This window comes from Heterodontus francisci, chromosome 22 (assembly GCF_036365525.1).
Source record: "Heterodontus francisci isolate sHetFra1 chromosome 22, sHetFra1.hap1, whole genome shotgun sequence".
Taxonomy (NCBI): Eukaryota; Metazoa; Chordata; class Chondrichthyes; order Heterodontiformes; family Heterodontidae; genus Heterodontus; species Heterodontus francisci.
Genome location: NC_090392.1, coordinates 65,916,606 through 65,988,694, shown reverse-complemented (window position 1 = coordinate 65,988,694; position 72,089 = coordinate 65,916,606). Strand labels below are relative to the sequence as shown.

The 72,089-nt window shown below is 41.0% G+C and overlaps 1 protein-coding gene across 3 annotated transcripts; it reads left to right on the top strand.

Annotated features, from left to right (window-relative positions):
- The first annotated feature begins 27,675 nt into the window (after positions 1-27,675).
- LOC137381398 (zinc finger and BTB domain-containing protein 44-like) lies at positions 27,676-63,964 on the top strand. 3 transcript variants are annotated; one of them, XR_010977169.1, is made up of 7 exons: positions 27,676-27,765; positions 29,843-30,899; positions 32,002-32,086; positions 33,596-33,759; positions 38,981-39,281; positions 52,817-52,939; positions 60,124-60,195. XR_010977169.1 is itself a non-coding variant. In XM_068053939.1 (6 exons), the coding sequence occupies exons 2-6, from the start codon at positions 29,888-29,890 to the stop codon at positions 60,428-60,430; spliced, it is 1,869 nt and encodes a 622-aa protein (XP_067910040.1). In that variant the 5' UTR covers positions 27,676-27,765; positions 29,843-29,887; the 3' UTR covers positions 60,431-63,964. The 3 variants fall into 3 exon arrangements, 2 of the variants coding, with proteins under 2 accessions (XP_067910040.1, XP_067910041.1); XM_068053939.1 differs by lacking the exon at positions 52,817-52,939 and having other exon boundaries at positions 60,124-63,964; XM_068053940.1 differs by lacking the exon at positions 52,817-52,939 and having other exon boundaries at positions 27,678-27,785; positions 60,124-63,964.
- Positions 63,965-72,089: the final 8,125 nt, after the last annotated feature.

The following is a 72,089-nucleotide window of genomic DNA, read 5'->3' as shown; positions in this document are numbered from 1 at the left end:
GCTACAGTGAAGGGTAAGTAACTGAAAGTACGCTTCAACATGAAAGTGCCCTCTTAGCAATATTTTTAAAAATTCAATTATAAAATAGAAAAAGCAGCCAAGCCATCACTGTGGGTTGGGGGAAGGGAAATCCCTCTACAGGGCAGCCTTTGGCTGCAACTGCACCCAGGCAGGCAGAGAGGGCCTGGAGGCCTGCCTGGAGCACTGCCCCCACCCCCCACATCTTGCAGCTGGGTGCACGCCTCCAGGAGTAAAACTACCCCCCATCACGTCGGGAAACTGCAGGCCAACTGGAAAATCCCAGTCAGCCTCCTTTTTCTGCCCTTGACCAGGCTATTAATGAGCCTAATGGGCTGTCACCTTATGGGGGCCAGCAGCCCTGCCAGGGCTTGAACCTGCCTTCCTTAAAATGGCCAGCACCGGGAACAGGATTGGGAAACTGGCATACCAGCTGCTATTGGTAATTTTGGGCCTTGTCTTCTTCCATTCTCGACCTCAACTAAACCCAAAAATTCTGTCCCTAGTGTCCACCCACTATGGATTCAAGCCGAGCAGTGTTCCAGAACAAAGTGCTGTTCTTGCAGAAACTGTACATTATAAATTGCCAGACTTCTTCTCCGGCATCCAGTACTGGATGAGCAGGAAATTTCCTCCATCTAAATATTGGGAAGACCAAAGCATTTGGCTTCATTTCCCGCCACAAACTCCATCCCTCTCCCTGGCAACTGTTCAATGCTGAACCATACTGTTCATAACCTTTGTCTGGTATTTGACACCGAGATAAGCTTCTGACCACATATCTATGCCATCACTAAGACTGCCTATTTTCACCTCCATAACATCGCCCGACTCTTCCCCTGCTTCAATTCATCAACTGGTGAAACCCTCATCCATGCCTTTGTTACCTCTGGACCTGACTATTTCAATGTACTTCTGTCCAGCATTTGATCTTCCACCCTCTTTAAACTTAAATTCATCCAAAACTCTGATGACAACATCCTAACTTGCACCAAATCCTTTTCACCCTTAACCTCTGTGCTCGTTGACCTCTATTGGGTCTCAGTCGAGCAATGCCTTGATTTTGAAATTTTCATCCTTGTTTTCAAAACTCTCCATGGTCTCCCCCCTCCCTATCTCTACAACCCCCTCAGGTCCTATAACCCTTCATGATATCTGCACTCCTCCAATTCTGGCTTCTTGCCCATTCCCAATTTTAATCACTTCACCAATGGCAGCCATGCCTTTAGTTGCTGAGGCTCTAAGCTCTGAAATTCCCTCCCCAAGCCTATCCACCGCTCTACCTTTCTTTGGTCTTTAAGTTGCTCCTGTAAACTTACTTCATTGACTAACGTTTGGTTGTCTGCCCTAATATTTCCTTATGTAGCTTGGTGTCAAACTTTGTTTGATAACACTCCTGTGAAGTGCCCTGGGACATTTTAATCCGTTAAAAGTGCTATAGAAATATAAGTTGTTGTTGTTGCTGCTGCTACTTCACCTAGTGCTTTATGCAAATGTAATACTAAACAGAACCATTTAGAAACTTTATTACAGACTGCCTTGATTTTTTTTTAAATGTATTGGGAACTCTGTTGTTTCCCTGATTGGGTACATGCGCTGACCATTGGCAGTCATACAGATTAGACAGATTCTACATTTGGTGCCCAGTCTGCGCTGAGTTATCTAATATTAGTAGGGGCATCAGGAAGGATGATACAACTGGTTAGAGCACACTGGTTTAGCAGGTTCCCACTCCTGATTTCTTTGCTGAAATATGGCCATGAATTGGATAAAAATAGGGTCAGGCTTGATGGAAATGAACCCGACGATAAATAGCCTACCCGATCCTTACTCTTGACATACATATTTAAATGATGCCCACTGGGTAAGATAACAGAGAGTGGCTGGCATGCTGGGAAGCAAACCTCAGAATGTGTGAGCTCCTTCAGGAGAAGAGGAGAAATTTAGGGGAAAAAAACACACCCAAATATATTGGGACAATGACAGCTCAAAAATCAAGGCTTTATTAAATGTATTGGAGTGGCATTAAATCACATCTAGGTCTGATGAGAGGTCACTGACCTGAAATGTTAACTCTGCTTCTCTCTCCACAGATGCTGTCAGTATTGCTGATACTGCTGAGTATTTCCAGCACTTTTTGTTTTTATTTCAGATTTCCAGCATCTGCAGTATTTTGCTTTTATTGATATTAAATCACATCTATGTAGCTACAGTGTAAGACAAATGTGCTCCTAACCACAGCTTATAATTCCAAAGTACCAAATGCTTCTCCTTAACTTACCTTCTATACTCTATGATTCTATGACCATTCCAAATCGAACGGTTGGTGCAAAATTCTGATTCATAAAAATAATTACCAGTTGGCTGAGCTTTTAACGATCAATACAAATAAACTTGGTCCATTGCCAATATCATGTTGAAGGACCAGTACATTTTTGACATCTATTCATTTTTGTGTGAAGTATCTGTTCTAAGTGTCTTTGGTTGGATACACTTGCTGCTTTAAGTTATTAAGGTGGATGCGGTATGAGGATTTGAACATTGTCTCTTTTGATCTGACAATACAAATTCTAATCATACCACAGTTCTGGTTCAAGCAGAACAATTGGTACCAAGGTATTATCTATCATTCTAGATTCATGACTACATTTGTTTGAATGGATTTGTGACCTGTGTTACTCTTTATGAGCACAAATTTCACTTTGATCATTTCTGAGTAAGTTTGTCTACTAAGATTCAATGTTATCTGTATTACTGCTGCTAATGATAGTTCATTCCTTTCCATTTGCCTAATGGACTAAATTGAAACTGCAGTAGAATAAAATCATATAACCTTCCCAGGGAACACACAAATTTATAAAATAACTCTCAAGCAGGAATCAATATTTTAAAACATATATAGAGTCAGAGAGTCTATGACACAGAAGGAAGCCATTCGGCCCATCGAGTCACCCCACTCGATCCCTGTAGCCCTGCCAGTCTATTTCCTCCAAGTGGCCATCCAATTTCCTTTTGAAGTCATTGATTGTCTCTGCTTCCACCACCCTTGTGGGCAACGAGTTCCAGGTCATTACCACCCACTGCATAAAAAAGTTCTTCCTCATATTCCCCCTGCATCTCTTGCCCAAAACCTTCAATCTGTGTCCCCTAGTCCTTGTACCATTAGTTATTGGGAACAGTTTTTCTTTGTCTAACTTATCTAAGCTTTTCATAATCTTGTACATTTCCTTTAAATCTCCCCTCAATCACCTTTGTTCTAACCCCAGTTTTTTCCAACCTAACCTTGCAACTAAAATCCCCCATGCCTGGAATCACTCTGGTAAGTCTCTTCTGCACCCTCTCACTATCGATAATATAGTTGGCAATTTTATCCTTGTAAAGAGTTGCTGTAACTTTCCATTATAAATTCCTATAATGGAATTGTTGTATAGAAATGTCCCACCATTACCATAATAATCAAACTATGTAGATGTTTTGCTGATATCCTGAAGTGAAATGGCACACATTACCAGAAAAGGTGGTTATTTATTCATGCATATTGCATATTTCTATAATTGTAATAGCTAATAAATTACATTCTAAATAGTAAAACTAGGTGGGGAGATTTTACAGAATGTAAAACCTGCTTGTTTCAATGGAGCTTTGATCATTTTGGCATTTCCCCCTCAATGAATAGAATTATACTCTCTTAATTAACAGTCAAACCATTTTATATTAAAAACGTACATCCTTGTCTCCTCCCTAGTGTTCAACAGCCTCATTTTAGAGGCCTTACTGCCATTAATTTAAATCAACATCAATCACCTGGATACTTGCTGCAGTGCAAACCTGCACTTAACCCTGTTCCCACTAACCATTGTACTGCATTGGTAGCAGCCTGTCAATTTTTATCTGTTTTCAGATACAATTCAGTATATGAAATCATTTAATAGTCCCAGTGAACTAAACTTTTAAAAACACCTTTGTCCTTTTAACTTCTTACCTTTTTTAAAAAGTTTAGTTCACTGGTCCTTTCTACCACCAATTTCTCTCCCTCACCTAGAGGTGCTGGTGCCTTATTGTGGTATGTTCCTATGTTGTTAATTGCCCTGTATTACCTGGACCAAGTAGACATTATGCATGTGTGGGCACAGACAACGAATGCCACCAGACTACTCAAGTATATGGCATCTCAGTTGACACGGATCTTGATCTTGCCGAACATGCACACATATGGACTGAATAGCATCCAGGGGCAGGAACCCTGGCCTGTTTTCCACAAAATAGGATCCTACCTGGTTGGTATGACTCAGCTACTCACTGTCTCAACCTGCTGAGCCATCAGGGAGTAGGCAAAGTTTCACATAATATATTACAGAGACCCATATTTGCATATCTTCTATCATGACAAATTCCATGTAAATAATCCTCTTCTACCACCACTGCACAATCAATAGACTTTGGTTAGCTTCGTACATTTCAAGCACAATGTTTGTAAAGAAAGAGCTTGCATTTATATTGTACTTTTCACAACCTCAGGAAGTCAGAAAGCACCTTACAACCAACAAAATACTTTTCAATAGTAGTCGCTATTGTAATGCAGGAAATGCAGCAGCCAATTTGCACATAGTGAGCTTCCACAAACAGCAATAAGATAACGACCAGATAATCTGTTTTTTAGTGATGTTGGTTTGAGGGATAAATATTGGCCAGGACACTGGGGAGGACTCCCTTGATCTTCTTTGAAATAGTGTTATTGGATCTTTTTGGCAAGATATAACTCACTCAAAACTTTCACAGAGTTAAAATCGGGCCCTTTATGTCCACCTGAGAGAGCAGACAGGGCCTTGGCTTAATGCTTCTTCGGAAAGACAGCACATCCAACAGTGCAGCATTCCCTCAATACTGCACTGAAATGTCAACCTAGATTATGCACTCAAGTCTCTGGAGTGGGTCCTGCACCCACAGCTATCTGACGATGTGAGAGCAGTAGCCATTGAGCCACGGCTAATGCGTAACATCATAGCCTCCTGTCAACTTAACTGCGTAAATCATAAGTAGAGAATGTGAGGGTGATTTTCAACTGCTCACCAGAAAAGAAGGCCCACCTTGACAGCCCCCTGGATATCCAAGGCCTACTTGTTGCAATTTTCAGGCAAACATGTAAGTGGGCATACAGCATTTATGTGCACACCTCTGCCGTTTGTACCAGGTAGTGAGCGGCCTAACCAGCGATCCCTAAAGGGACCATTGGCAGCCCTTCCAGAAAAGGCCCAACAATTTTTTTGGGAGGGGGAAGGGAAGCTGTAAGCAGCTCACAGACGACAGTCAAATAAGACTTGAATCCGAAAATGATTCAGGCTTCCCAATGCTGACTTTGGTCAGCTGGCATGGCATGCCCATCCTGGTCAGGAGTCAAATTCACCCCTCCAGCCACACTTTTCAAGCTCTAAGAGACTTTTCCTGAAGACTATAGCAACCCTAGACCTGTGGCATCTATATAGAGATTAAAAACCAGTTCAACCACTGCAGCATTCACGTACACCTCCTCGCTGTCAGACTTTGCCCGATAATTGGTGTGTAGTTAAACACAATGGTCCCAGAATAGAACAGACTAATCTGGTCTCAGTCTATCAATAACCATAACCTTGTACTTAATTTTAGATATTCTATAAGTGCATCTGATGCAATCCTTTCAGATGTAATTAATCCTTTGAAAGCTCCACAATACTCTGACCATGCTCAATGGAAGACATCTGTCATAGACAGTCAGAGACATTTGAGAGTGAGTCAACCCATGCTGCACTTTCGCAGCTCCCAACAGCTGGTTACAGAGCTCCGTTGGCACAACCTTTGAAACAGGATGCATACCAATCCTTTTCGTGAGGGAATTCTGCACTGTACTATGCAGTTAAGAGAACCAGAATGTGGAATGGGGATAATAATTATAAATCAGTGAAGGGAATAATTCCAAAGTTTGAAGAAGTTAAAAAAAAGTTACATGAGATATATTTCCAGACTATGTGAAGTTAGATGAATACTGTACAAAAGTAATCTTGTAGTGTAATTAAACAGGAAAAGCAGCAGAATTTTTTCTTTAAATTCATGAAAATGCATAATTGAATCCATTAATGTAAAAATTAGGTTATCAACAAAATGATTACCAAATAGGCTGCTATGTATGATACATTTCTTTAATTGATATCACATCTGTTTTTGTTCTAAATGTCATACTCATATTAAAAGGGAGGAAAGGTTCTAATCTGCAGACCTAATTATAGATATCACATCCAAAAGTGAAATGAAGAAAATAATGGCTTTAACTTTGGATTCCTGCTTTTCTGAAATATATACCTGCACCCAATACTGCCTATATTTATAATGGTTTGTTAACAATCCATATATAATTAGCAATATTTTTCAGCTGAAAGATGCCAAAAATGTCTATTGGACTTAGGAATCTGTCCAACCTGTCCACAAGCTGTGAAGCATGCTAATTAGATAAAATTTCACATTCACAAAAAATTAACAAATCATAAAACAATTAAAAGCTCATAACTCTATAATTTCTGAGCTGCTTCTTGTGATTCTACTGCACCCATTGCAATGATATCATCTACAAATTTGACAAACTAGTGTTGAGTTTATTGATCTCTCATTAATGTAAATTATGGTCCGAACATTGATCCCTGGGGAACTCCCCCACTTGCTACATAACTAACAAGTACCCAATTTCTTCTACCCTTCTGTCAATTGCTTATCCTTTCTCAAAACTTAAACTGAATTCCCACAACTTTGAGTTTAACTAACAGCCTTTCATGTGGTACTTTATAAAATACCTTTTGGAAGTTTGAGTATCTCCAAACTTTAGAATTTGCTGCTGTCTACTAGATTGTAGCTTACTCAAAGTAATCAAGAAGTTTGGTTATGAAGGATCTTCCTCTTCTAGCGCCACATTGATTGTTGCGTACTAGGTTATTGTTGTGCAGATAATGTTTACTCATAATAATCAATTTCATTATTTTCATTGTATTGAAGTAAGACTAATGGGTTTGTACTGGCCTAATTCTGTTTTGACACCCTTTGTGAATATGGGTACCACATCAACCTGCTTTCATTCTATTGGTATATCCCCATTGCCCAGTGATTTGTTCATAAAGATTGCAATGCTTCATAAATGTCCTCTAGCATCTTCCTCAACAATCTGGAACAAATAATGAATATTTCTGGGATTTATTTATTTTACGCCCTTTTTGTCTATATGGGACTTTTATCTCATTTATAATGAAGTGATTGTTTTTACTTAGGTTATTTTTGTTAGGGGAGGGCATATTGCTTATGTTTTCCCTACTTGAACAAAGTAAATATTGAGAATGTTTACTTTCTTGTACTCATCCTCCGTTTTGAACCACTTTGTATCTTTCATAGTTCTCTCTTATCTGATTGCCATTTTGCTTCTGCAGTACTGATAAAAGGTTTCTGGATGAATTTTAGAATGGGAATGGAATAAGGGGTTATAGGGTTAGGTACACTGGATGGTCAAATATTCCATGTGACACATTGATTCCTGGAGACAGGAAAGGAGATGTTGTCTGTGGAGGGCTGCAATCAAGGGTTGAATAGTGGGGATGAATGAATGTTCTGAAATCTTGCTTTCTGGAAAATTCATTTTTTGATTAGGTAGAGCCCATGATAGAGTCGATTGTACATTGGTGTCTGGAAGAAGCTGGACTAAAGGGTTGATGGACATTTTGTTCTTCACTTTTGTTTACATATAGCAGAGTGAATATGTACTATTGAATAAAGCAAAACTTGAATTTATATAATGTCTTTTATATCCTGAAGATGTCCCAAAGTGCTTCATAGCCAACAAAGTACTTCAGAAATGTAGACACTGTTGCCATGCAGAAAATTGTAATATAGGGAAAGGCTTCCTTGCAGGAGCATTCCTGCTCCTTCTGACCGACAAGGAGTGCTGAAGCAGCCATTTACATCGGGATGGCAGAAGCTCCTGTCTCCATTTCACTGCTGAGCTTCCTGACCCCAAGGAAATACGTGCATCCCCAGTTAACTTCAAATCAGGCTCCAAACTGCTCAGCAGGAGCCCGATTTTAAAATGTTAAAAAGCGTCCTGCCACTCGGGTGTCACTCGGACACCCCAATATCTGCTAACATAAAAGTGGCAGTGGGCATAGCGGGTTCAGGTCGTATTCTGCACATTTCACTTTTTAACTCCCCAACCTTTACCCACCCCTGCCCATTACGCAGGGGTTAATATCGAGGCCATGGAGTTTATAGTCCCTATCTCATTGGATTTAGAAGAAGTGCTGGATTGGGAGCTGTGCCCTGAAGTATATAAGAATACCCCAATGGGACCATTTCAGTTTCATCCTTGGGATGCTGCAGGAAGGAGACTGAATACAAACTTGAGGAGGAAATAGAACACCACCAACTTCAGGAGGCAGATGAAAAACAGTGTCAGCACAAGTTCAAGACAGAGAAAAGGAGAAGCAACATCAGCAATAAAATGGCTTTATCCAGGCACTAGAAGCTTTAAGGGGAAGGTTTAAGGCACAAGGTAGAAGAAAAGAAGAGGCATCAAAATTAGGAGGTAGCAATGACTCAACATTTTGCAAAAACCCAATCCAAGAGCGGGACAGCAGAGGCAATTGCATCCATGTTCTGATAAATGGTAGACTTAGTAAATCTAATCTGATACCAACACTTAATGATGGGATTAACATAGAAGAACTTTTACAGGCCTTTGAATTGTTAGCAGGACAGCACAAAAGTGACTGTGGTACATGGGTACACAGACTGGTGCCATCATTCAGTAGGGAAGATTTAACTGCATTTTCATGTGTAGAACCTGAATTCCATACAGAAATGGAAATCTGCAATTCTTAATTTTTACAATCTCCGAAGCTTTAGGGGGAAAGTTTAAGATGCTATGCAAAGAACCTAACTGTAGTACAAAAGATTGGCTCTTGAGGAAGTGACCCTAGAAATAGTGGATGCATTGGTGGTCATCTTCCAAGATTCTATAGACTCTGAAACAGTTCCTACAGATTGGAGGGTACCTAATGTAACCCCACTATTTAAAAATGGAGGTAGAGAGAAAACAGGGAATTATAGACTTGTCAGCCTGATGTCGGTAGTGGGGAAAATTCTAGAGTCCATTATCAAAGATTTTATAGCAGAGCACTTAGAGAACAGTGGTACAATCAGGCAGAGTCAGCATGGATTTACGAAAGGGACATCATGCTTGACAAATCTACTAGAATTCTTCGAGGATGTAACTAGTAGAGTTGATGAGGGAGGAGCCAGCGCATATAGTTTATTTGGACTTTCAGAAGGCTTTTGACAAAGTCCCACATAAGAGATTAGCATGTAAAATTAAAGCGCATGGGATTGGGGGTAGTGTATTGCGATGGATAGAAAATTGGTTGGTGGATAGGAAACAAAGAGTAGGGATAAATGGGTCTTTTTCTGAATGGCAGGCAGTGACTAGTGGGGTACAGCAGGGATCGGTGCTAGGATCCCAGCTATTCACAATATATATTAATGATTTAGATGAGGGAACTAAATGTAATGTCTCCAAATTTGCAGATGACACAAAACTGGGTGGGAGGGTGAGTTATGAGGAGGATGCAGAGAGGCTTCAGGGCGATTTGGACAAGTTGAATGAGTGGGCTAATGTATGGCAGATGCAGTATAATGTGGATAAATGTGAGGTTATCCACTTTGGTAGCAAAAACAGGAAGGCAGATTATTATCTGAGGGCTATAAACTGAGAGAGGGGAATATGCAGTGAGACCTGGGTGTTCTCATACACCAGTCACTGAAGGTAAGCATACAGGTGCAACAAGCGGTAAAAAAGGCAAATGGTATGTTTACATTCATAGTGAGAGGATTCGAGTACAGCAGCAGGGATGTCTTGCTGCAGTTATACAGGGCCTTGGTGAGGCCACACCTGGAATATTGTGTGCAGTTTTGGTCTCCTTATCTGATGAAGAATGTTCTTGCTATAGAGGGAGTGCAGCGAAGGTTTACCAGACTGATTCCTGGGATGGCGGGACTGACGTATGAGGAGAGATTGAGTCGGTTAGGATTATATTCGCTGGAGTTCAGAAGAGTGAAGGGGGATCTCATAGAAACCTATAAAATTCTAACAGGACTTGACAGGATAGATGCAGGAAGGATGTTCCCAATGGTGGGGGAGTCCAGAACCAGGGGTCATAGTCTAAGGATACTGGGTAAACCTTTCAGGACTGAGATAAGGAGAAATTTCTTCACCAGAGAGTGGTGAGCCTGTGGAATTCGCTACCATAGAAAGCAGTTGAAGCCAAAACATTGTATGTTTTCAAGAAGTAATTAGATATAGCTCTGGGGTTTAAAGGGATCAAAGGATATGGGGCGAAAGCGGGAACAGGCTACTGAGTTGGATGATCAGCCATGATCATAATGAATGGCGGAGCAGGCTTGAAAGGCTGAATGGCCTACTCCTGCTCCTATTTTCTATGAGATACACAATGCATAAAAAAAGATTAGAGGGGAAGAGTACAGTATCAGCAGAAGAGATAAATGACCTTATGCCAATTGACCAAATCCGAGAGTTGCTCCAGAGGGTTTATGTATGTGGTTGCTAGACAGAAAACATAAATCCTAAGTTACAGAGAATGCAAATAGTTTTTGTAGTCTTGCAAGCATTAGGAAACCGTTATGTGGATGGGAAGAGAGCTGTCCATTACCATTAAACAGGTAGCTGCACCTATGCATTGTGTGCCTGTATTGGTGCTGCCAAGTCAATTTCAGAATGGTGATGTTTGATTGATTAAGTCACCGAAATTCTTAGGGGTTCATGGGTGGCTTCCTGGCACTGATGGCAGTGGAGGGGACGGAGCAGAATTTGTAGTTTTCCTCGCCTTTTGTTTCTGTATAACTCAAAGGAATTGGGATTAGATATTTTGTGGGAAGATCTGAGCTTTAGATTTTATGGTGACCAGCAGAACAGTTTTGACGCTATAAATTTGACAGCACATGAAATTAGTTTATTTTTAGCGAAAGTGACATCTTGATTATTTTATTTATTGTGAGTAGGGATAGTTATGATTCGCTGGGACTGATTATTTTGCTATGCCATTACCCTATTTATGCTGGTAATAAGTGTGGTAGTGAGATAATATCGAGGAAAGAAAGTATCAATTTACTACTGGAAGTCCACTAGTTCTGATTTTTAGGTAACCAGCATTCCTATCGGAACAGGCGGAGACCTAATCAAAATAGTCAAACGGGCCAACTGATGTGAAAAGGCCTCCCAATATAATTTTCATGTCAATCAGTGCTGCTACTGCTACTTCCTCAATCCGCCCACAAACCATGAGCCGTACTGGTTGGAAATTGGCCATTGCAGCACTATTTAAGGGGATTTAGATGCAGGAAAGCTGGAAACAGGACTAGCATTCATTTTTTTCTTCAGTCTCTTGAGCATTTTAAGTCTTAAAGGCTTCCATACCTTCATCTTTATGCTGCAGTGTGTGCCAATAAAATTTCCCTGCTCCTGAAATCTACTGCTCCTTTTAACCCCAATGCTTCCAGCCCTCCTCTTTAAGATGCTGGTATATCTGACAGAGTTCCCTCCCTCCCCAAATGGCAAGGTGCCTATAAAATAGTAAAATTAGCACTGGCAGCTGGCCAGTTCTATTTAGATAAGGTGCAACCACCAATTTTGATCGGGTCTCCCTGTGACATCATTGGGTGGGTAGAGTGGACACACTACCCACTGTCTGATCTTCATTCCACAACAGAATCGATCCAAAGTTTTATACTGTTCATTCATCTCTCACTGTTCATTCATCTGTCTTATGTAAATAAAACTATTTGTTGTTTCCATGCCTGGCTGTGTTAGTCCGGTGAGTACTGACAAATATTTTAATATAGAAATAAGCCATTCTGTGCCCATGCTTTGTTAGAGGAATTCAAAACTGATCACACTGCCCTGCTCATTCCCCAATGAATGTGTGATTGGTCTGCCTTTCAGACAATCATGTCACATCATACGATGCATTCTAGTAGCCAGTGTACAGAATAAGGGTTCTCACAATCACTTACCTAGATATTGGGCAAGAAATGGTGCACTTCAGATCACAGGGGACAAGACCTCTGCTTATGGCAGTGTGTGGTGATGCTGAACCCTAGAAAATATCTACTGAATTAACCCAACAATATGATATTTTTGTCAACAAATGCTTATCTATGTATTTTTGTAGGCAGTTTACAGCCTACGTCATAATCTGTTACAGTGTTTATTTTACTGCTTTCTAAAGTCTCGGAGGTCATGCATTCGAACGTTGGGCTCACTACTATATCAGATTTTGAGTGTGTAATGCTAAACTTAAGTTTTTAGGGAGCAAGATTTCACCTATGGGATTGGTCCTTCAAGCTGAACACAAGAGAAATATCTGAATAAAATCCAAAAAAATGCTGCACCTCCATTAACACTCCTCTCTTTACAAGACATGTTTTCTCCCACTTCCACCTTATTTTCTTTTCTATGCCTGAAACATTCTATCTTGCTCTGTCTATCAGTTTGTAATTTCTCACTTTACCCTTGTTTGCTCCACTGTTTGCATATGTCCACGAATACTCTCTCCCCATTCTCTTTAACCATGAACTCAGCCTTGGATCAGTTGTAAATGTAGAGTCTATGACACGTGGTTCACAGTTCCCAACATTGCAACAGTGTTTGTATTTAGTGGGGCGCTGTTCTTTCTCAAGGGATCTTTGTGTGTGTATCCGGTTGGAGCTGGTTATGTATTTATGTTTATGGTTCTCACCGTAAACTGTCCTGGAAGCCACCTACAATTGGTGTCCTGTCATTCTTGATAAGATACGAACCCAACAGGCTCAATAGTAGCGCTCTTGCCTTGTAGTAAGAAGATCATGGGTTCAAGCCTCACACCTGATATTTGAGCAATTAATGATTAACTGTAGTATGGAATAGGATCTTAAACCGAGAGTCTGTCTTCTATCTCAGGTGGATATAACAGATCTTATGGCAGTTTTCAAAAAGGCATAAGGAATTCTTCCAGAGTCTGGGCCAACATTTAAACCTCAACCAAAACCACCATAAACAAATTATCTTGTCATTTATCTTATTGCTGTTTGTGGGACCTTGGTGTGCAGAAATTAGTTGCCTCATTTCATGACAATGACTGCACTTCAAATGTACTTAACTGGCTGTGAAGTGATTTGTGGAGTCCTAGGGTCATCAAAGGTGCTCTACAAATGCAAATTATTTCCCTTGCCTTTCGATATACAGTCCCCGCCACATATAGCAGGCACATTTGTGTGATTGCCAGTATAATGTGGTAGGGCTGTATAAGAGTGTTGTTGTTCATCAGCATCCACAGCTCCCTGAACAAACTTTCTTACTAACAGACCCTAGACCTAACCAAGAAGCCCCAGCCTTGCAGAGCCAATCTCACCAAGGTCAGGTCATCAGGAACCTGGTGGAGCAGCCAACAGGATTCATCATTCAGAAATAAGCCATCACCAATTTGAGCCTCACAGCAAGACACAGAGGGGGAAAACACATACAAATCTTAACATCTTCACCAAACAACCATTTAACCAATTCAAACACCTAATTAGGGCACTAAATGTTGGCTGCAGGGTTTATTGTGCATCAAGTGCTATTTTTACAAAATAAATGATAAAATATGCATCAGTCTTTCAGGTGCACTACACTCATAAAAACGGTGGGGATTGTACCACAGTTCTCTCCTCTTTCTTTGCCATTACTGTCATCTGTTTCCAATCCTGTCCTATTCTCTCCATTATGTAATCTTTCCTCTCTCACCCTTACTCTGTCACAGTCTTCAAGCCTCATCCTTACACATTCACATAGATTTACTCTTATTCAACAGCTTCAGTGCCATACAAATGAATTGCACCAGAATTTTAACATAGAAAAATGGATACTGGGAAATAAAGCACCTGTCTAACCTGATCCTAGTTCAATAATAGCCCTGAGCATGGGGAAAGACCCTACAACAAAATCGTCATATCATCAATGATGTTCGCATTCCATGAAGTCCCCCAGTGTAACTTTCAAATAAGATTGAAATTTTATTGCTTTTACTCCAAAATTTTGCCCTTCTTTGCTGAAATGACACATATAAAACAAAGGTAGGAATTTTAACATGCCAGGGTGGGCAGGTGTCAGTAGATGCAGTCAGTTAAAAGGGCAAAAAATGCCAGTGTGTTGGGAAGCCAGCAGGAACCCGTGACTTCTGTATTTAAATCAAGAACACTTGGTAGTGCATGGGAAACCCCTGTGAGACACGTGAGTCTGCTATTTACATATGGTAAAAGGCAATTGAGTGCATTTTTAACCCGGGATTCTATCCTTAACTGACAACGCATGGGTTTCCCAGGCTTACTGGAACTCACCAGCTTGGAGAAGGTGAAAGGACAGTCAGGATTGATGGAGCTGAGTAATTGATAGGCTGAAAAGACTTTAAATACTGAGATTTAGGACAGCTGCTTCTTCATCTAAGTGAAAGGCTTCTTCACACAGGACTTGTTCTCAGAGTGTGCTTCCACTGTTTTGAGGTGATTTCCAATACTTTGCAGTTAATTTCTGCTACCTTGGAATTTTTTTTACCTTTTGATCTGCATTTCCCAGCTTTCAGCTTGCTCAGCAGCATGGGAGTCACTTATGCAGCTCTATTTTGGACCTCAGATGAGGAACAAGAGGAGCAGCACCAGCAGCAGAAGGAGCAGCAGCAGCAGTCTTCTCAACCATCTGCCACTCCACAGGACAGAGGGGATAAAGCTCCAGCTTGCAGGAGGCAATATCCCAACACAGGGTATTCAGGCGGGGGATTAGCTTTCTGACGTGACTGAGCAGCAACGTGTCTTTATAATCATAAAAAGTTTACAATACAGAAAGAGGACACATGCCCATTGTGTCTGCGCGGGCCAAAACAAAAACAGTTACCCAGCCTAATCCCACTTGCCAGCATTTGGTCCGTAGCCCTGCAGGTTACAGCACTTCAGCTGCACATCACCCGGGCACCTTTTAAATGTGTTGAGATTTTTTGCCTCTACCACCATTTCTGGCAATGAGTTCTAGACCCACACCACCCTCTGGGTGAAAATATTTTCCTCATCTCCCCTTTAATCCTTCTGCCAATCACTTTAAATCTATGCCCCCTAGACACTGAACCCTCTGCTAAGGTAAATAGGCCCTTCCCATCCACTCTATCCAGGCCCCTCACAATTTGGTACATCTCAATCAAATTTCCCCTCAGCCTCCTCTGTTCCAAGCAGAACAACCCAGGCCTATTCAATCTTTCCTCATAGCTTCAATTTTCCAGTCCTGGCAACATCCTCATAAATCTCCTCTGTACCCTCTCTAGTGCAATTACATCCTTTCTGTAATGAGGTGATCAGAACTACACACAGTACTCAATTTGTAACCTAACTAATGTTTTATATAGTTCCAGCATAACCTCCCTACTCATATTCAATCTGTGCCAGGGTGTTAAATTTGAACAAAGGAAATTATGAAGGTATGAGGGGCAAATTGACTGAGGTGGATTAGGAAAATACATTAAAAGGTATGACAGTATATAGTTAATGGATAGTCTTTAAAGAAATACTACATAGTTTACAGCAACTACACATTCCTACAAGGCACAAAACCCCCAAAAGTAAAGGCAGTCAACTATCGGTAATAAAGGAAGTTAAGGATGGTATAAGATTAAAAGAAAAGCCCCATGAAGTTGCCAGAAATAGTAGTAAACCTGAGGATTGGGGTGATATTAGAATACAGCAAAGGAGGACCAAGAAACTGATGAAGAAAGAAAGGGATAATAGAATATGAATGTAAGTTAGCAAAAAATAGAAAAATGGACTGTAAAAGCTTCTATGGGTACATAAAAAGGAAATGTTTGGCTAAGACAAATGTGGGTCCCATTACAGGCAGAGTCAGGAGAATTTATAATGGGGAATAGAGAAATGGCAGAGAAGCTAAATGATTACTTTGTGTCTGTCTTCACTGAGGAAGATACAAGAAATCTCCCAGAATTAGAGATCCAAGGGATTAGGGGAATGAGGAATTGAAGGAAATTAGTATTAGTAAGAAGGTTGTATTGGAGGAATTAATGGGGCTGAAGGTTGATAAGTCCCCAGGACCTGATATTCTACATCCCAGAGTGTTGAAAGAGGTAGCTATGGAGATAGCGGATGCATTGGTGATCATCTTCCAAAATTCTATAGATCCTGGAGTGGTTCCTGCAGATTGGAAGGTCACAAATGTCACCCCACTATTTAAGAAGGGAGGGAGAGGGAAAACAGGGAATTTCAGACCTGTTAGCCTTACATCAGTCATTGGGAAAATGCTAGAATCTATTCTAAAGGATGTGATACATGGACACTTGGATAATCATGAGCTGATTGGGCATAGTCAACATGGATTTATGAATGGAAAATCATGTTTGAAGAACCTGTTGCAGTTTTTTGAGGATGTTACTAACAGAATTGATAAAGGGGAGTCGGTGGACGTGGTATACTTGGATTTTCAAAAGGCCTTTGAGAAAGTCCCCCACAGGAGGTTGGTTAGCAAAATTAAAGCACATGGGATAGGAGGTAATATGCTGGCAGAAAACAAAGAGTAGGAATAAACGGGTCATTCTCATATTGGCAGGCTGTGGCTAGTGGGGTACCGCAGGGATCAGTGCTTGGGCCCCAGCTGTTCACAATATATATCAATGGTTTGGATGTGGGGACCAATTGTAGCATTTCCAAGTTCGTGGATGACACAAAATTAGGTGGGAATGTGTGTTGTGAGGAAGATGCAAAGCGGCTTCAAGGGGATTTGGAAAGGCTTAGTGAGTGGGCAAGAATGTAGCAGATGTAATATAATGTGGAAAAATTTGAGGTTATCCACTTTGGTAGGAGGAATAGATGTGCAGAGTATTTTTTAAATGGTAAGAAATTAGAAAGTGTAGATGTACAAAGGGACCTGCGTGTCCTTGTAAATAAGTCACTGAAAGCTAACATGCAGTTGCAGCAAGCAACTAGGAAGGCTAATGGTATATTAGCCTTTATCGCGAGAGGACTTGAGTATAGGAGTAGTGAAGTCTTGCTTCAATTGTATAGAACCTTGGTTAGACTGCGCCTGGAGTACTGTGCAGTTTTGGTCCCCTTACCTTAGGAAGGATATTATTGCCATAAAGGAAGTGCAACGAAGGTTCACCAGACTTGTTCGTGGGATGGCAGGTCTGTCCTATGAAGAGAGATTGGGGAAACTGGGCCTGTATCCTTTAGAGTTTCGAAGAATGAGAGGTGCTCTCATTGAAACCTACAAAATACTTAAAGGGATAGACAGCGTAGATGCAGGTAAGATGTTTCCCCTGGTTGGGGAGTCTAGAACCAGGGGACACAATTTCAAAATAAGAGGGAAGCCATTTAGGAGATGAGGAGACATTTCTTTACTCACAGGGTTGTGAATCTTTGGAATTCTCTACCCCAGAGGGCTGTGGAAGCTCAGTTATTGAGTATGTTTAAAGCAGAGATTGACAGATTTCTAAATACAAATGACATAAGGGGATATGAGGATAGTGTGGGAAAAAGGCATTGAAGTGGATGATCAACCATGATCGTATTGAATGGCGGAGCAGGCTCGATGGGCCAAAATGCCTATTCCTGCTCCTATGTTCTTAAATTCTATGCCTCAGCTAATGAAGGAAAGGATTCCATATGCCTTCTTAACCACCTTATCGACCTGTCCTGTGACCTTCAGGGATCTGTGGACATACACTCCAAGATCCCTCACTTCCTCTACGCCTCTCAGTATCCTCCCAATTATTGTGTATTTCTTTGCCTTGTTTGATCTCCTAAATGCATCTCCTCACACTTCTCTGGGTTAAATTCCATTTGCCACTTTTCTGCCCACCTAACCAGTCCATTGATATCTTCCTGCAGTCTACAGCTATCCTCCTCACTATTTACCACATGCAAATTTCTTGATCATTCCCCCTACATTTACATCCATATTGTTAATATATACCACAAAAAGCAGGCGACATAGTACTGAGCTCTGTGGAACCCTATTGGAAACAGCCTTCCAGTCGCAAAAACATCCGTCGACAATTATCCTTTGTTTCCAGCCACTGAGTCAATTTTGTATCCAGCTTGCTACATTCCCCTGGATCCTATGGGATTTTTCTTTAACCAGTCTGCCATGTGGGACCTTGTCAAAAGCCTTGCTAAAATCCATGTAAACCACATCAGCTGCACTACCCTCATGAATCCTTCCTGTTACTTCCTCAAAAAATTCAATCAAATTAGTCAGAAACATAGAAACATAGAAAATAGGAGCAGGAGTCAGCCATTCGGCCCTTCGGGCCTGCTCCACCATTCAAAAACGATCATGGCTGATCGTCTAATTCAGTGCCCTGTTCCCGCTTTCTCCCCATATCCCTTGACCTCTTTGGCATTAAGAAATATATCTATCTTCTTCTTGAATATATTTAATGATTTGGCCTCCACTGCCTTCTGCAGTAGAGAATTCCACAGGTTCACCACCCTCTGAGTGAAGAAATTTCTCCTCATCTCGGTTCTAAATGGCATACCCCATATCCTGAAACTGTGACCCCTGGTTCTGGACTCCCCAGCCATCAGGAACATCCTCCCTGCATCTAGCCTATCTAGTCCTGTTAAAATTTTATAGGTTTTTATGAGCTCCCCTCTCATTGTTCTGAACTCTAGTGAATATAGGCCTAGTCGACCCAATCTCTCCTCACATGTCATCCTGCCATCCCGGGAATCAGCCCAGTAAATCTTCTTTGCACTCCTTCCATGGCAAGAACATCCTTCCTCAGATAAGGAGACCAAAACTGCACATAATACTCCAGATGTGGTCTCACCAAGGCCCTGTATAACTGTAGTAAGACATCCTTGCTCCTGTACTCAAATCCTCTTGCAATGAAGGCCAACATACCATTCGCCTTCCTAACTGCTTGCTGCACCTGAATGCTTGCTTTCAGCGACTGGTGTACAAGGACACCCAGGTCTCGTTGCACCTCTTTGCACCTCCCCCTTTCCCAATCTATCATGACTTTCCCTTAACAAATCCATGCTGACTATCCTTGATTAATCAGTGCCTTTCCAATAATTTTCCCACTACTGAGGTTAGACTAACTGGCCTGTAATTATGCGGTCTATCCCTTACTCCCTTTTTAAACAAATGTATAACATTAGCAGACCTCCAATCCTCAGGCACCACACATGTATCCAGTGAGGATTGGAAAATGATGGTCAGACCTTCCACTATTTCCTCCCTGGCTTCTTTGAACAGCCTGGGCTATATTTCATCTACTTTCAAGGATGCTAATCCCGTCAGTACTTCCTTTCTCCCTATGTTCATCACATCCAATACTTCACGCTCCTCCTCCCTAACTACAATGTTTGCATTGTCCACCTCTTTTGTGAAGACAGATGCAAAGTATTCATTAAGAACCATACCCACATCTTCTGCCTCCACACATAGTTTACCTTTTTGGTCTTTTATGAGCCCTACTCTTTCCTTAGTTATCCTCTTACTCTTATTGTATTGAGAAGACATCATTGGGTTCTCCTTGATTTTACTTGCCAATATTCTGAATGACACTATAGCACACACACATCCAAAAAGGATGAACATTTATGTATTTCAATGACATATGAGTCAGAGCATAAAAATATTTTAGTTATGTAATTAGTGTTTAGATATGTTTTATGATTCATACAATAAGTGTTTTACTATCTTTATCTCTGTCAGTTTGATAATACATGGAGTTTATGGCTATTTTTATCCCAACAGCAATGCAACCAGGAAATTAACCATAAAATCATACATGCAAAGGTCTAAATAATATACAATTAGAAGATAAAATGAAGGCTACTCCAAATAAAAGAAAATATTGTAAAACATAGATACAACCCCAGGAACTGCTGCATAAACTTGACTATTAAGAAAGTAAAGTCCAAGGATTGGTCTGTAGTGAATAAAGAAGTCAAGTGGTCTTTTTGCTTAAAATAACTCAAGTATTTTTTGTGCATGTTGCTCATTGTACTATCATCTTCAACCATATACTCCTAGCTTATAATTTCTTTAAATATTTCCTCTGTTTTTACTGAGTTAACAGCATCTGTCACTAAATATTAATTAAATACACTGAAGTTAATGATATAAATGTATCTAACATAACATGTGGAATAGAAGACTTATAAATACACTACAGTACCTAACTGACAAAATGGAGAGAGGTTGATTTATTAGTATTACTGAAATTATTCTCCTGCATGGGTGCAACAGCAATGTACACTTCCTAAGATAGACTTGTTTCAACTTTTACAAATTTGGCATTACTAAATCAGCAGATATTGACTCGGTGATGCGCTCTCTGACTGAACGGAAGCAATATTTTGACACACTATACTAGAAGTTAATCTTGATTCTATTAGGTAATGAATGCTTAATTTGTTTGTATGAATTTTATTTGTCTGTTATTTTAATGCAGGTACTAACCTGTTTCCTTCAAATGGCTATTACCACCACTAAAATAGTGGGCAGAGTATGTTATATGAATGTGCCAAATCGTTAACTTTACTCACAGAGCAAGATACATTCATTAATCGGCTCAATTAATTTAAAGAGCTTTGTTTCTTAGTTCACTGATGTGCAACGCGGTCAATGCATTAAAAAGTGTATTTTGAAACTTTGCAATGACCATGTGGAATATTGATTAGGTTAAATCTGATAACCTCCAAGGGATACTTTATTGATGAAGGTCAAGATTGCAAGGCACTTAACTTCACCCTATGTAAAGCTGGTACAAGATTCATCCATTTTGAAATGAGGGATGAGGGATTCAAAACAGCCCTGCAGAGCGAGATCACTATTAACACAGTGCTGTGTTCAGGAGCTGTTATCAGAAGTGTTGTATTCCCTTTTGGCTTGAGATCTGAGCTACCACCTGTTTGCAGATGTGAAGTGATGATACATCATCACAAAATGAAATGTTTTGGCCAGCAACTTGTGTGATGCTTCTAGAAGATAAAGTTTCATTAAGTATAACTGATTTTTGACTCAAGTCCAGTATCAAGAATAGAAAAAAGGAAGAAAGTTTGGCCCATTTAATTAACTTGTTTCACCTGTGTTGTGTCATCACCAACTGTGCCATGATTTGTTCACTCTGTCCATGCAGGAGAGTAAGGGGAGCTTCATTTTACTCTGTCAAAGATTTCTTTAGGCTTTGTCCTGTAGGATTAAGTGCCCAGTTCTTTAATATAGCCATGAGTCATCTAGTTTGAAACATGCACAATTGATTCTTTCTCTGTAACATGTTACTGTGACAGTACTAGAGTAAGAACATGTATAGTGCAAATGATATTGCACAAAAGTGTAAGCTCCAATACATCTGTGAACTAGTTAAGTCCCAGCATAATACTGTATCTATTTTTTCTTAATTAAAAATATTAAATGTGAAGGAAATTTCCATTAAGGAAAGGAGGTAAAATGATTCATTTAATTATAATTATAAAATAACCTATTACATATTTTAATAAACATACAATGTCCAGTTATTCTGATGGATAAAATGTTCCTGCTCATAAGTGGAAAATAATTTTTCATAACAAAGACTCTTTATCATCTAAAGAACTTATTACCAATCCTGGAAAGAATTCCATGTACTTTATTCTGTTTAATATTCATGTCTCCATACTATACTGTAGAATCAGTTATCAATTAACAGATGGCCTTGCATAAATTACATTTAATTAAATTGAATTTGCTTAATGCTATCTATCGGCATTTACAAAATATATAAAATGATCATTTTTAAAGTTAAGTTTCTTACATTGTACTGGCCCATATGTTTGAGTTTTTTTTTACTAAGATTTAAATATGAAGGTGCCATGTAATGCACAACATTACAGGTTTGGTATATACAGGATCTGTAAGCATATTGCATTATGAAATAGGACCTACAATAATACCATCTTTATTTTTAATGAAGCATAGAAATTCACTTGATTGAATAACAGTGTGTAAGCTTATTCCTGTATTTTATCATTTTTGTTATGTATGTGCTGGATCATAAGTTCATAATCAAGATTTCCCACTGTATATATGCCAAATCTAAGGGCATTAAAGTTCCCATTTGGATTATACTATCTGATTGGCTGTCCTAATGTTATCACCTATCTATTATTACATATAATTGTGTATGGAATAGCATTTTATTTTCATAGAAATATAATAATGGTTTCTAAAGCAAAATTATCAGACATGCTTTATATTTTTGTTTGTTATTCCGTTCCTTTTCCCTGCTTTCTTCACACATACCAATCTTCAGACTGGAAAGCAGATGGATGGCCTGTTTGCAGAACTCCACCATTTCTTTCTTTAAAACCAATGCACAAGAGTAGCCTCAGGATGATTTTTTCCCCCTCTTTTATGTAGGACACACATCTGGCCTCTGTTTGCATTTTCGGACAATGGTGAGGAAGAATGTGCATGTCTTAAAAAACTGCAGTGTAACAATTATTTATTTTTTTTACATTTCCCTACACCAGAAATCTTCCACAGGTAATAGGAGAAATTGGAAAAGTGTTCTAGAGTTCGGCCAGTAGTACTCCACAGTTACTAGAAAGTCTCTCCTTAGTTTCCCCCATGGGGAAGGATCAAATCTCTGCTTGATGTCTTCCTATGATGCAGCAGCTTATTGCAAGAAGGACCACATGTTGACTGTGGTATCTTTCTTACCTGACAGAGCTTCAAGGTACAGCCCTCCAGGGAAATTCCTTTCTACTGGGCAGTGCCTGTATTTTAATACCTAGGCCAATTAAACTCAATGAAAGTAGACTATAAACCATATTTAAACTAACTTCCACGGTAGACTTAATTCCTACTAAACAGGAATCTGGGATGCCATCCAAGCCATTAATGTATGTTGTGAAAGTTTTGCAAGCCTGTTCACAATACCCTTTGACCATGACATTGTGCAAGGTTGAGTCAAGTTTCTCTATGCTTTCAGGCATGGAAAATCATAGATCTTCAATGCCTACGTTTGCAATTGTTGATGCAACAAAACTCTTTCTTATGGGGCAAGATGATAAGTTTACAATTCTTCCGCATCATGTGACTTGGGGGCTGGAAGACTGAGGCTTGAGGGAGGGGGCCCAAGGATGGGAAAGTTAACAATGTTAGGGGCAGGAGGTGAGAGAGTCAATCAGCAGGAGCAGGGGGAATGGGACAAGAAGATAATAAGAAAGCATGAAGAAACTGATGTGAGGAAATATCTAAACCAAAACGGAAAGTGCTGGAAATACGCAGCAGGTCAGGCAACATCTGTAGAGAGAGAAGCGGAGTTAATGTTTCAAGTCTGTGTCTCAGTCTGCTGAGTATTTCATGCACTTTATGTTTTTATTTTGCTTTTATAATATCTAAACCAAGTTGAGATCGAAGACAATTTGCATTTGAGTTGTTTTTCTTTTAAAAGTTAGAGAGGCTGGAGGAGTCTAAAAGATGGAATGACAAACAGTACATTTTTAGCTTTGGCTGATGGAGCCTCAATAGCAGGACAATGGAATTGGTGGCTTTACATTACCACCTATAGGTGGGAGGCTTGTTTTGTGGCAGGTAACCATTAAAAGCCAGTGTTACAAAGAAAAGAACTTGCATCTTACAACCCCATGACATCCCAGCCCACTTCACAACCAATAAACACTAGTCACTGTTTTTTTTTTCAAAATGTACTTTATTCGTAAAAAACTGTAAAAAATACATTACAAAACAGTTCAAAAACAGCACCAAGTCAAAAATACAAAGAGTGCAAAGGAGATCAGTTTCCTTCAATACAGGAGTGAGTTGCCTCACAACACTTCCATTTCATTTTACCTGCCATGTACTTTTTGCAGCAAACAGATATTTTCTGGATACAGCCCGAGGCGTTTTCCATGGATCCAGCCCCTCAGTTCACCTTGGTGGGGGTACCTTACACAGTGGTCTTTCCCCATTGAGCCTTTGCTGTGGCTGCCCCAAGCTTTAGTGCGTCCCTCAGCACGTAGTCCTGGACCTTGGAATGTGCCAGTCTGCAAATTTTGGTCATGGACAACTCTTTGCGCTGGAAGACCAGCAAGTTTCAGGCAGACCAAAGGGCATCTTTCACTGCATTGATAGTCCTCCAGCAGCAGTTGATGTTTATCTCGGTGTGCGTCCCTGGGAACAGCGCGTAGAGCACAGACTCCTGTGCTACAGAGCTGCTTGGGATGAACCTCGACAAAAACCACTGCATCTCTTTCCACACCTGCTTTGCAAAGACACATTCCAGAAAGAGGTGGGCAACCGTCTCTTCCCCACCACGGCCACCTCGAGGGCATTGTGCAGAGGGTGTGAGACTCCGGGTGTGCAGGAAGGATCTGATGGGGAGGGCTCATCTCACCACCAGCCAAGCTACATCTTGGTGCTTGTTTGAAAGTTCTGGTGATGAGGCATTCTGCCAAATGACTTTGGCGGTCTGCTCGGGGAACGATCCGACCGGATCCACCATCTCCTTTTCCCTTAGGCCTTGAGGACATTCCGTGCAGACCACTGCCTGATGGATTGGTGGTCAAAGGTGTTTTTCCGCAGAAACTTTTCCACGAATGATAGATGGTACGGCATGGTCCAACTGGATGGAGCGTTCCACGGCAATGTGACCAGGACCATCCTTTGAAACAGTGGGGACAGATAGAACCTCAGCACGTAGTGACACTTGGGGTTTGCGTACTGGGGATTTATGCACAGCTTGATGCAGCTGCACACGAAGGCGGTTATCAGGATGAGGGCGATGTTGGGTACATTTTTCCTGCCCTTATCAAGAGATTTGAACATCGTGTCCCTCCGGACCCAGTCCATTTTGGATCCCCAGATGAAGCGGAAAATGGCTCGGGTGACTGCCACAGTGCAGGACTGGGATATGGACCAGACCTGCGCCACATACAACAACAACGTGAGCGCCTTGCACCTGATGACCAGGTTCTTACCCACAATGGAGAGAGATCGCTGCCCCCACATGCTCAGCTTATGGTGTATCTTGGCTACCCACTCCTTCCAGGTTTTGGTGCATGACCCGGCCCTTCCGAACCATATTCCTAACACCTTCAGGTAGTCTTACCTGACGGTGAAGGGGACAAAGGATCGGTCAGCCCAGTTCCCAAAGAACATGGCCTCGCTCTTGCCATGGTTAACTTTGGCTCCCGAGGCCACTTCAAACTGGTCGCAGATGCTCATCAGTCTGTGAACGGACAGCAGATCCGAGCAGAAGATGGCAACGTCATCTATGTACAGGGAGGTATTAACCTGAGTGCCTCCACTGCCTGGGAGTGTCACCCCTCTTATGCTCACATCCTTCCTAATAGAGTCAGCAAAGTTCAATACAGCAAACAAACAAGACAGGGGAGAGAGGGCAGCCCTGTCTGACTCCAGATTGGATTGGGAAACTTTCTGATTCCCACCCATTGATTGAGACAGTGCTACTGATGTTTGTGTAGGTTTGATCCAATTGCAGATTCCCTCCCCAAACCCCATTTTGGAAAGCACGTCCATCATGTAGGTGTGCAATATCCTGTCAAAAGCCCTTTCCTGGTCTAGGCTGAGGAGGCAGGTGTCCACCCTCCTGTCCTGTACATAGGCAATCGTATCTCTGAGTAGCGCGAGACTATCAGAGATCTTCCTGCCGGGTACAGTGCGGGTCTGGTCAGGGTGAATCACCAACTCCAGAGCAGACTTGACTCAACTGGCTATGACTTTGGACAGAATCTTGTAGTCAACATTAAGCAGTGAGATGGGCCGCCAATTTCTGATTTCTGCCCTCTCCCCCTTCCGCTTGTAGATGAGGGTGAAGATGCCTTTCCTAGTCACTGTTGTAAAGTAGAGAAATAGGGCAGCCAATCTACACACAGCAAAGTCCTACAAACAGCAATGAGATTACTGACTGGATCATTTTTTTTTAGTGATATTGGCTGAATAATATTGGCCAGGACATAAGAAGAACTTTCCAGCTCTTCTTCAAATAGTATGATGGCATATTTTGTATCCATCTGAAGGAACATATGGAGCTGTGGTTTACGGTCTTATCTTGAAATTTTGAACATTGGAATTTTCATTATAAATGTTTACATAAACATTTACAATGCAAACTTGTTAACATAAAAACATTAATAGTAAAAAACACAACACACAAAGTAGGGGTAATTTGGACGACAAGTGTGTACTAAATGCAAGACTTTTAACAATATAGATATAACATCAAAACTACTTTAATTATTTAAAAACTTAATTTTCTTTAAAATCTTGTAACATGTCATGTACTGAGGAAAATTGGCCAGTTGGGTGGGAGGTGCTGGAGTCAATTGAAGTGTGAGACTGGATTTCAACTGAGAGAAGGGGGAGAAAATGGAATGAATAATACAGCATGGTGTGATGAAAACAAAAAATGCTGGAAATACTCAGCAGATCAGGCAGCATCTGTGGACAGAGAAACAGAGTTAATGCTTCAGGTTGGTGGCCTTGCATCAGTCAGCGATGTTATCAAACAAATTTACAAATTACTTTAAATAAGAACAGAAAATACACAGCAGGTTAGTCCCGAGTTAGAATGGTGACATTAACTCTTGTTTCTCTCTCCACATGAGAGGAGGAGGGCCCAGGGAATGGAAAGTTAAACAATGTTAGGGGGCAGAAGGACAACAGGACCAGGCGGAATGGGACAAGAGGAAAAGAAAGTGTGATGAATCTGAAGTGAGGACAGTTGGAGGTTGAACTTTTTCACTCGTAGAAGTTAGAGAGGCTGGAGGAGTCTGAAAGATAAAATGGCAAAACAATAGATTTTTAGCAATGGCTGGTAGAGTTGCCTGACCTGCTGAGTAGTTGCAGCATTTGCTGCTTTTATTGCAGAAGGGCAAGGGCAGCAAATGCATGGGAACATCACCACCTGCAAGTTCCCTCCAAGTCACACACCATCCCGACTTGGAACTATATCGCCGTTCCTTCACTGTTGCCGGGTCAAAATCCTGGAACTCCCTTCCTTAACAGCACTGTGGGTCTACCTACCTCAATGGACCGCAGGGGTTCAAGAAGGCAGCTCACCACCACCTTCTCAAGGGCAATTAGGGATGGGCAATAAATGCTGGTCTGGCCAGCGATGCCCACATCCCATGAATGAATAAAAAAAATTACAGCAGTTGCAGTGTTTTGCTTTTGTATTAGCATGGAGTAATGTATGGCATTAATTATTTTGTTTGGAGGTGAGGAAAGCACACATAAACAGACAATGCCAAAAGACTTGCAGGTTGATAGGTAAATTGGCCATTATAAATTGCCCCTAGTATAGGTAGGTGGTAGGGAAATATAGGGACAGGTGGGGATGTGGTAGGAATATGGGATTAGTATAAATGGGTGGTTGATGGTCGGCACAGACTCGGTGGGCCGAAGGGCCTGTTTCAGTGCTGTATCTCTAAAAAAAAACACACACACATATACTATGCCACGGCTAGCCCAGGTACTGGCCCCGCCCCCTGGCCCAGTTTGATTGACAGGTTGTGGTGGGGGCGACGCGGGGCAGGCTGGGAACAAAACAAACCCCCGGCTCGAGTGGGCGGGCGGACAGCGGCGTCTCAGGGAGGCCGGAGAGCGGCTCGGAGAGCGGTAGCGGTGCCACCGCCGACACGGTAAACAGCCGTCGGGCCCTGTAAGCTGTGGATAATATAGTGGGTGTGTGTAGGGAGAGAGTGTGGGGGAAGGGGACCTCCTCCAGGCCTCGGCTCACCATCTTAACCCGCTTCAGACTCCGAGGCTTCCCCCCACCACTCGTCGCCTGGGAGGTCGCCAGGCCTTCGGTCAGGCGTCTTGTTCGCTCTCCCTCTCCCGCCTGAGGTTATTCGCCCCCCTCGGTGTGAGGCGGTGCTGAGGCTTCCGAGGGCCGGACTGGGCCGGGGACCCGCACCAACAGGTGATGTTCCTCCGGCCAGCTCACACCAAGATTCCGCGTAAACAATGGCCCCATTGGGCTGACACATCGCCGTGGCTGCAAGCCGATCATACCAGCGCAGCGCGGCTTCGCCGAGCAAGGGCGGGATTCAGCCTCTGCTGAATGTCTGCCTCCTGAAACACTGGAGGTACACACGCGAACCTGTGTCTGAAATCATGATTCATACACTTCTGGTGCATGGAAATGTGTTTTTTAAATGGGGTAATTCCTAACGTGTGTTTCACTTTCCTCTGCAATTCAGCACTGTTGATAGTTACAAGCAAATTGTGGCATTTTCAGAAACCTACGCCATATATTTCTACAAATTGAACTAATGTGTCTCTAAATATAAAAAAAGTATTGTGCAAATTTCCAGCAATCTACTCTATTAAAACTCCATCAACTAGTATAAACTATAGCACCCCAAATGCCTGAAATACTTTTTAAAAAGTGAAATGGGTGTTTGAGGTGTTCACTGAAGACTCAAGTTGTCGACTTTGTCCCTAAGTTTAAAACTGCATATGCTTTAAATTATTCCACTCTTGTCCTGCTTCTACCTCCTCAGATTTAGTTATTTACCACCACCTAACTGTGAAGCTTTGGTTCTGGCCAAGTAAAATTGCTCAAATTTTAGTGATAAATTATAACAACTATGTTTCATAGTACAATGTATATTGTGACCATCATGATGGACACTGAGGAACTGCATTATTGTGTATAGTTCTATCATTTTAAAAAGTAAAATTAGTCTGTCACAGTCATTCAGCCTCTGACCATAGATTCTGAAAGCAATGTTAAGAAGGAATTACTGTGGAATTACATATTTAACAGAGAATGAAAGTTGCAGATTTTTGTTGGAAAACATTTATCAGAATATTTTTGTATCTCAATGCAACCATCCTATCAATCTGAGCTTTTGTTGCTGTATCTATCAAAAGAATCATAAGCCAGCATGATTGAACAAAAAATCCACGTGTGTAATTGTATTTTAAAGGCTTTGATCAGTACAGCTGACTATATTTGAAATTTGACACATGTATAGTTAACTAAAATTCAACTAGGCCAGTCAGTAGCTGTCTGACTTATATCAGGGCTCTTGTACTTTCCTAAACTCAAAGTATATGTTCCCCAAATGTGTATAAATCAAAGAAGTCATGATGTGTTCGTTCAGCAAATGTTTCTAAAGTGTTTTTTTCTAGTATTTCCAATATTTATTGACAATATGCAATTGCTTATCAGTTTCTCTGTGAAGTCTCTGCCACATCACTCAAGTATTCAGGAATTAATCAGGTATCTGTAGGACTGTGATTACTGAAGGGCACATGCTACAGCAACTGGTGCTGAATTTGAAGGTTTTTTTTTCAAATAGTGAGTTTAAGAAAGTATATAGCAGATGGTGCAAACTGTCAAGGTTTAAGGAGCATAAACAGTTCACCATCCTGAAACACTCAATTGTGTGCTGTTGGCTTTCTGTGTAGACTAAGCCTTTATATCCAGGTTTAACTAGATTAGAATGTAATAATGGGGATAACTGTGCTGAATTAGGTGTTTTAAAAATGAATATATGATACAATAATGAAGGTATTGGTTGGTAGAAGTGCAAAATTAACTAGTTTGGCCAGCATTAACTTATTTAAAGTAAGGTTTGAATTGATAGCCAGCCAATAGGAGTTACTCTACTCTAAGGTAGTAAAATGACATTTCTAATTATAAGGCAGGAAATTAATACTTTATTGAACTTGCAAGCTCAAAATAAAATGTAACTGTCTTTCCTTCAGGTACTTGGGATACTAGGGTATTGAACACAGCAAGAAGGAAAAATAATGGGTCTAAAAACATTTACACACAATTCTCCAGTTCATGGTCAAGAACTTCTGGGAAAGTTAAACAAACTCCGTAATGAAGGACATTTTTGCGATGTGACAATTCGGGTCCAGGACAAGGTATTCAGAGCCCACAAGGTGGTCCTTGCTGCTTGTAGTGAATTCTTCAGGGCAAAACTTGTAAGTCAATCAGATGCAGATGAGTGCATTTTGGATTTGAATCATGTTACTGTTAGTGGGTTTTCACCATTGTTAGAGTATGCATATACTGCTACGCTTGCAATTAATACTGAGAATATTATTGATGTTTTGGCTGCTGCAAGCTATATGCAGATGTTCCATGTAGCAAACACCTGTTCAGAGTTCATGAAATCAAGTATCCTGTGGAATACAAGCAGTAATCCGCCAGGTCCAGTTCCTCCACTCCCTCAGGAGAATAATGGCGCTTGCATCATTCAGTCCCATGATGACAGCCTATCGCCTGTATCATCAGAATGTAGTTCTGTTGAAAAAAGTAAGCCCAGGGAGTCTCGCAGAAAACGAAAAAACTTCATAATGATATCCCCGGAGAGTCCCACTGAATCTGCTGCTCAGCCCAACTGCTCACAAGTTGTGAACCCCTCGGTGACTTTTTCAGACAACAGCAGGACCCAGCAGTGTGTGGACTCGTCTGTATCATTTCAGTGGACATACCCATTGGGTGCTGATCGTCGGACCCAAACTGAAAAAACTAAACAAACGGAAAGCACTAGGACCTTGGAACAGACCATAAACGCAGAGGTAACAGGAAGACTACCTGAATTCACTGCTTGTGAGAGCACAAAGGCAACATCACCTCCAATAATAGAAGATGACGTACGGATCAAAGTTGAAAGGTTAAGTGATGATGAAGGTCATGAAGTATCACAACCTGTTAGTGCTTCTCAGAGTTCACTTAGTGACCATCAAACTGTACCAGGAAGTGAACAGGCTCAGGAGGATTTATTAATCAGTCCCCAGTCTTCCTCTATTGGTATGTATGATAAAACTTTTACTTTTTGATATATGTACTAAGACTAGGTTTAGCAAGTCACTATAAGGTAACACAAAATCTCCATGAAATAAAACTAATTAGAATATTGAATGCTATATATTTGCCATGGTTCATGTAACTGGAATGTTGTTTTGTGTTCCAGAAAGCAGTGCTGGTGTAATAGTCAATTAACGATACTTAGTTGCATTTGCTTAGTAAGGAACAAAAATATTTTATATGTTGAATGATATTCTTCAATTGTCAAGTATTAGAATTTTCTTTTCTGTAGTTTACTATATCTCCAACTTAGCTGGTCTAGTCTTCCTCCAAGTCAGCTAGAGTGACAAGTGAGCCCTTTGTTTTTGTCACAATGCTGGTAGCTGTCTGAGAAATTGGGTCATGCTGCAGGTGTTTATGGATCTACAGTTGCTGTTTGGTCATCCTGCCCACATTTTAAGCAATGACTGCTGGGGGAACAGGAGTGCTGCTCTCGTTGAAATTCTAAGTATTTTATGTAAAAATTGTTAATTATTTTACCATTTTAAAAAATCAAACGTAATTAAACAATACTCCTCTAAATTGTTTTTATAATTTACAACAAAGTAGTCCATAAAAGTGAGATAGCAATCACTTTTCCCTTGAATTGCATCTTTTCCTATCATCCCTTTATTTAGGAACATAGGAAATAGGAGCAGGAATCGGCCACTTGTATTAGATAGCTGTTAAATGCCAATGTTGTTTCAGTTTTTTCAGCTTGCTTTCCTTTTTCATCCTCTACTTATATCGTCGTCTTCCTCCTATAAGAAGGCAGATTGGAAAACAGAGATCCAGTATTAGTACTACTACTATTGCAGATCTCTAAACCTTGTACTCTTATTTTCCCTTTTTGCTTTTATTTTGATTAATTAAGCCTAAAATGTTTGGTTACCACAGATGTAAATTGCTATCTGGAGGTTATTAAACTGGCACAGTATGAATTTCCAATTACAAAGTACAGTGTGCTAAAAATGTTTATTTCATTGCAAAATGCATGTACAACAGTTGAATTGTAAGTTACTGTTTTGTTAAATGTTTAGTGTCATTTCACTTTCTCTTTGAACAGGTTCAGTAGATGAAGGAGTTACAGAAGGGCTACCAACACTCCAAAGCACTTCCAATGCCAACAATCACCCAGATGATGATGATAGGTAAGTAGCATCTGTATGCTTTAATATTTTTCAGTAAATGAATGTATTGTGACTACAGAGTAATATGGTGAGATGCAGTAGTAATTAGTGGTTTCTAAGTTGAAAAAAATTCAGTTGACAGTTGTGGAAAAGCTCTGTCCAAAAGCCAATTTTATGATGTGTGCAGCTTTCTGCAAATCCCTGGATTCAACCCTTTTAGAGAGACCAGATAATCAAGGTAGAATAAAATGGCACTCTTTCCTTTTTTTAAAGAAAGTACTGTTACAGGATTGAAGTGTGTGGCTTAAGACAAAATATCATCTCTCCATATAGTTGAGGGAGGGAATTTGAGAGTGTGGTGCCTATGGTGTTAGAGACACATTTGCTAATGGTGAGGTGAATGGGGATAAGGGATACACAAGTGACCAGAGTCAGAACAATGGGAATTTAGGGAGGTGAGGCTTAGAGATATGGGAGGTGCAAGTCATGTAGGTGTTTAAACACCAGACTGAGATTTTAAATTTGAGACATTGGCTCCCAATGTAGTAATGTAGATCAATGAGGACAGGGATAGTGGGCAAGTGGGGCTTGGCGTGGGATAGAATACGGGCAATTTTGGATGAGCTGAAGTAAATCGAGGATGCAAGGCCAGCCAGGAGACAATTCTAGTAATATTACATCTGGAAGTAACAAAGACTTGAATGGGTATTAGCCAGCAGATGGGGGGAGAGATAGGCAATTTGATAAAGTTATTAATTAATGCGCAAAGGGTCACTGACCTGAAACGCTAACTCTGCTTCTCTCTCCACAGGCTCTGCCAGACCTGCTGAGTATTTCCAGCATTTCTTGTTTTTATTTCAGATTTCCAGCTACCGCAGTATTTTGTTTTTATTAACTAATACGCATAATAGGCTAGTGCATATAACATGTTGAGCTTGCACTCACTGCCTTCAGGGTGTATCAAAATGATTATTGGTTGGGAAATGCTTTTATATGTTTGGAAGTTATCAATCTTAGTTAATTCTGTTAACGCATTGGGTTTGTTAGTAATTGTAGTACTTTACATAGAAAAAAGCACCCATTCAAAGATTATTGCTTCAGCACATCACAGATATGAAGTTGGACCAGATGCATAAATTAATTCAATAGCATTTCTGTTTGAGATTCAGATTAACCTTATCTAGTAGCTCTTTGACATTGTGCTGGAAATGTGTGGTGTTTTTGGGAAATTGGGATCGAACCTGCTACAATGTGATAATTATAAACAAAATATATTCTTAGTTCTGTAACCAATTAGTATGCTCAGTAACGCTTATTTCATATGTTGTAAAAGTTTTCACAAGACTCGGTAGCTGCCATATATTGTATAGACAGCACAGGTACATGGTCAAAGTGCTTGTTCTGCTGCACTGCAGGTACAGGGTGAGAACTCTAGATAGATGTTTAGTACTTCAGTAAGAAGATCAAAGGGGTTATTTAGCTTTCCTTTGGGTAGTTATACTTTTAAATTGAAATTCTGTTATTTTGTAGATTGGAGAGTGGACAGTACTCATATCAGCTATACATCAACCCTTCCACGAGTGGCACGGAGAGACCAAGTCCAAATGGCCCTGATAAACCTTTCCAGTGCCCTACGTGTGGTGCTAGGTTCACTCGCATCCAGAATCTCAAACAGCACATGCTTATTCACTCAGGTAAGCATTGATATATAAGTTTTCATGTTCATATTTACTTGCTGTGTCTGTGTATGAATGGCTGCAGGCATAAAATTTTCCATGGCTGTAATAATCTCCCAAGTTGTTCTTCTATTCATTTTAGATATACACTTGGTTTATTAACTCCCAAGTCTTCCTTACTTTGCTGTGTTTGTGAATTAACCAATAATACAAATTAATCTCTATAAACACTGCAATCTGATGTAAATACTACAAGTTAACACATGTATGAAGCTGTCTAATATAATTGGTGACTTGAGTTGGTTGCTTTTTGACTATACTGACTTGTCAAAATTAATCTGTGTGCAGATCCAAAATATCGGAAGCAATAAAATAGTTTTTTTTTCAAATCCTGAATGCACCTTATTCAAGAGCCATAATTTGAGCAATTGCTACATTAAATATACTTGAGTATTCATTTATTACAGCAGAATTTGACAGAATATCATAGATTATTACCAGAGAGTTAGAGGTCCAGTGCAACTCAAAGATTCTGGGAGGATTTAAGTTCGTTAGATTGTAGCCACAAAAGAATTTATAATTGGAATTGGTCAGTATATTGCGGGGAAAACTGCTTGACGTTGCAACAAGTGCTACATCATCCTGACTATCAAAAAGATTAGTTCTTCTTGGGGATATAGTGGAGCAGATGCAGAGAAGTTATTTTCTCTGGGCATCTATAACAAAAGAGCATAATCTTAAAGTTAGAGCTAGGCTATTGCAGAGTGGTGGGTATGATGAAATTCAGAAGCATTTTTTCCACATGAAGAGTAGTGGAAATCTGGAATACTCCATGTGAATGCTGGCTCAATTGAAATTTTCAAGACTGAAATTGATAGATTTTTGTTAGATAGTGGTATCAGTAGGGTTGTGTATTTTGAAGGAAGATTGCATACAATGGCACCGTCTTAGGCTGAAAGTTATATGGTGCTCAGGAATGCCAAGTGTTATATGTCATTTTGATGCTCTTGGTAGCCCATTCAGTTCTGAGCCAAGTAAATGGGTTTCACTGTAATTCCGCACTTGATTACAAAATGAAGACTGATGCTTCTGTTCAGTACTGATGACAATATCCTTACAGTTTTCCTTGGGTGAAATATTAAACCAAGGCCATAAGGGCCTTAAAGGTGCTATGGTACTTGTCCTGGCCAACACAGTCAACAATAGACTAATGGCCTCTCATCTCATTGAGTTGTGTGCTGCACACAATGGAGCTGTGCTGTTTGCCTACCTGACAACCATACCTGCCTTTCAAAGGAGTTTATTGCATGAGAAGTGTTTTAGGACATTTCTTGAGATATGATAAGGCACTGTATAAATGAAGTCCTTTTTCCTACTATCACATTAATGGAAGTCTTTTTAATGTATTTTATGTTAATTTTAGTCTGTAAATAGAAAATGGCATATGTCACTCATCATTCATTGTAATCTTTCTCAAGAAAATATCTAATACTGATGTCACAGAGATTAGATTAGATTAGATTAGAGATACAGCACTGAAACAGGCCCTTCGGCCCACCGAGTCTGTGCCGAACATCAACCACCCATTTATACTAATCCTACACTAATCCCATATTCCTACCAAACATCCCCACCTGTCCCTATATTTCCCTACCACCTACCTATACTAGTGACAATTTATAATGGCCAATTTACCTATCAACCTGCAAGTCTTTTGGCTTGTGGGAGGAAACCGGAGCACCCGGAGAAAACCCACGCAGACACAGGGAGAACTTACAAACTCCACACAGGCAGTACCCGGAATCGAACCCAGGTCCCTGGAGCTGTGAGGCTGCGGTGCTAACCACTGCGCCACTGTGCCGCCCACTAAAAAAAATACTGAAGCTACATTCATGAGTCTGCATTACTTTGGTATTTATCTGTTTATTTACAAAATGGATTTCAGGCTACTTCATGTCTGGTGCTAATTTTTGAGAATACTGAAATTGTACTGTTTATCAATAGTTAGAAGATAAATGAGTATTGAATGAGACTAATGGCTATTAATATCCTTTGTAACATTCATTGCATTTGCACATCTTATGTTGTAATTTAGAATTGAGAACAACACATGTTAATCTGTCTCAAGTAAATGGTTTCAAATATGAGAGTTCACAAAAATTTAATATTTAATTATGCCCTCTTTTACTATTCCTTCAGCATTGAGAGAGTTTTCCTTGAAGTATTGTTTGTGCTAAAAATATTGTGGTCCTGTCACCTATATAATTTTATCTGCAGTTTAATTGGTAGAATTTTCTATTTTTGAGCAATTATGATTGAGCACAAGAGCTTGCAAAAGAATTAAGGACTGAAGGCAGGTGGAAGAGAAAACTTTTTAAGGTAGGGAGACAGGTAGCAAAGAATGATGGGATTTCACAGAGTTCCAGAATATAAGGTCGCAGGTTCTGTTACTGAGGGTGGAGCATAAAGGGTGCGATGCAAAAGCAGCTAGAGTTTGAGAATAGAAGGTCTGTTCTGGCACAGGCCAGGATGAAACAAGATGGTCAGAACAGCATGTGGTGTTCCTCATTTGTGAAACACAACTGGCAGTTTTTTTTATCTTCTTGACTGATGCAGTTAGTTACCTTTTGATACTTTCCAACACAAAGTACTTGCACTTTTAAGAAACTGTCTATCTGATTTCCTTACGATAGGGTGAAGGTGGTGGGGAGAATTTATTAGTTTGAGATTCCCCAATTTTAATGACCAAATAGCTCACTCTGGAAATCTTTATTTAACCTGTTAATAAAGATGTATAATTAACTTGGAACATGTGATATAGTTGTAAAATGTAAAATACAAAGGGGTATGATTTGAGAGTTTATTAAATGGAGTACTATGCCACATTGGTTTGTGGGTGACTACCTTTCAATATTTTATGTTTAATATTTCTTACCAAGTGGCAACAAGTTATCTTTACGATCAGCAGGCAGAGCATTGTTTCACAGAGTACATCTTACTCCAGTATTCCTGGTATTTGAATTTCACTGCACCAGTTTGCAAAGCCCAGAGAATTAGATAATTAAACCATGTTGTTTCAGAACATGATGGGCATTGACAAATGCTACCCTGAGCTCTCAGTGGCCAAATCAATAATGCCAAGGACTGGCAGCAGGTTACTGGCCTGCTGTCATGTGATTTAGAATGTGGGACAGGGCGCTAATTGATGCTTAGTAACTGAACTGTTTAAGGCTAACACAGTCAAACTGACACTTGTAAAACCAGGGGGTTAAAATCCAACATTTTTCACCCTGGGTTAACATATTAAAATCATCATAGAAGTTCTAAGCCACTTGATAAAAATAGCTTCCTAATCATTCAAAAACATTTTGTATTAGTCATTGTGACAAAATTTGAATCATTTAGGTTGTGTCCATTTACTGTAGAATGTAACCCTCCTCATGCCTTTTCCATTTATTTCTACGTCTTGCTTTTTTTCCTAATGTGGTTCCCAGGTATGTTATGTCATCTCTCCATTTTCTTCGCCGCCTCTTCCTTTTTCCTGTTCTTGGCTGCCACTCCATTAGCCTTTTTGTCCATCTGTTATGTCTTTTAGCAACATGTCCAGCCCATTTCCATTTGGCCCCTTTTATCTTCTGAACCTTAACTCCAGTTTTCTGGCATGTTTCATTAGTGTCAGCTGTGGCTCAGTTGGTAGCACATTCATCTGAGTCAGCTTGTGGGTGCAAGTCCCACTGCAGGGACTTGAGCACACAAATCTTGACTGACACCCCCCAGTACAGGGTGGGAAGGAAAGGGGGGAGGGGTCCTGTCTTTCAGATGAGGTGTTAAAATTTGAAGAAGCCATGTAATCTTGACACCAAAAGATGCTCAACTGTGTAACACTTTTATGACCATGACAGTTGTACTACATTGATCTCTGACTTGCTAAATGTAGAGACAATGTCCAAAATTTGACTTGTAAAAATTTGAGTTTCCTGTTAGATTTATTAAATTTTTTTAATTGTGCAACTTTTTGAAGCAAATTAAAGTCTCGATTCTAACTGCCTTTTTTAACACTTTATTTTAATAGGGCTTAGAAGATATTGTACTGTATGGTTTAAGAATAAGATGAGGCAGTGTGCACTCTTTGCCACTTCCAGCATGCACTCATGGAGTCATTTCATGGCATTGTTCACTTAACTCAGGTGAAATGGCAAAATTGTTTTCCCTTTGGCTTAGATTCTTCCATCTTTGCAGAATGATGGAGCACAAGTTCTGTAGCTGAGTGTAATGGTATATTTATTGTATGTTGTACAATGATTTTCTACTGAATTAAACCTTTGATCTCTACTACTAATTTAAAGTAACCTCGGCAAAAAAATGTGTCCCAATTGGTTTATTCTGGTTGGAAATATTACTGGTTCTAACCCTCTGCTTAATAACATTGACAGTTAGTAAATGTGTTACATAATGGAATATGTTTCTAAATGTTATAAGTCAGTGGTGAAATATTCATTGCGATCTTATCCCTTTCTCTAGAACTGTACATTGGGTTAGAGAAAATTAAATGAAGCATACTTAATCTATATGAGGAATTTTGCATGAAAATGACCCTGGTGCACATTTACTTATTTAGTTGCGACAAAGCCATGTACCGTGTGCTTTCTTGCCATTATAAAATAATTCCATATTTTCTTTAGCACATATAGGTAAATTTTGTTATGAAACACTACTGCTGGGCTGTTTGTTTTTTTTCCTCCCAGTTTATTGCTAGGAATTTGATTAATGTTTGTAGTGAGGGAGTTGGCAGCACTAAAAGGTATACAAATGAAGTTTTGCTAAAAGCCTGTTTAGATTACTAAAATAATTTCTCTTTCTAATATATGTAGCTTGCATGCAGGGAGTATAGTTGTCTGGTTTCAGGAGCATTGAATGTTTGTTGTAAGCAAGCATATATAAGTAATTCCTGATCACACTAAATATGATGTTACCCTTCTGATTGAGTAAAATTTTACTGCATATTGGTGGCAGCATAATTTTTTTTGATGTTTGACACTGCAATCTGTAGAAATTCTGCTATTTACCAGTCATGGACATTAATCAGTAGTAATAGGTTTTTTTCTGATCTTAGAGTAGGTTGAGCAGTTTGTGAAGTTTATTGACAGCACATTACTTTAGGAAATGAGAATGAAATGTAGCTTTCTTCTAAAATTATTAAGTTGGATATTAGTGATTGAAAACATTACTTTTTTTTTAGGCATAAAACCCTTTCAGTGTGACAGATGTGGAAAAAAGTTCACAAGAGCATACTCCTTAAAAATGCATCGTCTCAAGCATGAAGGCAAACGATGTTTCCGATGCCAGATATGCAGTGCAACTTTTACTTCATTTGGGGAATATAAGCACCATATGCGTGTATCGAGGCACATTATTCGAAAGCCAAGGATCTATGAGTGCAAAACATGTGGCGCCATGTTTACTAATTCTGGAAACTTAATTGTACACTTGAGGAGCCTGAACCATGAAGCCTCTGAACTAGCATCCTACTTCCAGGGCAGGTAAGGTGTAACACAGTTGAATACTTGTGCTTAGAAAGGAACGATTTGGCTGTTCATGCAAAAATGATCTGCAGTTAGGACAACTCGCAAGAATACTAATGTAAGGGAAGCAACTAATTTATACTGTATGAGAAGAGAGTGTTGATTGGTTGGTAAGTGGACTCTGGTAGAGGCTTTGCCATAGAGAATGCACCAGATTATGGTGACTAACAGTTAACTGCCAAGCTTTGTTTGAAATTTAAACCAGGCAGCTTGACTCTGGTCAAGGCATTGCCCTGAGGAATGAACCAGCGAATGGCTGTCACTTATTTTGTTTAGCTGAAACAGGCGCAATGTGTGTGCATGTTCTTTCTGTCTGTAAAGAACAGGTTCCTGTATATTAATATATGTAGCTTCCAGTACGCGCAAATGCACCACACTGTGAGCCCTACTGACAATCTTTAATTCGTTGTCAGAGTAATTCTTGGCGCACTGAGGATTATTTAGCAAATGTTGTCTAATCGCGGAATCACACCTAATGTTGGACACTGTTTTGAGTTTTGCAAGCACTGGCTGGTTGGGTACGGTCTGTACCTTGCCCGTTGCGAGTTGTGGAAGGGACATGTTTTTGATATGATCCACCAGTCTTTGGGACGTACAGCCTATATACCTAGCATCACACTAGCATTGAAATTCATATATCACTACTCATTTGTGTGATAGGCAGAACGCTTTGATGGCAGCATCCTGTTAGCAGTGAGCACCACACGTGTTGCTACTGCACAGTAACAGTGTGAAACAGCTAGTTTCACCGACTCAAATTGCTGCGTATGTTACTGATTTTATTTTTTCCTTCCGATGCAAGTACTTCACATTTGGACAACATCAAATTTGATCTGCCAAGAAATTCCTGAGCTCATTCTAGTTTGGTATCATCGGCAAATTTGCCTAATTTGCATTGAGTTCTGAATCCAAGTGATTGATTTACATTAGTGGTAGTCCCAACACTTGTCCCTGCAATACGCCACTCTGTACTGCTCCCACACACGTTGCCTTTCCCCCTCCTCTAACATAACAATGCGCAGGAATTTGCATTTTGGGTTGGACAAATGCAGGCCCTGACCCCACACTGTCAGGAGCAGCAACTCAACATTGATTTTGCCTTGATTGGCTGATTAGAGGTCATGCAGGGAGCTGCAGCCTGCTGTGTAGGTAATGGAGAGGGATGACACCTCCATCTTGAGATGCCTTCTCAGTACTTATTAAAAGATTTGAAATTTAATAAAAAAAGGACACAGCTCTTGGACCACCATTGTGGAGGGAGAGCCCGTCCATAGGGCGGCCTGTGGCAGCAGTTGTGGCCAGGTAGGCGGCAGGGGACCCAAAGGCATCCCGGAGCACTGCTCCCTGGTCTGCTGCTGGGAGACTGCCTTCAGGCAGCTGCTGCGCTGTCGAGGTCACAGAGGGCCCGCAGGCCAACTGGAAAATTCCAGTCAGCCTCTGATCAATAGCCTTCATTGGCCTTTTAATAACCTTAGTTGGCTACCTACTGCTTGTAGGACGGGCTGCCATTAAGCTCCGATACAGCTTTCCCAAAGATGTCTCGGCAGGATGGTGCCAGTAAACCAGCACGTTGGCTGGCAGCGCGAAATTCCACCCGCCTCCATTCCCGTCCCCCTATTGGGGCAAGTTTCCTGCCCTATTTGTGCCATTCAACCAAATTTTTATCCATTCGCAAGATTTACTTCAATCCCCACTGCTTTGAGGCTAACTAATAGCCTTTTGTGTGGAACTTTGTCAAAAGCTTTTGGAGGTCTAGGTCTATCATATCGTAGAGCTTTCCATAGTTTTCTTGGCTACGAATACGAAGAGGGCTATTGGTGACGATCTGGAAGTAGATTCCAGAGATGTAATAAAATGATTAATTTGAACAAAACACACTTTTTAGTTACGTTGAAGCCAGGTTTCTGTGGCTATTTTTGTATCTTTTAAATTGCTGAAGATTACAAAAAACTGGTTTAATTAAGATTTATGATAACATTTAATTCAGTATTGAAAAGAAAGCCATCCCTACCCACTCCACCTTAATTCAGATATCAAAATGCTAGTAAACTATTCAAAGTTAACAGCACAGCTTATTTTGAGTTTAAAAAATACTTTATTCCTTCCATTAGAGTGTCAAAATTTAATTGAAAAAGAAATGTAATTAATGTCCACAAAGTTTGCAAAATTCTTTAAGAATGGGATTTTTAATTTTAAAATTAGCTAGCTATATAAATGCATTTCAGTTATCTATTATGTGAAATTCATTCTTTCTACTTGATGGCTTCAATACTTGTAACCTGTACTTAAAACTTCCTCTTTTCCACTCACTTTCACCTCTTTCTTTGTTCTGTCCCCAAACAAAAGCTTCAGAAGAGCATCTTCTATTACACTATAAATTTAATACTTCCCATGATGAACAACTCTGAATCAGACTCTTATATTAGTGCAAAATGGAGCAGTTTTGTAGTGTGAACCTGCACCCATTAGGAATGGGTGCTGAATTTAATTGCAGTTCTCAAAGATATCCACATTTTGTATTGAGCAGTAGGATGTTTTTTCCAGTAATTCTGCTAACATAACCCATCACAGTATCTATTCAGGCTTCTGTTATTGCACTTTTTAGAAACCATTAAGGCAGAAAGTTACAGTAGTTAGTTGTGTCCTTGTTGCATTGAGTGAAATACACAGGAAAATGTAGCTAAAGATTGAATTGCATTAAGAAGCATCTGTGTAGTAGTCTAAACAGGCACACTCTTCCCCACCCCCATCACAAAAGCCAAACTAGGCTTCCTATCAAAAATGTCAAAATTTGTTGTCAGAATTAAAGCTTAATGGATTAAAGGGACGCTAGCAGATTGAATCTGAAATTGGTGAAGGGTCAGAAAGCACAGAGTAGTGGTGAACAGACTGGAGGGAATTTACAGTGGTATTCCCTAGGAATTTGTATTGAGTCCAGTGGTCCTCTTGAGATATATAATGACCTGGACTTGGGTACAAGGCATAATTTCAAAGCATGCAGATGACACGAAACTCAGAAATATAGTAAACAATATGAGGATAGTATCAAATTTCAGGAGGAAATAGACTGGCACAGTGGTCAGACACATGGCAGATGCAGTTTAATATAGAAAAGTATGAAGTGATTCATTTTGGTAGGAAGAACAAGGAGAGGCAATATGAACTAAATGGTATAATTTTAAAGGGGACAGGAGTATAGGGAACTGAAGGTGTAACTACACAAATCTTTGAAGGTGACAGGACAAGTTGAGAAGGCTGTTTAAAAACGATTATGACATCCTTGGCTTTATAAATAGAGGCATAGAGTATAAAAGCAGGGAAGCTATTCTAAACCTTTTATAAAATACTGCTTTCGCCCCAACTGGAGTATTGTGGCCAATTTTGGGCACCCCACTTTAGGAAGGATGACAAGGCTTTAGAGAGGGTGCCAAAGAGATTGAAATACTACTAGGGTTGAAGGACTTCAGTTCTGTGGAGAGACTGGAAGAGCTGGGGTTGTTCTTAGAGCAGTGAAGGTTAAGAGGAGATTGGATAGAGGTGTTCAAAATCATCAATAGTTTTGATAGAGTAAATAAACTGTTTCTAGTGGAATAAGGGTAGGTAACCAGAGAGACAAATTTAAGGTGATTGGCAACAGAACTAAAGGCACCATGCAGAAACATTTTTTACACAGTTGTGATCTGGAATCCACTGCCTGAAAGAGTGGTGGAAATAAATTCAGTGGTAACTTTCAAAAGGGAATTAGATAAATACTTGAAGGGGAAAAAAAATCAGGGCTACAGGGAAAGAGCAGGGGTGTGGGGCTAATTGGATAGCTCTATGAAAGAGTATGATGGGAGAAATGGCCTGTCCTATGCTGTATTCTGCTCACTTAAATGAATCAATCGCAGTAGGATATATAGTTTATAAGTATGTAAGTTTATATGGACCCCTTAAAACTTGACAAATTAAGTAATGCTACCTCCACCAAATTCAGATCCATTTAAAAATTACAGTACCTTCCTGATTTGAACTTATTCCATTTTCCTGCACTATTCACACTTCATCTCTGTGCTCACATTGGGAGATTAGAAGCAACATCCATTTTGTTTGGAGAATTTTAGTTACAGTATTCATTTTGGATTTCTGCAGTGATCTCTGTGGGTGGCACGACATAACTAGAGTTTGGGGAGAGGAATAAGTGAAGTTAGACAAACTGCATTTTAAAAATTGAGTGCATTTTTGGAATGCTGTAAGTGTAGATTAGGTTAATTTTTAAATTTTGGTTTTCATCAACAAAAAACATAATTATGGGGTAATGCAGCTTTGCAGTAATACTGAAGATGAGGATCTTAAAATCTTTTATTTATATCCATAGGCCAAAATCTTTAATAAAAATGGCTGAGGGGAACTGCAACATTGTTAAATCAATGTAAACACCAGTGTTTTTTGTTTTAGCAACTATAGATGTGAAGGCCAAGTGGAAATTGATCCTCCAAACTGAGGTGCCCAAACTATGGGCTAAATTTTATTCTGCCACCACCAGAGATGGTAGTGGGTGAATAAATGGCAGCCTGTGTGCTGCAGTGTGGCCGCAAACTCCTCACCCCCACCCTGCCAATCATGTGGTGGGAGTGGGATCCGTGACAGTGCCAGCTGCCTCTGCCTCAACGCAGGCACTGGTGCCATTTTTAAAGCGCTGCCAGACCTGCGCAGTTGAAAACGTACCGACGGCGCCCCCCCCCCCCCCCCCCCCCCTCCCAAAAGCACCGTAAATTGATTTCCGGCCCGTATCTCTCTCCCCCCACCCTCCCCCAATACAAAGAAAATAAATGGATGCCCAATTCTCTTTCTCCCCCCCCTTCCCCCGCAAAAACACTTACATTTAATATCTGACCTTCCCCTCACTCCCACCCCCACCCAACTGCACAAAATGCAGAGGTCACCCTCCACACTCGACCCACCACACGAGAAATGCAAAGTTGACCCTGTCTCCTCTTCCCCATTGCCGCGCCCCCGGCCACCTGGACACCCAACTTCACTTAAAAAAAAAAATCCTAAGTTCTCCCTCACCTCGGTGACACCAGCTTTCCTTGAATGGGAAAGTGAAGGCACATGAGCGCCAGCCGTCGCACAGAAGATCGCAGACAGCTGGCAAGATCGCTGTGGAAGGTATATAAATGTATGTCTATCCTTATTTAAATACTTAAAGTTGGGTCCCACCGCCAAACGGTGAGGGGGCTGCCACAGAGCCTCACCGCTGCCAGGTAGATCGGGCCCAGCAATCCTGGCGTCAGGCTCCATGGTGGGCTGGTGCGATCTTTAAACCCCCCACCCCGCCCCATCTCACCAGCTTGGAGCCTGACATTGGGAGCTCAACAAAATCCAGCCCATGTCTGAGCATAGATTTTATAATGCAGCCTACTATTTTAGTTGGGTGATTTAACTCTTTAAATATATTTGAAAACTCCTGAATAATTCAGTCACACAGGCAATGAGCATCATATGAATCTAGCAGAAGCATAAATATATATGCCATTCCATACAAGGTGGTGCTCTTTTTTTTTGTAGAATGTATCATTTTATCTATTGACCAACTGGGGCATGAGAGCAAGAAAAATCCATGTCTGCAGATGCAAGGTAGCACTGGTTAGTGGGAAAATCACTGCTGACACTTCATTAATGCTTCCTCTCTGTCCACTTTTCAAAAAAAAATCATAAGGCTATCTGAAATGTTATTCAACTTGCTATAGTGTGAAAACTCTCCAGAGACTATTTGCTATGTCATATGTCCCATTTCACTTTAGGAAGTATATAACAGATACATTTTCAGCCATATTTTAACGTTTGACCGGAGATTGGTATAATTTTCCATCATGATTATTTGTTTATTTCTGTTCAATGTGGAGAGATGGCTTTGGTTGGTGCATCCACATTATTCATACAGTGGCCATTTATAAAAAGTTGAAACTTGGATTGGAGACTTAAATAAAAAAGAATTTTATAGTAATTTACAGTAAGATTAGAATTCTTCTGAAATTTAGGTAAATGGCATCACACCTTTGATCTCTGAACAAATGCTCCACCCTGCATAGCTACAAAGTGTTCTTGCATATATTTTCAAGTGTCAACCTTCGTGATAGATTTCTTGTCCCTGAATCAGAAGGTAATGGGTTCAAGCCCCCACTCCAGATAGTATATAATCTAAGTTGGCACTTTTGTGCAGTACTGAGCAAAAATTACACTGAGGTGCTATCTTTCAGATGAGATATTAAACTAAGATCATCTATCCTATGAGATGAAGGTAAAGGATCTTCTGGTACTCTTCAAAGACTACCGGGGCATTCTCCTGGTATCCTGGCCAACATTTGTCCCTCCAACCCATATTCTAAAACAGATGCAGTCATTTATATTGCTGTTTGTGGGTCTTTGTTACGTGCAAATTGACTGCCATATTTCCCTTCAACAGTGACTACACTACAAAATGTCGTGCTTTGGGACATCTTGAAGTAGCACTATATAAATGCAAGTTCTTCCTTTTATTAAATTGTAGCTAGTTCATGGAATTTTTAAATTCAAGCCATAGCTGCTTTTCTGATTATCCTTATAGAATTCTGTCTAGAGCCACTGTGTTAAATTGGAAGAGAAATTCTCCAGCATGTAAAATTTCTCCAACATGTAGCTTTTGAACAATTGCTTACCAAATTATGAATCTTTTGAAGGGCAACAGTGATTGTGTTGCCAGTTGTGTTCCATGTTAAAAATGTGGCATGCAGCCATTGTCATTACCTCTCAGGGCTGAGGATGAAGTTAAAACTTTGTTTTGCAGAAGCTGTTCAGGCACACATTATATCAGATGTAGTATTTCTTGGGTAATGTAGATGTTGGCTGGCAGCAGTAATTAACAAGGAATGCTAGCAACATCTATTGTTGTGTCTTTGATAGTTCTGTATTCAAGGGACCCTCAAGCTAGGATAAATAGAGCAGGGTTTTAGCCATATTTTTAGTTTGCTCGTTTCATCTGTTAGCTCCATGTTGCAGTAGTGAGACAGACACCCTTGTTTTAATCTGTCATATCTAAACTAAAGAAACGTGAAGAGTTTTGAAATAATTCTACTGTTTCAGAAGGTTTAAAGTGAAAGTGAAATGTAATTGCCGTACTGCTTTTTGCTAGTTTCATTTTCCTTTCTGTGTAAGTTTATACATTACAATAAAAAAAATTGTAGTTTAGCCTGAAATAGTATACCTGTCAATGTTTTCAATCTGTTGACTATCATGAGCATCCCATACAAATCTCCATTGTGTAACTGAAAAAAAAGATGAATTCTGCGGTATACTATCTATTCCTGCTGCCAGGAGATGTATTACATTTCAGTTCACAGCAGACGCAGGCACACCGATGGTTCCTGCTTCGTTGCTATGTAAAATGAAGGAATATTGGGGGAAACTGAACGGTAACAATTTATTTTCAGTCAGATAAGCTGTATGCATGTAGTTTGTCAGCTACAGTACAGTGCAAAGTTCCTCGCTGCAGTTAATGTTTTCAAGATGTCAAAAGATCATTCCTCCGGAAGATTTAGACTGGCATGGTGCGTAGAGCACTTTCATAGAGCTTTGGGTTCATATCATCTGACATCAAAAAAATTACTCCATCACTGTCTTTTTTTTCAAACTTTTTAAGAAGAAATAATTTTTCCTCTAAGCTAATAATTCTTATCAGTGAAATGTAGACAAATCTTAAAATCATGTAATTGTGTCCTCTTATTTAAATTCTGTGTGTTTTACTCTAATGCTATTAGAATGGCTCTTGCTGTTTTTAAAAAAACAGCCTGTTCATGATGCATGTCATAATTAATGTGCAAATCAACCAGCGCTTTGAGTTGTGAATCTCCAGAACTTGCTGGTCGACATATGCCTGCTTCGCACAAACAGCATATCACTCTTAGTTGTCTCATTATTGTAAGGAACTTGCTGTATTTGCAAATTAGTTGACCATAAAACTCGTCACAAAGTTAAGTCTAGTAATTAAGAGTGTAAGTACCTTTTTAATATTGTGATAATTGTTATGTAGTGCCAATCAACCCCTCTGGCCTAGAAAATGAACAGTTTAAACTATGGTGTCTCATTCCTTCATGTGGTAAATGTTTAGAATGTCAACTTCAATTTTTTCTTACTTTTCTGTCTCTTCTCACTTTTCATTGTCTTTCTTTCTCTCTCTATATATATTTCTCTTTCTGTACCTGATTTGACTGTAATTCATCCTCCGCAGTTGTTCCTCCGTAAGTATGTAAACAAGAGTAGACTATATAGTCCCTTGAGCCTGCTCTGTCATTCAATATGATCATGTCTGAACTTCTACGTCAATTCCACTTTCCTGCCCACACCCCATATCCCTTAATTCCCGGAGAGATTAAAAATCTATCTCAGCCTTGAATATATTGAACAATGGAGCATCAGCAACTCTCTGGGGTAGAGAATTCCAAAGCTTCACAACCCTCTGAGTGAAGAAATTTCTCCTCATCGTGGTCCTAAATGATCAACCCCTTATTCTGGGACTGTGCCCCGGGGTTCTAGATTTCCCAATTAGTGGGGAAAAACATCTGCCAAGCCTCCTCTTAATCTTGTATGTTTCATTGAGATCGCCTCTCATTCTTAATTCCAGAGAGTATAGGCCCAGTCTACTCAGCCTCTCATCGTAGGACAACCCTCTCATCCTAGGAACTAGTTTAGTGAAACTTCGTTGTACTGCCTCCAAGGCAAGTATATTTCTTCCTTAAACATGGAGACTAGAACTACGCTTAGTACTCCAGGGTGTGGTCTCAGCAAAGTCCTATACAATTATAGAAAGACTTCCTTGTTCTTGTACTCGAATACCCTTGAAATAAAGGCCAAAATGCCATTTGTCTTCCTAATTGCTTGCTGTACCTGCATGCGAACTTTGTGTTTCATTTACAAGTACATCCAAGTCTCTCAGGACATGAAGATTTAAAAGTTTGACACCTTTTAAGAAATATTCTATTTGTCTATGCTTACTACCAAAGTGAATAATCTCACTTCCCCAAATTATACTCCATCTGCCACCTTGTTGCTTACTCACTTAACCTGTCTATATCGCTTTGCAGACTCTGTGTCCTGCTCAAAGTTTACATTCCCACCTAACTTAATACCGATGGATATATTACAGTTGGTCTCTTCGTCTTAAGTCATTAATATAGATTGTAAATAGCTGATACCCCAGCACTGATCTTTGCGACACTTCACTAGGTAGCCTGCCACCTTTAAAATGCCCCATTTATTCCTATTCTCTAAAATGCCCCATTTATTCCTATTCTCTGCTTCCTGTCTGTTAACCAATCTTCCATCTTTGCTAATATATTACCCCCAACTCCATGAGCCCTTATTCTTGCACATTAACCTTTTGGGCTGGATTTTGTTGAGGTCCCGACATCTGGTTCCGTGGCGGATGTACCGGAAGATTGTACCGGCAGTGGCCCGCCACGGAGCACGATGCTGGGAGTGCCGGGCCTGATCTTCCCAGCGGCGGTGAGGCTTTGAATAGATAAATTAAGAAAATGAATACATTTAAAGAAAATTGTCATCGATCTTACCTGTTGCCTTGGTTAGTCATACAGTCGTACAGCATAGAAACAGGCCCTTCGGCCCACCAAGTCCATGCCGACCATAACGCCTATCTATACTAATCCCTCTATGCCTTTCTCATTCAAGTACCTGTCCAGATGCCTCTTAAATGTTCTTCTAAGTGGCGGCTGGTACTCTTACACCTTCACCACCCCCTCCTGGAAAGCTGGCACCACTGAGGAGGGACAGGTGGGTACTTAGCATTTTCAGTGTGGGGGTTTGGTTACAGGGTCAAATGTGCATTAATAGTTTAGGGGAGGGGGCAGAGGGTGACCTCTGCACTTTGAACAGGGTTGGGGGTAGGGTGTCTTGCATGTAAGTCTTTTGCGGGTGGGGGAGAGGGGAACTATTATCGGGGGGCAGGGGCGATTTTTTTGTTATTGCGGTGTACTGGGGAGGGCTAACGGTTTTAAATATTTAAAATTAGCGACAGGTCTGGCTGCCCTTTACAAATGGCACCACCGCCTGTGCACAGGCAGTTGATGCCATTGCCAGCGTCGCAGAGCCCGCCCCCACCACCTGATTGGGATGACGGCCCAACCAGCATATTATCTTGAGCTGCCATGTGTCCTGCACATGCAGGTCGCCATTTTTTTCACCCGCTGCCACTCCGAGCAGAGGGAGAATTAAATTCAGCCCTTTGTGTGATACTCTTATTAAATGTCTTTTGACAATCCGAGTATACTACATCTACTGGCTCCTCTTTATCTACCCTACTAGTTACATCCACAAAAAACACAAATAAATTGCTCAGAGACTATTTCCCTTTCGTAAAAGCATGTTAGCTGTGCCTGATCATACTCTAATTTTCTAAGTTGATTGTTAAGACTTCCTTAATAATAGATTTCAGCATTTTCCCAATGACTGATGTCTGGCTAACTGGCCTGTGGTTCCCTGTTTTCTCTGTCCCTCCTTTCTTGAATAGCAGTGTTACATTTGCTAACTTACAATTTGCTGGTATTATTCAAGAATCTAGTGAGTTTTCGAAAATCATAACCAGTCCATCCACTATCTCTGCAGCTAGCTCTGTTCGAACCGTAGAATTTTGGCCATCAAGTCCTGAGGATTTTTCAGCTTTTAATCCCTTAAATTTCTCTTTAGTACTTTCTCTCTGCTGATGTTAATTACTTTAAGTTCCTCACACTCATTATCTCTTTGGTTACCCTCGATTTCTGGCATGTAATTTGAGTCTTCTTCTATGAAGACAGACACAAAGTATTTGTTCAATGTCTCTGCCATTTCCTATTTTCCCATGATTTTTCCTGTCATGCCTTGAAAGGACCAATGTTTACTTTAGCTGTTCTTTTTATATACTTGTAAAAGCTCTTAGTCTTCCTGGCTACTTTGCTGTCATTCTATATTTAGCTTTGTAATCAACTTTTTGGCGGTCCTTTGCTGGTTTCTAAAATTCTCCCAATCCTCAGGCTTCCTACTATTCATCACAACATTATAAGCCTCCTCTTCTAATCTAAAATTGTCCTTAACTTCCCTAGTAAGCCACAGATGGATCTTTCTCGTTGAGTTTTTGTTTTTTAATGGGATGTATTTTTGTTAAATTTGAGTCATTTCTTTAAATGTTTCACATTGTTTGTTTACTGCCATACCTTTTAGTATATTTACCAAATCAACTGTAGCCAGCTTTCCCGTCATACCTATGTAATTGACATTGTTTAAGATTCTTGTTTTGGACTTGAGTATGTCGCTCCAAACTTAATATGGAATTCGGTTGTATTATCACTTTTTCCAGAGGATATTTTACTGTGAGATTACTAATTAGCCCTGCCTCATTGCACAGTACTAGATCTAAAATAGTTTTATACCTAGTTGGTTCCACAGTGTATTGTTTTAGGCAATTGTCGTGAAAGCATTTTACAAACTCATTTTCCAGACTACCTTTGCCAATTTATTTGTCGAATCTATATGAAGATTAAAGTCCTCCCGATTATTACATTGCCTTTGTTACAAGTTGCAATTATTTCTTGCTTCATGCTGTCTCTATCCAGCAGTATAACTACTGTTAGGGAGCCGATAAACAACTCCCCCCAGCATTTTATGACCCTTGTTATTCCTAATCACCCATATTGATTCTACTTCCTGATCTTCTGAGCCAAGATCCTTTCTTACTACTGTCTGCCATCCTTTACTATCAGGTCTGCTACTCCTTTTCCATTCTGCCTATATTTTTGAAATGTGTATTTCCCAATTTTGGTCACCTTATAACCATGTCTTTGTACTAGCAATTAGATCTAAACCATTTATCTCTGTGCTACTAGTTTATCTAACTTATTACGAATGCTTTGTGCAATCATATAAAGTGCTTTTAATTTTACATTTTTACCATTGTTCTTTGCATGGACCTGCTTCGCTAATGCATTATTGCTGTTAAACGCTCCATCCCTTCCTGTCTCAATCCACTTGTCTTTACCCATATTGCTACACTGCTATTTGCCTCGACTTTTCTCTTTAGCTTTTTAAATTTTCCTTCGCCTGACTCCTTCCCAGCCTCCTTTAGTTTCAAGCCCTAGCCACAGCCCGAGTTATATGATTCACCAGGACGCTGATCTCAGCCCAGTTTAAGTGGAGCCCATCACAGTGGAACAGCTCCCTCTTTCCCCAGTACTGGTGCAGTGGCCCATGAATCGAAACCAACTCTTCTCACACGACTCTCTAAGCCACATGTTTAATTTTATAATTTGCTTGACCCCATGCCAATTTGTGCATGGCTCGGGTAGTAATCCCAAGATTATTAGCTTTAAGGTTTTGCTTATTAATTTAGAATCCAGTTCCTCAATCTCCCTTCCCAGAGCCTCATTTTTACTTCTACCTATGTAATTTGAACATACATGGACCGCGACAACTGGATCCTCCCCCTCCCATTTCCAAGGTCTTCTCCAGCCGCGAGGAGATTTCAGAACCCTAGCACTTGGCAGGCAACACAACCTTCAGAATTCCTGGTTGCAGCTGCAGAGAACAGTATCTATCCCCCTAACTACTCTGTCGCCTACCACCACACTTCTTTTTACTCTGCCCACTTGAATGGCCTCCTGCACCATGGTGGCATGATCAATTTGCCCATCCACCCTGCAGTCCTTGTTTTCATCCACACAAGCAGCAAGTACTTCGTACCTGTTGGACAAAGATAAGGGCTAAGGCTCCTCTATCACTACATCCTGGATCCTCATACCTGCCTGACCTGCAGTCATACTCTCTTACCCCTGACCATCGATCACCTCTAAAATGCTACATAACCTAAGGGGTGTGACTGTCTCCTGGAACAAAGTGTCCAGGTAACTCTTCCCTTCCCTGATGCCCCGCAATATCCGCAGCACGGTCTTCAGCTCAACAGCTCTTATCACAGATGTGGTTATCCAGGACCACATTGCTGTCTGGAAACTCCCACATGCTGCAGCTATAGCACGCCACCTGCCCTGTTAAATCCATCTGAACTATTTAATTAGTTAAAGTTATTGCATTGATTATTCTAGTTCTATAGGTTAATTAGTTTATTTAGTTTACTAATTTAAGAAAGTTACAGATTTTTAGCTCTGATTTTGATACACCTACCTAGCTTAAAGGACAAAAATAAAACTGCAATACTCACCAAGCAATCTCCAGTCTGCTGCCCTGTGATGTCACATCTTGATTTTTGTTGATGGTCTGCTTTTGAGTCCTCTCCCATGATGTTCCAGGCTCTGCTGCCATGCTGTTTTTATATCTTCAGTCCTCTCCTGCAATGCTCCCCAAAGCCCTGTACAATTGTACCAAGACTTCCTTACTCTTATATTCTAGCCCCCTTGCAATAAAGGCTAATATATTATTTGCCTTTCTAATTGCTTGCTGTACCTGCACGTTAACTTTGTGATTCATGTACCCAGATCACTCTGAATACCAGTATTTACTAGTGTCTCACCATTTTAAGAAAAAAAGGGAGTGCTAATGGCCCTGCTGGGACTGCAACCCAGCTGAAGACTGAAGATGTCGGGGAAACCAGATAGTGGGTAAGTTTTTAGGGCCTCGCTGGGGTCACTCGGTTGGGCCGCGGCGAGGCAAATGGGATTGATTGGGGGAGTGGGGGATGTGTTTGGGCGTTGGGGGTGGTTGGGGCATCGGGGGTGGTCCTCCGTCAGGCACAGGGTGCCTGATCAGGAGGGGATCCTCCCCACCCCCACCCACCCCAGGCTGTCAGAAAGCCGTCTACTTTTAACGGGCGTTTTTTTTTCAGGCCTGGGCTGCTCGCTTGCCAACGGTAAAATCCCTGTGGCAGCGGGTGAAAGCCCCTAACTGGCCACTTAAGGGGCTTGATTGGCCTGGGTGGGCGGGCCGTTTTTTTGCCGCCACCGCCCTGCATAAAATGGCAGTGGAGGCGGGAGCGAGCCTCCCACTCCATTTTACACTTTCCCCCCACTCCATTTTACACTTTCCCCCCACCTCCGCCGTGCCACCATTCTGCTCTTTGCAGGGCACGCAAAATTCCGGCCAAAGTGGATAACTTCACACTTGCCCACATTATACTTCATCTGCCACCTTGCCCAATCACTTGCCTGATCTATATCTTTTTGCAGCCTCTTTGTGCTCTCCTCTCAGCTTACTTTGCCACCTCGCAACACATCATCTGCAAATTTGGATATCTTGCACTTGGTCCCCTCACCTAAGTCATGATATTGATTGCAAATAACTGAGGCCCGCCTCCACTGACCCTTGCAGCACTCCACTAGTCACATCCTGCCATACTGAAAATAACCTCTTTATTCCTACTCTCTCTCTTCTGTCCATTAACCAATCCTCTCTCCATGCCTCCAATATTGCCCCCAATCCCCTGGGCCCTAATCTTATGTAACAGACTCCTGTGTGGCAGCTTATCGAATGGCTTCTGATCTGTTTCTTTCTCAGTACTTAAATCTCAATGGTTAAGGAGATGCATTGTTGGTCCCACCGTTCAATTAGGCCTCAGATTTCTTGTTGCCCATGCCACACTGTTATTTGCTCACACTTGTAACAAGTTATGGTGCAAAGAAAGTTTGAGTTGAAGGGCTCTGTACAAGAGATCTGTGAACAGGGCAAGCAGAAGGCGAGGTTCTTCAACCAGTCATCTTGAAGTATTCTCATTGGAAGAGTCCAAACCAAGAAATACAAATTAGATTTAAATGATGTACAGAAAGTGCATGTCAGAGATTCCACAGTAGAACAAAGTTGGTCTTGAATTGAGCAGTTAAACATAATGGTAGTTAGTTGTATAGATTTATGTATGTTCATTGCAGACTAATTTGCAGAAAGCTTAATGGTCTGCGGCAAGTACGATAAAGTATACAGTAAGAGTTACTAATCAAGTGCTTACTGATTCTTGAGAGGAACCAAACGTTTGACTTTGATCACTATTAGAAAAGTAATTATGTTGGAGGCAAGTTGTATAATTTAAAGGGTTCTTTTGCTAAGTTTTATAGCTGCACATTCGATTTGCATATGGTCTAAGTTACCAAGTATGGCTTTAGCTGTTTGTTTTGCCCCAACACAGAGGTTTGATAGGAATTGGTGAAAACTTCTGCATTCACTGCATATTCATTTTTAAAGTATAAGAATAGAAAAGATTGTAGTCCATCAGGCTGGTAGGAAAAACGATTGCTTCAAATATCTGGTTTTCCCCTACTTTTTTGGTACAGTCAGCCTCTACTGCCTTTCTGTGTAAACTACTTAAATCTAAACTGTCTATGTACCTTTCTTCGACAATTGAGTGTATATCCTGTAGTCCAAAACTTTGTGATAATATTGTGGCTCATAATCGCCTGGATTTTGCAGTAGAAATAATGGTGAGGCTATCAGCGCTCACCATTATTAAAGAGTAAATTGGACAGCAACTTCCTGCGACTACATGTGCAGTTAAACATGGAAATCAGGAGGTTGTTGTCTGAGTTGCCCGGCTTCTTCGCTGAGATCCTCAGCATTGAAACATTTGCAGCAGCGTGACCTTGCTGTACTTGGGTGCTAGATAACTACTAAACTTTCCAGAAACAGTTGGGCTCGTCCATTCTAATGTAAGTAAAATTTTAATGGCATGATGAGTCTTAATTACTGACAAAGAAAACCCTTTGGCACTGGCAATTACATTTTACAAGTGTGGAGTCTCATTCCTTCAGATTTTAAATATTGTTGGAGATCTTTTAAAAAACAATAAACTGTCTTAATCCCATCGTTCTTTCCCTTATTCTGCTTTCTGTACATGATTTGGCAATGACTTAAGTATTCTAATTTACACTTCCTGGTTCAAACCTTGCAAGACTTACTACGGATTCTTCAGTCTGTTTATGGAGCTATACAGTTGCTTGCTCTGTTCTCCCAGATCCCCTGTAGAGGGTGCTCTGCTGAGATGGATTTCTAATTACTGCAAGGTCCAGTGTAAAATGTCACAGAATATCTGTGTAAGTGTAATGATTGGCTGCCTGGAGCCCTATGTTCGCTACTGGGTACAAAATCGGGGCCATTATCTAGATTCATTTTACCCTATTGCTTTCTGGTTCTTGAATATTTGAATAGAACATTACAGCGCAGTACAGGCCCTTCGGCCCTCGATGTTGCGCCGACCTGTGAAACCATCTGACCTACACTATTCCATTTTCATCCATATGTCTATCCAATGACCACTTAAATGCCCTTAACGTTGGCGAGCCCACGACTGTTGCAGGCAGGGCGTTCCACGCCCCTACTACTCTCTGAGTAAAGAAACTACCTCTAATATCTGTCCTATATCTATCACCCCTCAACATAAAGCTATGCCCCCTCGTGTTTGTCATCACCATCCGGGAAAATAGACTCTCACTATCCACCCTATCTAACCCTCTGATTATCTTATATGTCTCTATTAAGTCACCTCTCCTCCTCCTCTCTAACGAAAACAACCTCAAGTCCCTCAGCCTTTCCTCGTAAGACTTTCCCTCCATACCAGGCAACATCCTAGTAAATCTCCTCTGCACCCTTTCCAAAGCTTCCACATCCTTCCTATAATGCGGTGACCAGAACTGCACACAATACTGCAGGTGCGGCCGCACCAGAGTTTTGTACAGCTGCAGCATGACCTTGTGGCTCCGAAACTCGATCCCCCTACTAATAAAAGCTAACACACCATATGCCTTCTTAACAGCCCTATTAACCTGGGTGGCAACTTTCAGGGATTTATGTACCTGGACACCAAGATCTCTCTGCTCATCTACACTGCCAAGAATCTTCCCATTAGCCCAGTACTCTGCATTCCTGTTACTCCTTCCAAAGTGAATCACCTCACACTTTTCCGCATTAAACTCCATTTGCCATCTCTCAGCCCAGCTCTGCAGCCTGTCTATGTCCCTCTGTAACCTACAACATTCTTCGGCACTATCCACAACTCCACCGACCTTCGTGTCATCCGCAAATTTACTAACCCACCCTTCTACACCCTCATCCAGGTCATTTATAAAAATGACAAACAGCAGTGGCCCCAAAACAGATCCTTGCAGTACACCACTGGTAACTAAACTCCAGGATGAACATTTGCCATCAACCACCACCCTCTGTCTTCTTTCAGCTAGCCAATTTCTGATCCAAAGCTCTAAATCACCTTCAATCCCATACTTCCGTATTTTCTGCAATTTGAATAATAATTCTGAGCTTTTTCTTCTCTGGAGTTAGCCTCTCCTCCCTTCATGGCTCAGGTGTCTCAGCTGGGGCATTATTTTGATTGCCCTTTTTCTGTGTTGCCTCTAATGCCTGGGTACCTTTTTTGTACTATGGCAGCTAGAATTTCATACTGTGTTTCAGGTGTGTGTGTGTGTGTGCTGATACCTTGTACAGATTTATCACTTCCTGGATTTGTACTCTATGCATTTTAAAAAAGTATATATGTGAAATGGGCATTGTTGATATTTATTGCTCATTCTGAATTGCCTGTGAAGGTAGTGATGGGTGGCTGTTACAACCAGGTGAGAAAGGGATGAGGGTTCCCTCTCAGCCTTCACCTGGTCTTACCGGAACAGGGTTTTATTTTTAACCACTTTTTTTTAGCTGCCCCTTAGTAAATGTTTCCAATTGTAAGGCAAAGAAACCAGTCAAACAAGTTTTCTTGGGTTTAAAGAAAAAAGGTTGAACTTCATTAAACTTAAACTCTAATTTGGTTAACACCTACGGATTCGCGACTCGCCCACACTAGCATGCATGCGCGATGAACACACATGCAGATAAAGACAGAGCAGAAGAAGTAAAGTGGAAAAGTTTGAGGCAATATCTGAAGATGGTTTTGGTTACTGTTCTTCGAGCTTGCTGTAGAGTCCTTGATTGTAGGTAGATTTTGCTTTTCATTGGGGCTCAGTATTCTTCTTAAACCTTGTTGGATGTAGGAGACTTCTCTCTTGAGGTTCACGTCTTCAGTAGATTTGGAGTTACATGAGGTGGGAGCAGACAGGAGAGGCTGTGGCGAGCCAGCTAGGAGAGGTCTTCACAGTCCAGGAGCAAACAGTCTCTCTTTCTCTCTCTCTCTCTCTCTCTCTCTCACACAAACTCTCTGTACAATTCAAAAAAAACTCAGGTTGCCCAGCAGGTTAGTCATGTGACTAGCTGGTTTGACCACGTCTGTTTGTGGATTCGGCCATCTTAGCAGTCTTCCTGGAATGTGAGCTTCCTCACCTTCAGTGTCTCATGATCAAAGCCCATTGTGGGTTGAATGTGTCAGGAAATGGTCCTTTGTCTCCACAAGCACTGTCTGTTGGTGTGTAAACGTCTTTTTTTCTGGCCACGGCTGATCAGTTAACAAGTCATTTCCTCGCTCCAGTAACAGTTTAAAATCAATGTTCATATGACAAAATTAATATGCCTCATTCTTGGCAGGTGAAGGGGTCTGCATGACAGTGGCCGCCTTCAACCGCGATTGCAGTTTCAATACAACTCAGTGGCTTGCTAAGCCAGTTCACGGGGCAGTTTAGAGTCAATCTTCTGTTGATGTGACACTGGATTCACATATAGGCTAGTCTGGTTTTGGTGGTAGGTTTCCTTCACTATAGGGCATTAGCAAACCAGTTGGGTTTTTAACGACAATTCAGCAGTTGGCTTGTCACTTTTAATGATGCCAATTTTTTTTACAGATTGAATTCAAATTCTCAAACTGCTAACTCACATTCTCTGGATAATTCTCTGGATAATTCTCTGGATAATTCTTACAGTAATATCACTAGACCACTGTACATCGTATCTCTATATTTTATCAAATTTCAGAAACCAACTTGAGTTCATTAAAATGTGTCAAATAAAATGGAACCCTCTAAGGCATAAATTATCAATAGTTTAAAAACAGATTTTGTACGTTTCTGTGTTGCACCATCGTCAGGAAAATGTCGAGGGATGCTAAGGTAGCAAGAAGTATTTCCATCTGAATTGTATTTGATCTGAGTGTAGCCTTGCAATGCACCACACCAGTTCCCATTCATTTAGTCTTGTATAGAATTGGAAATCTAGGCATAAAATATTAATTGGTTGTCACAATTCAGGCTGTGCATTGCAAACCTATGAATTAGCAGCAGAAGTAGGCCATTCGGCCCTTCTAGCCTGCTCCACCATTCAATAAGGTCATGGCTGATCTGTTTGTGTCCCGAATTCCACACTTCCATCTACCCCTGATAACCTTTGATTCCCTTGCCTAACAAAAATCTATCTACTTCCACCTTAAAAACATTCAATGCCCCCACCTCCACCACCACCTGAGGCAGAGTGTTCCAAAGCCGCACAACCCTCTGAGAAGAAAATTCTCTTCATCTCTGACCTAAAAGGGAAACCCCTAATTTTAAAACACTGCCTCCTAGTTCTGGACTCATCCACAAGAGGAAACCTCCTTTCTACATCCACCTTGTTGAGACCGTTTGGGATCTTATATACTTCAATTAAGTCGCCCCTCACTCTTCTAAAATCCAGTGAAAACAAGCCCAGTATGTCCAACCTTTCCTCATAAGACGACCCGCTCATACCAAGTATCAATCCAGTAAACCTCCTCTGAATCACCTCCAACGCATTTACATCCTTCCTAAAATAAGGAGACCAAAACTGCAGACTGTATTCGAGATATGGTCTCACCAATGTCCTGTATAACTGAAGCATAACATACTTACTTTTATTTTCAATTCCCCTCGTAATAAAAGATAGCATTACATTAGCTTGCTTTCTTACTTGCTGTACCTGCATACTAACTTTTTGTGACTCATACACTAGAACACCTAGATACCTTTGCACCTCGGAATTCTGCAGTCGTTCTCTGTTTAAGTAATCTGCTTTTTTTATTCTTCCTGCCAAAGTGAACAACTTCACATTTTCCCACATTATATTCTATCTGCCAGATTTTTGCCCACTCACTCAACCTATCTATACGGTCTCCAACCTTCTTATGTCCTCTTCGCTACATACTTTCCTACCTATCTTTGTGTCATCTGCAAATTTAGCTACCATGCCATCGCTCCTCTCATCTAAGACATTGATATAAATTGTAAAAAGTTGAGGCCCCAACACAGACCCCTGTGAGACTCCACTCGTCACATCCTGCCAAGCAGAAAAGGACCCATTTATGCATATTGTCTGTTTCTGCCAGCCAGTTAATCTTCTGTCCATGCTAATATGTTAGCCCCTACACTATGAGCTCTTACTTTGCAGAACAACCTTTTATGTGGCAGCACATTGTTAAATGCCTTCTGGAAATCCAAGTACAGTATGTCAACAGGCTCCCTTTTATCCACAGCACATGTTACTCTTTCAAAAAAACTCCAATAAATTGGCTAAACATGATTTTCCTTTCACAAAACCATGCTGACTATTCCCAATTACCTTGTTTTTCTAAGTGCCCAGCTATAGCCTCCTCAATGATCGATTCTAACACCTTTCCCACGGCATAGGTCAAGCTAACTGGTCTATAGTTACCTGTTTCTGCCATTAATTATCAATCTACTAAGTGTATTTCAAAAGACTAGTAAATTTTCATTTCAGATGTATTTTTCTGTTCCCATGACATGATGGATTAGTAGTAGATAGTTTTACAATGATTTGTATATTACCGTTCATCTGTAGCTCTAGAAATCCTGATCTAAGTACACCAGGTGTAAAGTTTCGAGGTAAACAGTCATGTATCAAGACAGAATTGTACTTCAATATCCAGGATAAAATGTTACATTTACTTGTTTTCCAGTGACTTCATAGTGCCAGACTACCTGAAACAGGAGCAAGAGGAAGCCCTTGGTCAGTATGATATCGGAGACAATGGCTTTGATAACAACTCAGCAGTGCAAATGCCAGTTATTTCACAGGTGTCCTCCACACAAAACTGCGACACTGCATTCCCCCTTGGGCACTTGCCTGGAATTATGAACAAGGACGATGAAATAATGGAAGAGCAGAAGACAAATGGCTCAGATGTAAATGGAATCCTTGGTGTAAGAGAAGATCTACATAAGAGAGGTTCTCCAGAGGAAGGACCTCATATCCTTTATAATTAAATTAGCCCTGGTAGTTAAACTTCAGTTCTTTTGGAGAAAGTGCCTGGACCTGGGTCATTATTCTTGGAGCTTTTCTTCCAGACTCTGAACTATTATTTAAAATAGGTCACCATTGCATTATTTGTTCATCAAAGGTTCCAGACATGTCAGTGGACCTTCACTTACTGACGAGCACATTAAACCATGCGCTTCTTAATTCACACAGCAGGCATAGACTTTGGAAGAAGCTGTGGTACAGCTTTTGAACAATATATAGCAAACAGTACCCTCTAAAAATGTTTTACATTATACCTTAATAAATCTGCCAGTAGAACTTTCCTTGTCATATTGGCATTTGGCGACACATTTTAGGATCAAAGTTTGAAATGCTGCATTGGTGGACAACAAAAACTCATCTCTGATTTTTATCTGCATCAAGTCACTGGAAACATATCAAAATGTTTAAATACTACATAAATGCTATCTGCCTGAAATGATTTTATGACAGATATGTTGAATATTCTGATATAACTAAATGATGTACACAGGGTATGACATTTCAAAATGTCCATAAGAAAATGGATTTTTTCCAGCAAAAAATACATTTGTACAATAATACAAACCTTTTTATCAATAAGAATTCAAACTTGGCATTGGGAATACAAATGCTAGTCTGGATATCTGTTCCTGAATAGCTGCTGCTATTCATGCACTCCAAATTGTGCCATATTTCCTTCTGTATAATCAGATGGCTTTTGGTCACTCTGTTCAAAATACCACTTTGTAATGGGATTAGGGGCAGGGAAGAGTTGTTGAAAGCCATGAGTACCTTTCAGTCAGGCATCTGGCTTTCTGCAGAGCCATTTGACCATTACATTCCTGGCTGAAAAGATTAATGTTCCAATTGCTGTTTTTCCAGTTCAGGAAAGCAAAATATTACATTCAGCATAGCACAGTGATAAAATTAATGTCTGTTGATTATAAAGCTAATGTTTAATTAGTTTCCTGGCCAACTGGGCGAAGAACCTTGGGTCTGTCGAGAGTTGGTTTCAGAGCCATTAAATATTTGGCTCTGACCTGGTGCCACCAAAGTGTGACCTTTTTACATCTTCGTGATTTAAAACTGGAAATATTCAGATGTTTTCCAGTACATATTTTACTATTAATCTGACTTAATGGTGAATGCATATTCCCTTCAAAAGTGTTTAGCTACTTTTTAGTCTCTTGTAACTTGTGGATGTGCGTTAACATTGACACCACAGTTGGTGGCACGTTAGTGAAGAGTATTTTCAGGGAGCTTGTTTGCCTTGGCTGTTGTTGAATCAGTGGTTTATTGCAAACTTTTCTAAAACAGAAGTTTTTTGTGCTAACAGATAACTGGTTTTAAGCTTAAATGTTCAGACTTAGATTTCTACAGCTGTTAAAAGATTTTTTTTAAACAATCTACACAATTTGCTGTTTTGTGAAGTGTTCACCTTTTTAAAGGTGTTATTTACAATTGTTGATTCATTTGTTAATATGTGCAGAGGATCATGTAATATTTTGACAATCTGAAGGCATGCTGTGATTGATTAAGGCATGTGTGTTTTATTTTTTTTAATTTTTAGTTACTTCTATAGTCTTGGTATTCAAAATATTTAGGAAGTAGCACTCCTGAAAGTAAAGCACAGATAACATTGATGGTTAGGGCTTTATTCAAATAAATGTATTCAGTTATACATTAACCTTACCAGCAATACTGAAAGATTCCTGTCTGGGTAGCCAGAGTACCTTGTAGAGAAATAAAAGCTGAAAGTATGCTGGAAGCATTAGATGGAAAAACCTCTTACCATATTAATTTTGTATGCAAGGGGGTCTGCATAAATGTAACACTGATCCATGCCTAGAATTGGGAGTTTCAACATCTTTATGGTAAAGATGATTAGACAATCCAAGTATATTATTTTTTGGCAGGTTAGTTATGTGGTAAGGATTCTGTATTCCATTCAGTCATGTTGACTTGCATTCTGGGAATGTAGCCGTTTATATGACTGTCAAAGTATTCAGCATCCCAGAAAGCTCACTAATAAGTTGCAGAGATGTTTTTGATAAATATCTCTGGTATTCTTAAATGTCAAGACCAAAGGTGGTTTAAGTAATTCAAGATAGCACTAGCTTGCTGCTTTGGCTTAATTTTGGCCTATTTATCATGTGAATCAAAACTTGAGCTTATATTGTTTATCTTTAAAATATATGCATGTTAGTTATAGAGGTGAGCCATACTGCAGTGATTTTTCCATTGTAAAATCTGAGTAACCAGCATAGTAGCAGCACTAATGGCTTAATTTTATCTTAATTTCAAAATACAAATAAATCTATATATTGTTTATAGAGGATTTTCAGTCCAGCCTTCCAGCAATCAGGACATATCTTTTTTGCAATTCTAACTGAGGCATGCAGCCATTAGGCAACAGGATAGTTTTGCCTATTTATGCCAATAACTCAATTTCTGTACAGTATGCAAAAAGGAAAAAGTACTAAGCCCATTCTGGCTCTGAAATATTTTCATTGCATCTAAATAGAAAATTGCATTTACAAATAACAAAACATCTTTGCAAGCAGACTTTAGGGAAATGGGTGCCTAAACAGGAAAAATGAGCAACAATTAATGTTTAAGAAACAAAGTTGCTGTATCTTGTTACATTTATTAATGTATCATGTTTTTAATTGTTTTCATGACGAAAATGTTCTGTTCTACCAGAGTGGGTGAATGGTTAAATCAACTGTATATGTTGACCACTATTCAAAATTTAAAAGGAAGTTGTAGGTACAGTCAATGATACAGTAATTGTCCAGTTTGTTTACGTGGGCATGGTTGAAATTAAACATTTTATGTGTATCTATAGTAGTAGATGCTGAAGTAGATCCTTTGTCCTGTACTTCAAATGTGCATCTTTTAATTGTGTTAATATACTTCGCATTCTTGGAAAGCCCAGCACTTTGTCACTCTACATTTTGATGATCTTAAACTCATATTCCCATCACTGCCATAAACTATTTCAAGGACATTAATAAAGCTGAGCCTACAGTGTCCCTGTTGCGGTCACCTACTTGTATATACTGTATAGTCTAATGACTTGGAAATATTGCTAGCCTGTTGAGCAAACGGATTCAGATGGAATTTTTGATAGTATGATTGCCAGTAAATTGGATATTTTTTGGTTTGAAAACCTGGTTTTCACCAGCTTGGCCCCATGGCAGGCTAGTATAGTAAAACATAGCCAGCATTGGAAATGAGAAATCCACGTTTCAATGTGTTTAAATTGTAAATGAAAAGAAAATTCTGCGCTGGCTATGGCTTTACTATATCCTGTTGCGGGGTGGATGTAAATGTGTGTGCGTGTGTATGTGTATGCGTGTGTGTGTGTGTGTATATAGGGAAAAGTTCACATATTCTATTTTCATGCTCATATGGTCACAAGAGGCAAGTAGCATTGTATAAAGTTTGATAAAATAATACTGCAGTTGATAATCTGTGTGGAAATTATAAATAAAACTCTTTACCATTATATACTGCATACTGTGGCATGCCTGATTTTGTCAAAATAAAATGTCGTCTTTCCACAGTCCAATGTTTTTTATAAAGTACTTGAGTTTATTCCATTGACATTGAAACCATAACTACAGAAAAACAGGGGTCAATGTAACTGTTTTTCACAATTAACCCAAATGAATTGAAGCATCTTAAAATTTCCTACATTGTGTGCCCAGAGTCATTATGACACAGAAGGAGGCCATTCGACTCATCAAGTCCATGCCAGCTCTCTGTAGAGCAATCCAATCAGTCCCATTCCCCTGTTCTATTCCCATTGCCCTGCACATTCACTTCCCTCAAGTGCCCATGCAATTTCGTTTTGAAATAATTCATTGGCTCTGGTTCCACCACGCTCATAGGCGGTGTTAGTTCCAGGTCATTACCGCTCGCTGCGTTCTTCACATCCCCCCTGAATCTCTTGCCCAAAACCTTAAGTCTGTGCCCCCACTGCCCCCCAATCCTTGTACCATCTGCTAATGGGAACAGCTTTTCTTTGTCTACCTTAACTAAACTTGTCATAATTGTGTACACCTCTATCAAATCTCCTCTTAATCTCATTTGCTGTAAGGTAGAACAAATCCAGTTTCTTCAACCTAACCTTGTAGCAAAAATCCCTCCACCCTGGAACCATTCTGGTAAATTTCCTTTGCAGCCTCTCAAGGACCCTCACATCCTTCATAAAGTGTGGTGGTCAGAACTGGGCGCAGTACTCTAGTTAAGTAAAAGCAAAATACTGTGGCTGCTGAAAATATGAAATAAAAACAAAATGCTGGAAATATACAGGTCTGGAGAGAGAAAAAGAGTTTATGTTTCAGGTCTGTGATCTTTCATCAGAACTGGATACTGTACTGTAGTGCTGGCAGTACTCTAGTCGTGGCCTAACCAGAGCTTAATAAAAGTTCAGCATAACGTCCCTGCTTTTGTACTCAATATCTCTTCTTTATGAAGCCCAAGATCCCATATGCTTTACTAACTATCTCAATATGACCTGCCACCTTCAAAGATGACCCCCAGGTCCCTCTGTCCCTGCACACTCTTTAGAACTGTGCCATTTAGTCTATATTGCCATTGCCTCTCCCTATCATCTGACACTTGTCTGTATTAAATTCCAACTGCCACTTGTCTGCCCATTCTGCTAGCTTATCTATGTCCTGTTAGTCAATTTATATCATGCTCACTGTGTTGCACCTCCAAGTTTATTATCACTGGCAAATTTTGAAATTCTACTATATTCCATTACATGAATCATTTATATAAATCAAAGAAAAGCAGCGGTCCGAGCACTGAACCTTGGCGTACAGCGCTGTCTACGATTCTCCAATCTGAAAACCAACCATGTACCATGACTTGCTGTTTTCTGTCCTTAAACATTTTTTTTTTTATCCAAGCTGACACTGACCCTCCTATTCCATGACCCTTAATTTTGTTAACCAGCCTTTTAGGTGGTACTTTTGTCAAAACACTTTCTTAAAATCCATATAGAAGACATCCATTGCTTTCCTTTCAACAACCTTCTCTGTTACTTCAAAAAATTCAATTAGATTAATCAAGCATGATCTGTCTTTTACAAATAAAAGCAGTGCTGGAAATACTCAGCAGGCCAGGCAGCATCTGTAGAGAGAGAAGCAGTGTTAACGTTTCAGGCCTGTGACCTTTCATCAGAACTCTGATGAAAGGTTACAGACCTGAAATGTTAACTCTGCTTCTCTCTCCACAGATGCTGCCTGGCCTGCTGAGTATTTCCAGCACTTTGTATTATTTCAGATTTCTAGCATCTGCAATATTTTGCTTTTATTTTATTGCCTTTTACAAATCTGTGCTGGCTATCCTTACTTAAATCATCTTCTTTGGCCTCCTTGTCTCGAGAGATAATGGGTAAGCGCCTAGAGGTGGTCAGTGGTTTGTGGAGCAGTGCCTGGAGTGGCTATAAAGGCCAATTCTAGAGTGACACGCTTCCACAGGTGCTGCTGATAAAATTGGTTGTCGGGGCTGTTGCACAGTTGGCTCTCTCCTTGCGCTTCTGTCTTTTTTCCTGCCAACTGCTAAGTCTCTTCGACTCGCCAGTCTTTAGCCCCGCCTTTATGGTTGTCCGCCAGCTCTGGCGATCAGTGGCAACTGACTCCCACGACTTGTGGGTAGTGTCACACGACTTCATGTCGTGTTTGCAGACGTCTTTAAAGTGGAGACATGGATGGCCGGTGGGTCTGATATCAGTGACGAGCTTGGTGTACAATGCATCCTTGAGGATCCTGCCATCTTCCATGCGCCTCACATAGCCAAGCTATCTCAAGTGCCGCTGGCTCAGTAGGGTGTATAAGCTGGGGATGTTGACCGCCTCGAGGACTTCTGCTTGGAGATACGGTCCTGCCACCTGATGCCAAGGATTCTTCGGAGGCAGCGAAGATGGAATGAGTTGAGACGTTGCTCTTGGCTGACATACGTTGTCCAGGCCTCGCTGCCGTAGAGCAAGGTACTGAGGACACAGACTTGAAATACTCGGACTTTTGTGTTCCGTTTCAGTGTGCCATTTTCCCACATCCTCTTGGTCAGTCTGGATATAGCAGTGAATGCCTTTCCCATGCACTTGTTGATTTCTACATCGAGAGACAGGTTACTGGTGATACTTGAGCCTAGGTAGGTGAACTCTTGAACCACTTCCAGAGCGTGGTCACCGATATTGATGGATAGAGCATTTCTGACGTCCTGCCCTATGATGTTTGTTTTCTTGAGGCTGATGGTTAGGCCAAATTCGTTGCAGGCAGCCGCAATCCTGCGTTCCTGAGGGTCTCTGCAGACATTGTTCTGTGTGGGTTGTTAATGCAGCATCGTCGGCAACGAGGAGTTCCCTGATGAGGACTTTCCGTACTTTGGTCTTCGCTCTAAGACGGGCAAGGTTGAACAACCTGCCACCTGATTTTGTGTGGAGGAAAATTCCTTCTTAAGACTTGAATGCTTGTGAGAGCAGCAGGGAGAAGAAGATTCCAAACAGCAGGTCTGGCAGCATCTGTGGAAAGAGAAGCAGAGTTAACGTTTCGGGTCAGTGACCCTTCTTCGGAACTGACAAATATTAGAAAAGTCACAGATTATAAGCGAGTGAGGTGGGGGTGGGGCAAGAGATAACAAAGGAGAAGGTGTAGATTGGACCAGGCCACATAGCTGACCAAAAGGTCAAGGAGCAAAGGCAAACAATATGTTAATGGTGTGTTGAAAGACAAAGCATTAGTACAGATTAGGTGTAAATACACTGAATATTGAACAGCAGCAAGTGCAAACCTGAAAAAAAACTGGGTAAGCAAACTGAACAAACTAAGATGAAATGAAATAAATGCAAAAAAAAGATTGTAAAAAATGTAAAAACAAGGAAGAAAAAATAACTAAAAATGAAAGTAAAATGGGGGGCTGTCATGCTCTGAAATTATTAAACTCAATGTTCAGTCCGGCAGGCTGTAGTGTGCCTAATCGGTAGATGAGATGCTGTTCCTCGAGCTTGCGTTGATGTTCACTGGAACACTGCAGCAATCCCAGGACAGAGATGTGAGCATGAGAGCAGGGGGGAGTGTTGAAATGGCAAGCAACCGGAAGCTCAGGGTCCTGCTTGCGGACTGAGCGGAGATTTTCCGCAAAGCGGTCACCCAGTCTGCGCTTGGTCTCCCCAATGTAGAGGAGACCACACTGTGAGCAGCGAATACAGTATACTACATTGAAAGAAGTACAAGTAAATCGCTGCTTCACCTGAAAGGAGTGTTTGGGGCCTGGGATAGTGAGGAGAGAGGAGGTAAATGGGCAGGTATTACACCTCCTGCGATTGCAGGGGAAGGTGCCCTGGGACGGGGACGAGGTGGTGGGGGTAATGGAGGAGTGGACCAGGGTGTTGCGGAGGGAACGATCCCTTCGGAATGCTGACAGGGGAAGATGCGACTGGTAGTGGCATCACGCTGGAGGTGGCGAAAATGGCGGAGGATGATCCTTTGGATATGGAGGCTGGTGGGATGAAAAGTGAGGACAAGGGGAGCCCTGTCACGGTTCTGGGAGGGAGGGGAAGGGGTGAGGGTAGAGGTGCGGGGAATGTGTCGGACACGGTTGAGGGCCCTGTCAACCACAGTGGGGGGAAATCCTCGGTTGAGGAAAAAGGTCATATCAGAAGCACCGTCATGGAAGGTAGCATCATCAGAGCAGATGCGTCGGAGACGGAGAAACTGGGAGAATGGAATGGAGTCCTTACAGGAGGTAGGGTGTGAAGAAGTGTAGTCGAGGTAGCTGTGGGAGTCGGTGGGCTTATAATGGATGTTGGTAGACAACCTATCCCCAGAGATGGAGACAGAGAAGTCGAGGAAGGGAAGGGAAGTGTCAGAGATGGACCATGTAAAGGTGAGAGAAGGGTGGAAATTGGAAGCAAAGTTGATAAAAGTCTTCTAGTTCGGGGCGGGAGCAGGAAACGGCACCGATACAGTCATCAATGTACCGGAAAAAGAGTTGGGGGAGGGGGCCTGAGTAGGACTGGAACAAAGAATGCTCGACAAAAAGACAGGCATAACTAGGACCCATGCGGGTACCCATAGCGACACCTTTTACTTGAAGGAAGTGCGTGGAGTTGAAGGAGAAGTTGTTCAATGTGAGAACAAGTTCAGCCAGGCGGAGGAGGGTGGTGGTGGATGGGGACTGGTTGGGCCTCTGTTCCAGGAAGAAGCGGAGAGCCCTCAAACCATCCTGGTGGGGGATGGAGGTGTAGAGCGATTGGACGTCCATAATGAAGAGGAGGCGGTTGGGACCAGGAAACTGGAAATTGTCAAAATGACGTAGGGCGTCAGAAGAGTCACGGATGTAGGTGGGAAGAGACTGGACCAGCGGAGAAAAGATAGAGTCTAGATAGGAAGAAATAAGTTCAGTGGGGCAGGAGCAGGCTGACACAATGGGTCTGCCGGGATAGTCCCGTTTGTGGATTTTGGGAAGGAGGTAGAAGCGGGCTGTCCGGGGTTGTGGGACTATGAGGTTGGAAGCTGTAGAGGGAAGATCTCCAGAGGAGATGAGGTCAGTGACAGTCCTTTGGACGGTGGCTTGATGTTCGGTGGTGGGGTCATGGTCCAGAGGGAGGTAGGAAGAGGTGTCTGTGAGTTGGCGTTGAGCTTCTGCAAGGTAGAGGTCGGTACGCCATACAACAACAGCACCACCCTTGTCTGCAGGTTTGATGACCATGTCGGGGTTAGACCTGACGTGTGTCTTTCAACACACCATTAACATATTGTTGGCCTTTGCTCCGTGACCTTTTGGTCAGCTATGTAGCCTGGTCCAATCTACACCTTCCCCTTTGTTATCTCTTGCCCCACCCCCACCTCACTTGCTTATAATCTGTGACTTTTCTAATATTTGTCAATTCCGAAGAAGGGTCACTGACCCGAAACGTTAACTCTGCTTCTCTTTCCACAGATGCTGCCAGACCTGCTGAGTGATTCCAGCATTTCTTGTTTTTATTTCAGATTTCCAGCATCCGCAGCATTTTGCTTTTATTAAGATTCCAAACAGTGCAGGTGCGAAAACACAGCCCTATTTCATGCCACTCAGGATAGGAAAGGGGTCTGATGTGGTACCGCTATGTTGAATTGTGCCTTTCATATTGTCATGGAATGAGGTGATGGTACTTAGTAGCTTTGGTGGACATCCAATCTCTGCGAGTAGTCTGAAGAGACCACATCTGCTGACGAGGTCAAAGGCTTTGGTGAGATCTATGAAAGCAACGTAGCGGGACATCTGTTCGCAGCATTTCTCCTGTAGCTGGCAAAGGGAGAACAGCATGTCGATGGTGGATCTCTACTCGAAAGCTGCACTTTGCCTCAGGGTAGACACGCTCAGCCAGCTTCTGGAGTCTGTTTAAAACAACTCGAGCGAAGACTTTCCCCACTCTGCTGAGCAGGGAGATTCCACGGTCGTTGTTGCAGTGTCTGCGATCACCCTTGTTCTTTTAGAGGGTGATGATATTGGCATCGCGCATGTCCTGTGGTACTGCTCCCTCGTCCCAGCACAGGCAAAGCAGTTCATGCAGTGCTGAGAGTATAGCAGGCTTGGCACTTGATTATTTCAGGGGTAATGCCGTCCTTTCTAGGGGCTTTTCCACTGGCTAGAGAATCAATGGCATCACTGAATTCCGATTTTGTTGGCTGTTCGTCCAGCTCATCCATGACTGGCAGAGACTGGGCTGCATTGAGGGCGGTATCAGTAACAACATTTTCCCTGGAGTACAGTTCTAGGTAGTGCTCCACCCAGCGGTCCATTTGTTTGCGTTAGTCAGTGATCATGTCGCCTGATTTAGACTTGAGGGGAGCGATCTTCTTGATGGTTGGCCCAAAAGCTCTCTTCATACCATCATACATTCCTCTGATGTTTCTGGTGTCGGAGGCCAGCTGAATACGACTGCATAGGTGTTGCCATTAGTCATTTGCACAGTGCCTGGCTGTTCTTTGTGCAGTGCTTCTGGCTACTTTAAGTGCTTAAATCAAACCCCTTCTAAGTGCCTGTTGATTTTTTTCCTTGATTATTGTTTCTGGAACCTCACCACTGATAAATTGACTCATGCAGTTACTAGGAATGTCATTACACCCTTTCTTGAATAACGGTGTCACATTTGCCACTCTTCAATCCATTGGCACCTCCCACATATCTTGGGAAGATTGCAAGATTATGGCAAGCGCTTCTGCTATCTCCACTCCCACTTCTTTTTGATTCAGTATGTAGAAAGTCCTACAAGAGAAGGGGCAGTACTGGACCTAATCCTAGGGAATGAAGCCGGTCAAGTGATAGAAGTGTCAGTGGGGGAGCATTTCGGGGATAGTGACCATAACTCTGTAAGATTTAAGGTAATTATGGACAAGGACCAAGATGGACCAGAAATAAAGGTACTGAATTGGGGGAAGGCCAATTTCAATATGATAAAACAGAATCTGGCCAAAGTGGACTGGGAGCAGGTACTTGGAGGAAAGTCTACATCACATCATTGGGGTCATTCAAAGAGGAAATTGTGAGAGTTCAGAGCCAACATGTATCTGTTAAGGTGAAGGGTAGGTCCAACAAGTCCAGGGAACCCTGGATGTCAAGGGATATAGAGGATTGGATCAGGATAAAAAATGAGGCTTACGGCAGATCCCAAGCACTAAAAACAGCGGAGGCACTAGAGGAGTATAGAAAGTGTAGGGTGGCACTTAAAAACAATTAGGAGAGCAAATTGGGGACATGAAAAAACACTGGCAGGCAAGATAAAGGAAAATCCCAAGGCATTTTTTTGAGTATATTAAGGGTAAAAGGATAATCAGGGAAAGAATAGGGCCCATTAGGGACCAACGTGGCAATCTGTGTGGAGCCGGAGGACATAGGTGAGGTTTTAAAGGATTGCTTTTCATCGGTATTCACTATGGAGAAGGACGATGTAGGTGTAGAGATCAGGGAGGGGGATTGTGATATACTTGAACATATTAGCATTGAAAGGGAGGAAATATCAGCTGTTTTAGCGGGCTTAAAAGTGAATAAATTCTCAGGTCCAGATGAGATGTATCCCAGGCTGTTATGTGAGGCAAGGGAGGAGATAGCAGGGGCTTTGACACAAATTTTCAAATTCTCTCTGGCCACAGGAGAGGTACCAGAGGACTGGAAGACAGCGAATGTGGTACCGTTATTCAAGAAGGGTAGTAGGGATAAACCAGGTAATTACAGGCCGGTGAGTAACAGCAGTGGTTGGGAGAGGCAGGGATAGTCAGCATGGCTTTGTCAAGGGGAGATCGTGTCTAACTAACTTGATTGAATTTTTCAAGGAGGTAACTAGATGTGTCAATGAGGGTAAAGCAGTAGATGTAGTGTATGTGGATTTCAGTAAGGCTTTTGATAAGGTCCCGCATGGGAGATTGATTAAGCCCATGGGATCCGGGACAATTTGGCAAATTGGATCCAAAATTGGCTTAGTGGCAGGAGGCAGAGGGTAATGGTCGAGGGCTGTTTTGCGATTGGAAGCCTGTGACCAGTGGTGTACCACAGGGATTGGTGCTGGGACCCTTGCTGTTTGTAGTGTACTTTAATGAATTAGACGTGAATATAGGAAGTATGATCAGTAAGTTTGCAGATGAC

What these genes read in the sequence shown, in the direction of transcription:
- LOC137381398 (XM_068053939.1), top strand. Translation starts at nt 29,888, where the DNA reads ATGGGTCTAAAAACATTTACACACAATTCTCCAGTTCATGGTCAAGAA. An exon ending in TCCCCAGTCTTCCTCTATTG is followed by an intron (nt 30,900 to 32,001) that starts GTATGTATGATA and finishes CTCTTTGAACAG; the next exon opens with GTTCAGTAGATGAAGGAGTT. An exon ending in GCATCCTACTTCCAGGGCAG is followed by an intron (nt 39,282 to 60,123) that starts GTAAGGTGTAAC and finishes CTTGTTTTCCAG; the next exon opens with TGACTTCATAGTGCCAGACT.